Here is a 50762-nt window from a genome sequence, read left to right on the forward strand (position 1 = left end):
TGTTTCTGTAGAATACAAAAGTATTTTAGTTTTGAACAAGATCAAATTAACATTAACAAAATTGTTTCAGGTGTAATAGCAATATGGTCAGGAAAGGACTCAGTACCACTGCAGTGTTATATAGGTTATCACAATAGTTGAAAACATGGCACATTAGCAGCCAAAACCTTTATCAGGTTTATCAGATATTTTAGGCAGAATCAAATGGCCAATTTAAAATCCTTGACACAGTAATATCACAAATTGCTTATTGATTATTGTAAAGAACAGATAGTGTTAGATAAGCCACCTAAAATAGTCTGAAAGGTAAATGAGTAAACAGACTGGTGACACATTGGACCAAAATGTTGCTGTGAACAAGCAGGCACACCCATATCATAAAATTACCATAATTGTGCACAATACTTCCATCAAAACCAAAAAACTCCACAAAGGGGAAATAGAGGAAAAAGTGACGCTCATCACATAAAAAGACTGTAATTGCGATTTAGATCATAGTGCACTGACATTCCAAACTGGTTGCAATACAAATCCAGACATTAATAATGTAACATTATATCGCGTCTAAGATTCAAGCCATGGGGAACTTTGGTATTCAATTGAAAAATCCACCATGCCTCTCTGTTTCTTAGACCATCCAAGCTGAAACCGTGTCTGGGTTTTTTATGCAGTTTTTCAATCACATATGCAGAAAAAAATTCAATTGAACTGTTGTGTTCCTGAATAAAATGTTTAGAAGCCTGTGATGTATTTTTTTATTTGATTATATTTGGCAATATCATGAAGATGTTCCTTTATTCTGGTGCAAACCATTCGCTTTGTGCTGCCAACATATTTTAGATTGCATTTATTGCACTCTATAATGTAAGTGACCCATCTCGTATTGCAGTTTAAAAAATAATTAATTTGATACTTATTATTGTTGGATGTGTCAGTGAAAAATTTACATTTTTTTGCAACTGTACACATCTTACAATTGTGCAAACCGCACTTATAAAAACCCTTTAATGATAACCAATTGTCTTTAGTTTTTGGAAATCTGACAGCACTAGGTGAGAGAATATTGGCCAATGTGGTTGCTTTTTTATAAACTACTCTATAGTTGTTGTGTAAAATATGGTTCAAGGTGTCATCTTCTCTCAAAATAGAAATATTCTTATGAAACATACGTTTAATGAGGTCAAATTGGTTACTGTATTTCAGAACGAGTGAGTTGTTTTGTGATGTATAATTTTTTTTGGTCCCTTTTCTTGAATTATTTAGTTTTTTTGAGTTGTCATTAGGTTTTAATTCTGATGAGTAAGATTCATTATCAATAATAATTTTTTTGGCCCTAGTGATCATCCAATTTTTATAATTTATGATGACTAGTGGCATGTAAAATTGTATTCCCTGCTATTTGTTTTCTATATGTTTTGGTGGAAATTTTGGAGAACATTTTCCCCTCTAGGGTTAAATCCAAAAACTGAGTAATATTACGACTATGTTGGACTTTAAATTCAAGATTAAAGACGTTATTATTTAGGTAAAAAATGAAATCTTGTACGGCAGATTCATAGCCAGTCCATATGATTAACCTATCGTCTATGAATCTGCCGTACCATATTATGTCCTTTAGAAAGGGGTTCTGTGAATCGTAAATATATATTCCTTCCCACCAACTCATAGTCAAATTAGCCACAGAGGGTGAATATTTAGCTCCCATTGAGACTCCAGCACTCTGAACAAAAAACTTGCCATTAAAATAAAAATAATTGTTTAACATGAGAAATTGAACCACATTCATGATGTAATCAATAATATCCATAGTCATATCAGAATATGTGGTCAAATGATGTTTAAGTGCCGATAAAGCCACTGCCACAGGAATGGATTGGTACAAAGACACTACATCTATAGTTAGCCAAGTGTATTGTGGAGACCAACAAATATTTTTCATGCTTTGTAAAACAGAAGAAGTATCTTTGAGATAACCAGGGACTCTACGTACCAGGGGTTGCAATATTCTATCCAACCATTCCCCCAATTGTTCACTGATAGAACCGATTCCAGATATGATCGGTCGCATGGGGGGGGGTGAAATCCCTTTATGAGTTTTGGGCAGTGCATGCATAATTGGTGTTGTGGCTTCTGTTTCTTTAAGAAATTTCACCTCTCTGATATTAAAACAACCTAAGTGAAAACCCTCGTCTATGAGCCTGTCAAAATGGATTTTCAATCTATTTGTGGGGTCCGATGGTAGTGGCGAGTACGTGGAGGTGTCACTTAACATTTTCATTATCCACTCAATGTAATCCACAGTATTCCTCACCACCACCGAACCCCCTTTATCTGAACATTTGATGGTAATATCCAGATTATCTTTTGTTTCAATGCAAGTCTTGCTTCAATAGATAAGTTGTTATTAAATGCAATTTTTTGACATTTATCATTCTGAAGTGATAGATTATGAAGATCTCGTTCCATAGTAACTTGGAATTTATCCATGGCAGGGCAACGGTCCTGTGCTGGATAAAATCTCTTGTTTTTGACTTTGGGATGGTTTTTCTCAATGATATTACAAATCTCTGCATTTGAGTCTCTGGCTAGATCGTTTAGACAAGAGAGAGTAACTTGATCCTCAAAGTTAAAAAATTCAAATGAGTTATTCTGATCCAAACTAGCAACATCACCATCATTAATATTTGAATTATTTTCATTATAAAAATGTTTTCTCAAAACCAAATCTCTCACAAACTTATTGATGTCACAAATTGTTGTAAATAAATCAAAATTACAAGTAGGGGAAAAATTTAACCCCAAAGAAAGAACTTTTTTTTGCTCATCATTAAGAGGAAAATTAGACAGATTAATAATGTCATACTTCCCTGTCTTTCGACGTCGTGAATTGTGCTTGTGGAATACCCAGGGATCGATGTTTTCTCCCTCCTCTTCTCCTAGTTTTCTTTTTGAGAAAGTTCTGTTCCTGAGATAGTAGTTTTTTGACCTAGGGGTTTGGACTTGCTGACGGTTTCCTTGATCCAATTCTGAATTTTCAGTCTGGCTTGCTGACGTATCCGGCTCAGTCAAGCTAAATGAAACCCTGATGGGTTGCAATTTATTCCAATTTTTATTAATGCGAGGAGTCCTCAAGATAGATCTTTGTGGATTTTCCCAACGGCCCCATTCATAAACTTGATTATTTGTATAATCGTATAGATCTCTATTGAATTTCCTTTTTTTAATGTCCATAATTTTATTTTCAGCTTTATCAACAGATTTTTTCATGTTGGTTTCCAGTTCATCAATTTGTGCTTGTGTTGCATCCCTTAAATAATCCTGTTTCAATGTGTCCAGATCTTTTTGGACCTTTGTGAGTTCTTCCTCTTCATATTTTATTATAAGATTAATTAATTTAAGGGAGCAATCTGACAGTATTGTATTCCACTGTGTCACAAAGTCCTCTGAATAAACATAATTAGGGACTTTTTTTTCAATCTTAGACCTCTTGGAATGATTGTTCTGTCAGAATAATTTTTTAATGATGTTAAATTCCACCATAAGCGGTTTTCTTTTTCTGCTGACTTGATAATCTTGGCTACAGCACTTTCATTATCAGGATTTTTAGGGTTGTCATTCAACTTTGTAAATAATTCCCTGGCCCGCTCACTCCTTTGTTGGCGGTAATCCATAATAAAGTTAAAAGTTTCTTTACCTTATAGAAGCGCTGATTGTATTAAAACCAAGAGGAGATTTTCTACACAGCGTTGTCTGGATGCATCAGAGATTTGCTGGTCGATAGGGGAGCACGGAAGGCAATGTAGAAACTTGTAATGGAATCCAGCTCACCCATGCCTGACCTCACCACACCTCAGACACGGATCCGGCCCTGCCCCGGCCGCAGCAATGAGAAATGAAGGAAAGCGATCCAGCTGAGCAGCTGGATCGCTTTCCTTCATTTCTCATTGCTGCGGCCGGGGCAGGGCCAGATCCATGTCTGAGGTGCGGTGAGGTCAGGCGTGGGTGAGCTGGATTCCATTATTAGTATTCATGCCTGATTAGGATATCAGTGAGCGCTTTGTAAGTACGGGCTTTCAGCCCCTTTTTAGGAGAATTTAGCAAGACACCATAGCTGCCACTAAGTCCTAGTTTAGTGATGGCAGGTATCTATGAGACACCCCTTCATCACTAAACTATAAGTGAAAGTAAATAAACACAAACACCCCAAAAATCCGTTATTTGAAATAAAAGACAAAAAAGCCCCCTCTTTCACCACTTTATTAACCCCACCAATAACAGCCCTCCAGGTCCGACGTAATCCAAACGAGGTCCCACGACGCTTCCAGCTCTGCTACACCTGACACTCACATTGAGCGCCATAGACCATGACCGCTCACTGTGAGGGTCAGGCCACAAGTGAAGTGAGCCACGCGGGATCATCGGTGACTTCACTCATGTGCTTTGCGGTGACAGGTGGAGGACTCAGCTGTCACTGCACATCAGCTGACTGAAATCACTGCTGATCTTATACTCACCTTCTCCAGCGAGGCTGCCTCCGGACGCTGGTCTCCTGCATCCAGGCCGGCTCATGCATATGCAGTTCTGCACTCCACAGCCGACCCGGAAGTAGCAGAGCGCCGGAGACAGCCACACGGGACAGAGCATCGCGGGACACTTCAGCACCACGGACAGAAGGAGCGGGGACAGGTGAGTATCTCCCTGTGCTATTAAAATAACGCAGGGACATACCACAGCAAAACCACAGAAAATCCGCAGCAAACCGTGGTAAAACTGCATGCGGATTTCAGGTGCTGTTTGCTGCGTTTTTTTGCCGCAGGTGCGGTAATCTTTTGGAGGGTGCGGATTTTTCTTAAGAGAAATCCTTTTTCTAGTGAGCACATAGCCTAATAGATTAAGAGGAACAAAGCTACCTGTAACATGTGTCCAGTTGACCTGTATAAGCAAAGACCCTAATTCCAGTGAACTGTCACTTACTTGGCTGCTTGCTTAAGTTTTGACAAAAATCAGTTTTATCTGCTTAAGGTCTACTAGTTCTCGAAATGCTGTTGTGTATAACCTCACCCATATCACTGCTTGGCTGCTGTGTACAATGAGCGTACACAAAAGCTGCCAATCAGGTTAGGTTCGGGGTTATACAGAGCTATTGGAGATGGGGGATATATGGAAGCAAGTTTACTAGTTCTTTAGTGATAATCCCCTAGTGATAATACTGTGATTTTATCAAAACTACAGCAAGCAACCCAGTAAATGACACATCATTGTAATCAGAGTCCCTGTCTGTCACGGATAACAGACAGTTCTGTGGTTATCGGCGTTAGAATGTCACAGCATTTGGCTGCGCAAAATAGCCCTGACTTTCTATTGTTCCTGCTGTCAGTATTCAGTGCACTCGTATCTCCTCTGCTGGGTTTTCATCCTTTTTTTAGGAACTAGTTGAGCTCCTCTTCCCTTCAGTTGCTAATAATATGTATTTTCTCTTGGGTTTAAATACTTTCATTTTCCCTGGACTTGTGGTGGTGATATTGTTACTTCACAAGCTCTGGAGGCAAGCAGGTGGCTTGCACACACCAGTAGGATTGTTGTTGCTTTTTACTGAACTTCTTACGGAGTCATCTAGAGATAAGTTGTTTGTTGTTTCCCATTGTTTGTTATCCCTGTGTGTCCTTTAGGGCTGGTTCACACTAAGCGACAGTGACAACGAGGTCGCTGTTACGTCACCATTTTCTGTGACGTAACAGCGACCTTGTAAGTCGCTGTTATGATCGCTGCTTAGCTGTCAAACACAGCAGCGATCATAACCGCGAGAGCAGGGAGCCGCGCACACTGCTTAGCGCTGGCTCCTTGCTCTCCTAGCTACAGTACACATCGGGTTAATTAACCCGATGTGTACTGCAGCTACATGTGCAGAGAACAGGGAGCCGCGCACACTGCTTAGCGCTGGCTCCTTGCTCTCCTAGCTACAGTACACATCGGGTTAATTAACCCGATGTGTACTGCAGCTACATGTGCAGAGAGCAGGGAGCCGCGCACACTGCTTAGCGCTGGCTCTTTGCTCTCCTAGCTACAGTACACATCGGGTTAATTAACCCGATGTGTACTGCAGCTACATGTGCAGAGAGCCGGAGCCGGCAGCACAGGCAGCGTGAGAGCTGCGGAGGCTGGTAACTAAGGTAAATATTGGGTAACCACCTTGGTTACCCGATGTTTACCCTGGTTACAGCTTACCGCAGCTGCCAGATGCCGGCTCCTGCTCGCTTCATTTCGTCGCTCTCTCGCTGTCACACACAGCGATCTGTGTGTCACAGCGGGAGAGCGCCTTTGAAGAAAACGAACCAGGGCTGTGTGTAACGAGCAGCGATCTCGCAGCAGGGGCTAGATCGCTGCTCAGTGTCACACACAGCGAGATCGCTAATGAGGTCACTGTTGCGTCACCAAAACCGTGCCGTAGCAGCGATCTCAGCAGCGATCTCGCTATGTGTGAAGCACCCCTTAGTGCTTAGTGGGGTTGATGAAGAGCTCATCCCATCCGTTCCTTATTTAGACTATGTTCACACACTGTGCGTTATTTACCGCGTTTTTGGTGCATTTTTGTTGCAGAAAGTTCTTGAGAAATTCTTGTAACCTTTCTGCATACATTCCCCAGCAAAACCTATGGCAAAAAAAAATTAGCTGTGTGCACACTGTGTTTTTTTCTTAAGCAAATTCAGTAGATTTTCTTAAGAAAAAGAATGAGCATGTCACTTCTTTTCTGCAGCTAACTGCGTTATTTCACTCCATTGACTAATGTAATGCAGAGTAAACACACACATGACACTCACACAGACACACACATATGACACTCACAGACAGACACAGACATATAGAATACACATAGAAATCAAACGTACATATTAAAAATAAAAAAACAAAAAAAATGCGTGTGCTCCGGCGTATTTTTACCGTCCAGCCAGGAAAGCACACAGCGGCGGCCTGGTATTCTCAGGCTGGGGAGGGCGAGGGCCATGGTTAATGACTCACCCCTCCCGCAACCAAGAATATCAGCCCGCAGCTGCCCCGGGACTGTCGCATCCATTATGCGACAGTCCCGGAGTGTCCCCGACACTTCCTGTTGCCAGGATGCGGTGGCAATCAGGGTAATAACGAGTTAACAGCAACCAATAGCTGCTGCTAAGTCCAAGAATAGTAATGGCAGTGTCTATGACACGCCATTACTAATCTGTAAGTGACATTAAAAACACACACACACCCCGAAAAATTCCTTTATTTGGATTAAAAGACAAAAAGCCCCCTTTCTCCACTTTATTAAACCCCCGAACACAGCTCCGACGTAATCCACAGCGATGTCCCGTGGCGCTTCCAGCCCTGCTCCAGCCATGACTGACAGTTCTCCACGCAGCCTCATTCAGTGAGCGAGTGCTGAATGCGGCTCCCTGAGCGAGGCTGTGGGTAACTCCAGGACATTTTTCACGGCTGGTGATGTGAACACACTACCGGCCGCGAGAAGTGCAGTATGTCCACAAACATCATAAAAAAAAGCTGGAATATCTAGCCCTCTATTATGTATCTATCTATGTATCTATCTATCCCTCTATCTATCTATGTATCTATCTATGTATGTATCTATATCTATTATCTATGTATCTCTCGCTCTATTATCTATCTATTATCTCTAATTATCTCTATTATCTGTTAAAGTAGCTGTTAAAAGCATTAAAAAACGCAGGGACCAACCTGCAAAAAAACGCACCAAAACGCACCTGTTACTGGTGCGTTATTTTAACGCAGGTGCACTAATCCTTCACTCTCAAGAAATTTCTTAAGAAAAATCATTTTTCTAGTGTGAACATAGCCTATGGTTCCAGATCAGGGTCAGCATAGGGTGAGGTATCCGGCTCAGCGTGGTGAGGGAACTCAGGGCACAGCGGTAGGCTTAGTCAGAGGTTATGTATAACCAAAAAATGATGATAATAGGAGAATATTTAAAGAAAAACCAAAAGAGAAAAACTCCTAAAATGTATACCTTTATTAATTAATTATTAAAATTTATCAATATAAAACAAAATTGCTTTTACGTAGTTTTTATATAAAAACACAAAGATTAAGTGCGTGTAGAGAGGTGATAGATCCGATTCGTGGGAGCAGTGTTTATTATTTTCTATTCTCAAGGTAGGGACAACTTAAATAGTTGCACTTCTTACTCCAAATAGTTCTTATGGGGAGATGGGGGATACACTATCTATCCCTCCCTGTCCCCTACCTACCAGCGGAGGTGCACCATACGTTATTGGGTACCCCCGCTCCACGTCGTCTCTCCCTATTTTCTCCCTGCAGCTTATCAGTTGCAACCGGGAGACCCGCCACCAAGAAAATAGTGCAAATAGTTACAAAGCTGTTCAGCTGTACATAAAATATGTGCCAGCCATATTATAAATATTACAGAAATTCATGCAAATAGTCACAAAGCTATCCAGCCGTACAACAATGTGTGCCAGCCGTATTATAAATATTACATATATCTCAGACCAATGAAAAATTGTAATCTTTATGTAAATCCGAATTCCCAGCAGGGATAACTTATCTGCCAGGATCATCCGATAATCTATCCCGTAATCCCGACGCGTTTCCCCCCTATATATTTTTTCTTAGGGGTTCATCAGGGGAATAACTGATCCGAGGTTTCTTTCTATAAAAGATATAAATATATCTCTGACACAATGCATTTCTAAATTCTTATAGTCACAGTAGGTTCTCAAAAAAGTGCCATTTGGAATTATTATATATTGGGGGAACATACCTGGAGGACCAAATAGATGTCCGTAATCACAGCATGGCAAAAAGGCCCATAATAGGGTCCAAAAACCGATGTGTAGTCACTGGCTGCATTCAGAATCTGCAGGTCCCAAAGTGTCGGCTGCCATGTGGTGCCCCCTCCCTTATCCATCCCAGTCCTTTATATGGATGAACTTCTAAAAGTTCCCGGTTCCCAGATATCACCCCGGAAATGATCAGCTATGTCATTTCCGTTTCCGTTCCATGGAGTCGCATTGCTGCGCACCATGGAAACCGGCCGGAAGTTATCTTAAGGTCATTTCCGCATCTGTGCAGTGTCGTGCGTTCCACAAATGCAGAACCGGAAGTCACTAAGCACGCCGCTTCCGTATATGCGCAGTGCAATGTGGTTCACAGTGCCGGACCGGAAGTGACTGTACAAGTATTGATATTTTCTCAACATTAGTTACAAATGAGATACGAAAGATAAAACCTGGGTTGATGAGTAATAATACTAACCTCACACAGAGAGAAAGAGATGCTTTATTATCCCTTGACCAAAACAAGTCCATAACAATAAAACCCTCCGATAAGGGGGGCAACACTGTAATCATGGACACTGATCAATATCGCTCTATGTGCCTCCAATTATTATCTGACAAAACCACGTATGCTGTTCTACCTGCAGACCCGACTCTTAAATTTAAAGCAACTCTTAATGAAATTGTACAGGAGGGTTTTGGTTCAACACTCATCTCGAAAGATGAGATGGATTTTCTAGCCCCTAAGGATGTGACAATTGCGACGTTCTACTCTATACCGAAAATCCACAAGGGCATGTGCCCATTGAAGGGACGACCCATAGTGTCAGGCATTGACGCTATGGGACAAAACCCTAGTATTTATTTGGATAAAGTTCTGAGAACCTTTGTCAGTACACAACCATCCTTTATTAGGGACACATCAGATCTATTGAGTAAATTGGATGGCATACAGGTTGATAGTGATACTATACTTACATCGATTGATGTTGAACAACTGTATAGTTGTATACCGCATGACAACGGCATCCGAGCAGTAAAATACTATTTGGAGACAAGAGGGGTACAATATAGAGAACACAATCTCTTTATAATTAAGCTTCTTACCTTTGTACTTACTCACAACTACTTTACCTTCCACAACAAGTTCTACCACCAGCTCAGGGGAACTGCAATGGGGAGCCCTTGTGCTCCCACTTTTGCAAACATGTACCTGGGCTGGTGGGAGGATGTGGTGGTCTTTGGGGACGAGGATGTCACGTGGAACCCCCAGATCATCTTCTGGGGTCGTTACATAGATGACATCCTCGTCCTCTGGAAGGGGGGAGCGGCCTCCTTTTTGGACTTTGTGGCTCATCTGAATCAGAACGATTTCGGATTGAAATTCACCTGTGAAGTAGGTGGTGATAGGTTGCCATTCCTAGATATTCTTCTAATCAAACATACTAATGGCACTCTGGGAACTACAGTCTATCGCAAGCCAACGGCAACTAATAGCTTGCTCAGATGGGAGAGCCATCATCCCGAGACCCTACGGAGGGGGATCCCTAAGGGGCAGTTTCTCCGGTTTAGGAGGAACTGCTCCTCTTTACATGATTTTCAACAGAAATCAAGGGATCTGAGAGATAACTTTAGGGAAAGCGGGTACCCTGAACAAGTACTAAAAACAGCTTTTGAGTCTGCTTGGGGGAAAAAGAGGGCGACATTACTAACTACTAACCCCAAACATGAACAACAGCAGATTACCAGACTGATTGGCTCCTATGATGATGAGAACATTAAAATCATGCACATTCTGAGACGGCATTGGGGGATACTAAGATCAGACCCCGACATTAGTGACTGTATTACACCCTACCCGAGTATTACGTATAGAAAAGGGAAGACCATTAAAGACCATGTAGTACATAGCCACTACGTGGCAGAAAAATCATCAGGCACATGGTTGGAAAGGAAGCCCCACGGGACTTTTAGGTGTGGGTCTTGTAAATTTTGCCCTTTCATTGATCAAAACAAAACCTTTATGAATCACCAATCAGGAAGAGTTTTTCACATTAGGGATTTTGTCAATTGCCGGACTGAGGGTGTAGTGTATAGGTGCACGTGTACATGTCCGCTCAGTTATATTGGAAAGACAAGACGCCAATTACGTGTCCGCATAGGGGAACATCTGGGGGATATCTCGCATAAACGAGATATACCCATAGCGAGACACGTCAATACATGTCACCAAGGAGACCCAAAAAGTATACGATTTCAGGGAATTGAAGTGGTCCCCATGCCAATCAGGAAGGGCAACTGGGATATCAAAATACTACAAAGAGAGGCACGGTGGACTTTTCTACTTGATACAGTCAGTCCAAAGGGACTTAATGAGGTTCTCAGTTTTATTAGTTTCATTTAGAGGCGTTTAGGTGGGCCACCCCCTTCTTCTTATTAGGGTATGCTGGGCCTGAGAGGTATTACATAAATAATTTAGCCAAGTTCCTTTTCCCTGACGGGATATATTCCCGATCAGGGTTATATCTATCTAATTATCTTGTGTGCATTTAGATCAAAGGTTCTCTTTAAGGGGTGCTTCACACACAGCGAGCTCGCTGCCGAGATCGCTGCTGAGTCACGCTTTTTGTGACGCAGCAGTGACATCATTAGCGATCTCGCTGTGTGTGACACTGAGCAGCGATCTGGCCCCTGCTGCGAGATCGCTGCTCGTTACACACAGCCCTGGTTCGTTTTCTTCAAAGCCGCTCTCCTGCTGTGACACACAGATCGCTGTGTGTGACAGCAAGAGAGCGACAAATGAAGCGAGCAGGGAGCAGGAGCCGGCGTCTGACAGCTGAGGTAAGCTGTATCCAAGATAAACATCGGGTAACCAAGGTGGTTACTCGATATTTACCTTAGTTACCAGCCTCTGCAGCTCTCACGCTGCCTGTGCTGCCGGCTCCGGCTCTCTGCACATGTAGCTGCTGTACACATCGGGTTAATTAACCCGATGTGTACAGCAGCTAGGAGAGCAAGGAGCCAGCGCTCAGTGTGCGCGGCTCCCTGCTCTCTGCACATGTAGCTGCATTACACATCGGGTTAATTAACCCGATGTGTACTGTAGCTAGGAGAGCAAGGAGCCAGCGCTCAGTGTGCGCGGCTCCCTGCTCCCTGCTCACACTGGTAACTAATGTAAACATCGGGTAACCATACCCGATGTTTACCTTAGTTACCAGTCTCCGCAGCTTCCAGACGGCGGCTCCGTGCAAGCGCAGCGTCGCTTGCACGTCGCTGCTGGCTGGGGGCTGTTCACTGGTCGCTGGTGAGATCTGCCTGTTTGACAGCTCACCAGCGACCATGTAGCGATGCAGCAGCGATCCTGACCAGGTCAGATCGCTGGTCGGATCGCTGCTGCATCGCTAAGTGTGAAGGTACCCTAAGAGTAGCCTCCATCCCTTAGAAAACCTTGTATGGACCTGTGGTCAATTAGACCAGGATTAAGATATGGTTTCTGGCTGGGTAACATTAACCTATTAAATTGCCACTGGTAGAAACTTATATGGCCTTGTATAATCACAGGGTGCAATACCTAAAAGTGCTGACAGAAGGAGGTCCACAGATTTTGGGGTACTCCATCCTCCACAGTATAGGGAGTTTTCCTTTAAATAAGACGCCTCCCTATATACATATATGTTTTTTGCCCTGTTTTTTAAACCACAGCGAGCTATAGTCCTAATTCTGGGAGCTATATGTGGAAAGACTGTCCTGCTGTAACATATACGGAATGGTATGAGTATACACGGGATAGATATCATCCACAAAGCTCCGTGATGTGTTCATTGCGCATGCCTGTGGATGACGATATCATATGCAGAATGGGCAGACTGGGAAGGTTTGGAGGATTTCGTTTGCCGGAAGTGATGTAAACAGTCACTTCCGGTCCGGCACTGTGAACCACATTGCACTGCGCATATACGGAAGCGGCGTGCTTAGTGACTTCCGGTTCTGCATTTGTGGAACGCACGACACTGCACAGATGCGGAAATGACCTTAAGATAACTTCCGGCCGGTTTCCATGGTGCGCAGCAATGCGACTCCATGGAACGGAAACGGAAATGACATAGCTGATCATTTCCGGGGTGATATCTGGGAGCCGGGAACTTTTAGAAGTTCATCCATATAAAGGACTGGGATGGATAGGGGAGGGGGCACCACATGGCAGCCGACACTTTGGGACCTGCAGATTCTGAATGCAGCCAGTGACTACACATCGGTTTTTGGACCCTATTATGGGCCTTTTTGCCATGCTGTGATTACGGACATCTATTTGGTCCTCCAGGTATGTTCCCCCAATATATAATAATTCCAAATGGCACTTTTTTGAGAACCTACTGTGACTACAAGAATTTAGAAATGCATTGTGTCAGAGATATATTTATATCTTTTATAGAAAGAAACCTCGGATCAGTTATTCCCCTGATGAACCCCTAAGAAAAAATATATAGGGGGGAAACGCGTCGGGATTACGGGATAGATTATCGGATGATCCTGGCAGATAAGTTATCCCTGCTGGGAATTTGGATTTACATAAAGATTACAATTTTTCATTGGTCTGAGATATATGTAATATTTATAATACGGCTGGCACACATTGTTGTACGGCTGGATAGCTTTGTGACTATTTGCATGAATTTCTGTAATATTTATAATATGGCTGGCACATATTTTATGTACAGCTGAACAGCTTTGTAACTATTTGCACTATTTTCTTGGTGGCGGGTCTCCCGGTTGCAACTGATAAGCTGCAGGGAGAAAATAGGGAGTGACGACGTGGAGCGGGGGGTACCCAATAACGTATGGTGCACCTCCGCTGGTAGGTAGGGGACAGGGAGGGATAGATAGTGTATCCCCCATCTCCCCATAAGAACTATTTGGAGTAAGAAGTGCAACTATTTAAGTTGTTCCTACCTTGAGAATAGAAAATAATAAACACTGCTCCCACGAATCGGATCTATCACCTCTCTACACGCACTTAATATTTGTGTTTTTATATAAAAACTACGTAAAAGCAATTTTGTTTTATATTGATAAATTTTAATAATTAATTAATAAAGGTATACATTTTAGGAGTTTTTCTCTTTTGGTTTTTCTTAGTCAGAGGTTACCATCTCCCCGTTCCCTAGGCACATGGTTTCTTTCCCTTTCGCCGTTCGCTTGCTACTTCACCGTTCATAGCGTAACACTGTCTTTACATTATTCTGATTTTTAATTAAGTAGTAAACACTTAGTGACCGAATCCAATTAAATTCACAAAACTCCAGCATAGGTATGATAAATGTTACTTGCTCTCCACCAAGAGATAGACCCCTTTCAGTTCTGGTCTCTTCTAAACCCATAATCTGAACTGTAATAAAGGTTTGTGGACAGAGGCAAATGAACCTAAATAGTAAAGTTCGGGGATTGTACCAAATACAGACTTTATACAAAAAATCAGTGTTAGAGTTCGGAGTTCGGGTGCTTTATGTATCATAACCACTTCATCTAGCATCGCTGTGCTCGGGTACACGCGGTGCTCAGCATAGTGCTAGCTGCTTGCAGTGTTTGAATCGATTTCATGGGGGATAAAACCATCATTATAGGATGTATTGTGTAAAGGAAAAAAAAATTGGAAATGCTCTCTTTATGGTCGGTTGCATGTGGGCGGAGACCCAAACTGCCCAATCAGTGACTTCCAATAGGGTTCTGGTCAAGTCCGGTTCCCGAACAGAACTTTATCTAAAGTCCGGCTGAAAAAGCCGAACCCGAACTTCAACAGGTGCACTTATCTCTATTTGTGAGTAGCCGCATTAAAAAATAACCACTTGGATATCAGACATGTAAAATCCTTCCTTTGTTTATTACAACAATTATCCTTTATAAAGGGATCATTTTTTAAAATAAAGGGCCAAATTTATGAGTGGGCCACTTCTGATTCATTAAGTGGTCCATGCCTCTTCATGAATCTGGAGCGTTTGATGAGTGGCATGTGCCTCCTTGTGCCATGCTAGAAATATTACTCTCTTCAGGGACTGAAGTGAGATTTCTGGCATAGGGAATGCCACAGCTCGTCATAAATCAAAGAAGTTGTGGTGTCACATCTCCGTCCCACCCAAACTCTGCCAATTTTGGAGTGAAAATGCCAAGAGCCGCAAATTGCTGGCACAACTTTCCAAATTTTTGGAATTTTTCAGAACTTAGTGACAATTTTTTTTGCCACAAAAGTTTTGAAGAATTGGGACCAGAGCGTCTTTACAACGTCCACATATCTAGGATGCAGTGCAATTCAATTCTCCCCTTACTATTTTTGTGAGCAATACCTACAGCTCTGCCTCAACTACAGAGGTCCGGAGGCAAAATCATCACATCTAAACAATAGAGAAAGCTAAGCATGAAGAATATATATATTACAAGTATTTATTAACAAAACAACAAGTTTTGAAATGCAATTATATACAATGTGATAAACTTCAGAGTTCCTATCTCCAATCTGGGGCTGCGCTTTTTAGTAAATAAAGCAGTGGACAACCTAAGATTAGTGAATTATCTAAATATAATCCAGTATCAAAACATTTCATGAATGTTCCTAAAGGCTCTCAAAAAGGCTAACAGTGTGCCAGCTAAAAAAAGAAAATGAATATTCACTGCTCCCCACGCCATAATCCCGCCCACCTCTAGGCAATGAAGCCAGCGCCAACCAAAAGGTGGGCGGTATTGTTAGCGTGGGGAGCAGTGAATATTCCGGTAGCTGACGTCCGCATGTAACTAGGGGCACATGGCAGTAATGTCATGCGCTGCGCCGTTTACATGCTGAAATCACTTGCCGCATCACAAGAGAACAACGTGCACATGAAGACCGTAGGGATGTTGAGTATATTCATTTATTTTCTTATGTGTGCAGCGTGATGGGGAAATATATACCAGAATGGGCCCAAGTTGAGGGCCATATATACAAGGATGAGGACATATATACTAGGACAAGGGACATATATACCAGGATGGGGATCATATATACCAGGATGGGATAAAGATTGGCAACATATATACGAGGATGAAGGACATATACACAAGGATGGGAGACACATATACCTGGAAGGGGACCAGGATGGGGGATATTAGTACAGAATTGGGTCATTTTATCCCCGTAACAGTGTCAGCAGCAGATCACCCTCCTTAACAGTGCTTCATGACTACATTTTTTGCGTCAATCTTTTTCCCTATATTCTGCCTTCAAAATCTAGGTGTGTCTTATGGGCCCAAAAATACGATGTTTAAAAAGAGAGAAAATGGTTCTTTCCCTCATCAATTCTTACTTGAGCAATCGTAACCAATTTTTTTTATAAAACCCTTTGAATTATGGTACATCATGATGGCTTCTCCTGTGTGACTCATCTGACAACAGGACCTGATTAGTCTTAAAAACATTTGGCAAATTCTGAAAGCAAAAATGGCTGCTCCGCTCTGTTGGTTTTCTGATGTCCGCAAGAGTTGATTTACCAGTTAAACATTTCAATTATTCACAACATGAAAAAGGTTCCTTCCCTATGTGGCTTCTTCACATGTTTAACAAGATCTGATTTATGAGAATAACATTTTCCATATTCAGAACATAAAAATGGTTTAATTTGTGTGATATTTTTGATGGTGAACAAGACTTAATTTCATATAAAGCATTTACCGCATTCTGGGCATGAAAATGGCTTCTCTCCTGTGTGAGATTTTGATGCACAACAAGTTCTGATTTCCAATTAAAACATTTCCCACACTCTGAGCATGAATATGGCTTCTCCCCTGTGTGATTTTTCTGATATATAACAAGATGTGATCTCTGAATAATACATTTCCCACATTCTGAACATGAAAATGTCTTCTCCCCTGTGTGAGATCTTTCATGCCTAACAAGATCTTATTTCTGAATAAAACATTTCCCATGTTCTGAATATGAAAATGGCTTCTCCCTTGTGTGACATCTTTGATGCCCAACAAGATCTGATTTCCGAATAAAACATTTTCCACACTCTGAACATGAAAATGGCTTCTCCCCTGTGTGATTTTTCTGATGTGTGACAAGATGTGATCTCTGAATAAAACATTTACCACATTCTGAACATGAAAATGGCTTCTCCCCTGTGTGAATTCTTTGATGCTCAACAAGATCTGATTTCTGAATAAAACATTTCCCACAATCTGAACATGAAAAGGGCTTCTCCCCTGTGTGAGTTTTCTGATGTGTAACAAGATGTGATCTCTGAATAAAACATTTCCCACATTCTAAACATGAAAAGGGCTTCTCCCCTGTGTGAATTCTTTGATGGTCAACAAGATCCGATTTCCAAATAAAACATTTCCCACATTCTGAACATGAAAATGGCTTCTCCCCTGTGTGAATTCTTTGATGCGTAACAAAATTCGATTTCCAATTAAAACATTTCCCACATTCTGAACATGTAAATGGCTTCTCCCCTGTGTGAATTGTCTGATGTGTAACAAGATGTGATTTCTGACTAAAACATTTACCACATTCTGAACATGAAAATGGTTTCTCCCCTGTGTGAATTTTCTGATGTCTCGTAAGGTTTGATTTCTGAATAAAACATTTCCTACACTTTGAACATGAAAATGGTTTCTCCCTTGTAGGAGCTGTTTCATGTTCCAAATCCCTTCTGTAACTTTTATTTTCACAATTCTGTGATAAATCTGAATTTTGGTCTTGTTTGAAAAGGTCAGATGATAGAGATTTCCGAAGAAGGACTGGAGGTATATCTGGGACAGCAGCATGCTCTTCATATGTAGCATGTGTGATACTTTCATCATCTGTTTTAAATTCTGAAGATATTAGATTTCCATCTGAACTCCCGATACAGTCATCTGCTAAAAAATAAACAAAATGTTATTATTTAATGATATTATTTTGAAAGTACCAGAAATTAAATTAGGAAACACATTATTCTGAATTTGTTGTCCAGTTTCGACATCTAAGAGTTACATCTTCGGTAATTGAGATCTCCCATTCCTAGCACCAGTTCTCTGGAATGTGCTATAGTAAATAATCTGATTGATTGTCAACAAGTGACTCCAGGATAATGAGGAACAGGGGGCTCCTATACTGTCCCTCATTATAGGGAACCCTAAGCTATTCTTAACCTATGGATTACCCCTGAAGATGGAGCTGCTGGAGTCCCATGCCTTACTAGTCTCCTGACTAAGGGGAAGGAGTATGATGGAAATATAGAGTAAGACAGATGGGACACATTGCAAACTCACAGAAATAAACAGTGAGAGACTAAGGAGAAAAGCAAGAGCAGAAAGGCAGCAACAAAAAGACAACAAGGGTTAACACCACAACAGCTCACTGTAATAATGCACAACAACCACCGGTAAGTCAGGATTACAACCAGGGCCGGCTCCAGGTTTTTGTGGGCCCTGGGTGGAAGAGTCCCAGTGGGCCCCATAACAACGCAGACACACACATACGTACACGTACATATACATATTTAAAGACAAACTCACAAAAATACATATAAAACAGACAAATCTATACATTCATATACACTGACATACATAGATACATATCATACATGCATACAGACACACGCACAGCTCTGCTGCATACATACAGAGACACACACTGCTCTGCTGCATACATACACACACTGCTCTGCTGCATACAGACATACAGACAGACACACACTTTTCTGCTGCATACATACATACGGACAGACATACAAACACTGCAGCTACATACAGACACACACATACTGCTCTGCTGCATACATACATACGGACAGACACACACTGCTGCTGCATACATACAGACACACACATACTGCTCTGCTGCATACATACGGACAGACACACACACACTGCTGCTGCATACATGCATACATACAGACACACACATACTGCTCTGCTGCATAAATACATACGGACAGACACACACACATACTGCTTTGCTGCATACATATACACAGAAAGACACACATACTGCTCTGCATCATACATACAGTCATATGAAAAAGTTTGGGCACCCCTATTAATGTTAACCTTTTTTCTTTATAACAATTTTGGTTTTTGCAACAGTTATTTCAGTTTCATATATCTAATAACTGATGTAATATTTCTGGATTGAAATGAGGTTTATTGTACTAACAGAAAATGTGCAATCCGTATTTAAACAAAATTTGACCGGCGCAAAAGTATGGGCACCTTAACATAAAAGTGACATTAATATTTTGTAGATCCTCCTTTTGCAAAAATAACAGCCTCTAATCGCTTCCTGTAGTTTTTAACACTAGAACTACTGGACTCGTAGTCACAGAGGAGAAATACATAGTGCAAAGTAGTCAAAATGACTACCTCAGTAGTTCTAGTGTTAATGAGTTCCTGGATCCTGGATGAAGGTATATTTGACCATTTCTATTTACAAAAGAATTCTAGTTTAGTTAAGTTTGATGGTTACCGAGCATGGACAGCACGCTTCAAATCATCCCACAGATTTTCAATGATATTCAGGTCTGGGGACTGGGATGGCCATTCCAGAACATTGCAATTGTTCCTCTGCATGAATGCCTGAGTAGATTTGGAGCAGTGTTTTGAATCATTGTCTTGCTGAAATATCCATCCCCTGCGTAACTTCAACTTCGTCACTGATTCTTGCACGATTGTCAAGAATCTGCTGATACTGAGTTGAATCCATGTGACCCTCAACTTTAACAAGATGCCCATTGCGGGCATTGGCCACACAGCCCCAAAGCATGATGGAACCTCCACCAAATTTTACTGTGGGTAGCAAGTGCTTTTCTTGGAATGCCGTGGTTTTTTGCCTCCATAACGCCTTTTTGTATGACCAAACAACTCAATCTTTGTTTCATCAGTCCACAGGACCTTCTTCCAAGATGTAACTGGCTTGTCCAGATGTGTTTTTGCATACCTCAGGCGACTTTGTTTGTGGCGTGCTTGCATAAACGGCTTCTTTCACATCACTCTCCCATACAGCTTCTCCTTGTGCAAAGTGCGCTGTATTGTTGACCGATGCACATTGACACCATCTGCAGCAAGATGATGCTGCAGGTCTTTGGAGGTGGTCTGTGGATTGTCCTTGACTGTTCTCACCATTCTTCTTCTCTGCCTGATATTTTTCTTGGCCTGCCACTTCTGGGCTTAACAAGAACTGTACCTGTGTTCTTCCATTTACTTACTATGTTCCTCACAGTGGAAAATAACAGTTTAAATCTCTGAGACAACTTTTTGTATCCTTCCCTTGAACAACTATGTGGAATAATCTTTGTTTTCAGATCATTTGAGAGTTGTTTTGAGGAGCCCATGATGCCACTCTTCATAGGAGATTCAAATAGGAGAACAACTTGCAAGTGGCCACCTTAAATACCTTTTCTCATGATTGGATACACCTGTCTATGAAGTTCAAAGCTCAATGAGGTTACAAAACCAATTCAGTGCTTTAGTAAGTCAGTAAAAAGTAGTTAGGAGTGTTCAAATCAAGAAATTGATAAGGGTCCCCATACTTTTGCACCGTTCAAATTTTGTTTAAATGCGGATTGCACATTTTCTGTTAGTACAATAAACCTCATTTCAATCCAGAAATATTACGCAGTCCATCAGTTATTAGATATATGAAACTGAAATAGCTGTTGCAAAAACCCAAATTGTTATAAAGAAAAAAGGTTAACATTAATAGGGGTGCCCAAACTTTTTCATATGACTGTACATACATACAGACAGACAGACAGACACACACATACTGCTCTGCTGCATATATACATACATACATACATACATACATACATACATACAGACATACACCTTGCTCTGCAGGGCCCACACACGCGGCTCCGGGGGCCAGCACATACGGCTTCGGGGAGGGTAAGGGGGGCAGGGCATAGATCGGGTGGGGCAGAAGCCCATACAGTTCACCGGGGCCCATAAATCGGGTAGCGGGTAGGGCACATACAGATCGAGTGGGGGGGGGAGGGTGTCCCACATACCGCTCAGGTCACGGTGGAGAGGCCCACAAAGTGCCGGAGAGAAGCGCTGTTCTGGGGGTCGCTGGCTGGCACTGCGCCTCCTTCATCTGTGGGACCGAGCAGGACGCCGTGCGGTAGCTCCGCCCACAGATGAAGGAGGACGCAGCGAACGCTGTGGTCTGCGCGCCTTAAAGGGACGGCAGCCACAGTTTCCTGCCGAGGACTGCGGTCCCCGGAATTCGGCCCGGGGGCAGCAGAACTGAAGAGGCCAAGTGGACCCCCCCAGCTCTCAAGGGCCCCGGCATTTGCCCGGGTATGCTGGATGCTGACGCCGGCCCTGATTACATCACCTCACGAGACCAGTATAGGTAAACTATAGCTGGCAATAATGAAATAGTCCAGCCATCATATACAGAACGGGAGCAAACAATAATTTCTCCTCTACAGCATGTGATCACAGACATTAACAAGCAGCCCAGCAGAGAATAACTCTTGCTAGCCTGCCCAAGCCTGTGATTCGACGCCTGCGTCTCCCTGCACTGCTCACAGACATCAGAGAAGTTAACATGCAGAGTACCAGAATCTATAATTTCCACAGATCCTGACGCCGCCATGACAGTTGGCAAAACCTGAAAACCTCTCCTTGAAACATTGATCCACAACAGACAAATTCAAAGAGGGGTTTTTTGAAGACGAAAATAAAGACAGATGCTGGAAATTTAACTGGGTTGTCTGGGACTATAACGCTGATGACCCATCCTTAGGCTTTGTAACCAAAGCAGGTAGCAGGGTCTTGCTGTCTGTGCAGATAAACATTAGGGCTCCAATTCATCAAGACCGGCGATGTACACTGAAAAATGACGTCAGGGACTGGAGTTAGATTTCTGGCATAGGGAACGTCGCAGTTTGTTATAAATAAGAGAAACGGCATCACACCCTTCTTCTGCCAAGCTCTGCCCATTTTTGCAAAGCTAGTTAAAATTGGCGTGAACACACACAGACACACCAGCCTGTCTCCTCTTCAGCTTTAGACTCCTGCAATTGAGACCTTTGATTATATGCCGTAATGTCAAAAAGGTCCTTAAGCAGTCCTATAATTGGCAAATAAACACTGGGGCCCCTAGGAGAAAGGGGGCCCTGAGCAATTGCCCAGTTTGCTCTTAAGAGACCTTTGGTTACATCATGTCACATGACTTTGAAGTCAAAGGTCCTTAAACAATGAACCTCAGAATACAACTGATGTGGTCCCTAAGAAAGTGTGGTCTTGAGAATTTGTGCAGTTTGACTCCTAACGCTGGCCCTGACTGTAACTAGAGCTTACTTTTGGAGTAGGGCTTATATTTCAAGCATTCTTCAAAAATCCCATAAAATCGTGCTAGATCTTATTTTTGGACTAGGTTTCATTTTCAGGGAAACAGGGTATTCATGAACCCTCTGCAGGTCTTTTAGTTGCCTTCATAATGACAGAGAGAAGGCACTAGAAACAAACAGAAGGAAAGACCGTACAGTTGAAAAAACAAAACAAAAACAGAGCAGAAAGCCTAAAGATGTAAACACAAAATTAGTGCAGAAAGTACATGAGTAGATATCTCTTACTGGATAGAACTAGAGTTAACACATCCTCAGGAACATCGGGGTCTTCTTGTTTACAGTCCTGTGGGAGAAGAGGACGGGGACATCTCTCTGGTGTTGTCCTCTTACTGGATAGACCTGGAGGAGACACATACAGGGACTGAATTCATTCCTTACATACAGATAATTATAGGCCGTGTGTATTTAGTCCTGTCTATTACCTGGTGATGTGAGGGTCCGGGGAACCTCCATCATGACGTCCTTGTACAGATCTTTGTGTCCTTCTAAATACTCCCACTCCTCCATGGACAAATAGACGGAGACGTCCTGACACCTTATAGGAACCTGACACATACAATGATACCGTCACCCCCGATCCCTTCATAGCGTTACTGTATAATGTCCCAGCATTCCCAGCAGTGTCACCTCTCCAGTCAGCAGCTCAATCATCTTGTAGGTGAGTTCTAGGATCTTCTGGTCATTGATGTCCTCATGTATCGGGGGGTGAGGTGGAGGCCCCGTGATTGGGCTCAGGGGTCTTCCCCATCCCTCAGACACAGGGGCCTGACAGCGCTCACTAGAGGTCTTCTTCACTACTGTGTAATCCTGGTTATGGAGAGACACAGTAATAAATCTCACTCCAGACATTTCCAGAGTCCTCACCTCTCCAGTTCTGTCCATCTGTTATTCCCATAGATAAGAATGATGTAATGTGACGTCATCAGAATCTCTCACCTGTCCAGTAAGCCGGAAGAGGATCTCTAGGGTGAGGTGTAATATCCTCTCCACCATCTTGACCCTGTCCATATCCATCCTTCACGGGGCAATCAGGAGAATTCTCTTATATAGATCTCCACTGAGAGGATCCGATATTGTAGGGACCTGAATGGGAAGGATATTGGCCGATATATAAAATACTGCAGATAATAAGTGAGATAAAATATCTCTTGGGTAGGAAAAAAATATTCAACATGAAACATGCTATGCAAGTAGTAAAACCGACCGATAAAAGTAGCACATTATTTTTATAGCAATATAAATACAATGAAAAGTGATCAATTATCCATATTGCACCTAGAATGGTGTCAATGAAAATGTCGGCTCATCAAGCAAAAAACAAGTCCTCACTGAACTCCATCGACGCAAAAAGAATTATGTTACCGGTGTCGGAAAATGGCGATACAAACTGATTTGTTTTACAAACGTGATTTTTATTCACCACTAGAGATGAGTGAACCTGAAGTTGAGTGTTCGATATGAACTCAGACTTTTCCAAGAAGGTGCGGAGATCAGATGCTTTACGTATGCAAACTACTCTCGAGAGCATCGCTGTGCTCGGGTGCGCTCGGTGCTCAGCCCGGTGTGAGCCACTTGCAGTGTTTGATCGGCTCACACTGGGGGTAACAACAGTGTGATCGGATGTAGTGTGCACCATTTTTTTCACCGTACTCTGAATTTTTACTTAATTTCCAGCACATTTTATTTTTTTTAAATCAGATCTTTTTTATTAAACAATTAAGAATCAATACAGAGAAAATATATTGCATCATATATAACTAGTAAAAGCGTACATTGAAAAAACATATGTTGTCTATAAATCAGGTTCTTCCTCTGTATATAAAAAAAAACAAGGAAAAAGGATTCTTAGATCAGTTATATAAATTGAGCCTACATATAACATGGCTCCACAGATAAACAAAAGTTTAAATTATGCAACAATGCCTCAGTCTAATAGAAAAGTCTCCTCCATTAGCCGTGTCGCTCCACATCATATTTACATACCCGCTTGCCTCTCTCTCCCCGTTTAGTCATCAATCGCACCCTTCCGGCCCCTCCCACAGCGCCGCTCAAAGTCCAGTTGTCGCGGGCGGAGGAGGGGACGCCGCGCTCTCCCACTGCTCGGGTCCGGCTGCCGCTGCGGCTGCTGCGGCCTCTGCTGCTGCTCGGTGGCTCGAGCGATGGGCCGGATCCCAGGGACTCGAGCGGCGCTCCTCGCCCGTGAGTGAAAAGGGGATTGGTTTTTGGGATTGTTTATTGTCCGTGACGCCACCCACGGTTGTGGTGATTGTGTGGACACCACCGCTGCTCTGTATAGGGATCCCGGGAGCGGTGACAGGGAGCAGCAAAGTTGTTAGTTCTCCCCTCCGTGGGTAGGGGGGTAGTTGTCCCGGGGCCCAGTGATGAAGTGGGTGATGCAGGGCTTGGAGGGGTGCAGGGACGCGGGGGCAGCGCTGTGCCTCACGGCACTGTGGTACTCACTCAGCCTGAGATGATGACACAGTTCTCGGTAAAACACACGGCTGGAAAGACGGTTCCCACGGACGGCTGCAGTTGCTATTCCCCAGTAGTTGACGGTGACGGTCCCTTTTCCTGCACCTAAGTTGATGTTGGTAGCGATGGGTTTCCACCGGTAACCCGCTCCCCGGCTTGGATATGGGCCGGAGGAGCCCTACTTTGCCCGCAGGCGCTGGCCCTGAGAAACTGGTGCCCTGGCGGTGGCGGTGTCTCTCTCCAACGGTTGGACTGTTGCCTTCAATCGGGACTTGGTTGTTGGGAGACCCAGAGGTCCCCTTCACTGACGGATTTGGCAAATTCACGGCGACTCCTAGCCTTGCCGGGATCCGAAAGGACCCTGCCAATGGTGCTGGCTTCTCTTCGTATACCGCTCCGGTACCGCCGGGCCACCACCCGTCCGCGGTCCTTTCGGCAACCTCCAAGCAGCCTCCGCCGTCTGCTGACCTTGCTGTCTCTCAGTCCGGGGCACACACCCGGACCAACTTCAGGCTGTCTTAACTGTCACTTTCTCTTTTTCTGTCACTACCCTCACGGTCCTCCTTCTACCTCCTCCTCCTAAACTCATCTCTCTGGTTTTCCCGCCTCCAGGGCTGTGAACTCCTCGGTGGGCGGAGCCAACTGCCTGGCCCACCCCCTGATGTGGACATCAGCCCCTGGAGGAAGGCAACAAGGATTTTAAGTTAGCTTTGGTGTACCTAACTGGGATGTAGGGTGTGGTGGTGTTATGACCTGCGACCCCTGGCTTGCCCAGGGCGTCACACACTCCGCCACGTAAAACACTAGTTTTAACTTGTACTCCCCAAACGTTCCATTCACTGCAAGCACAACAGTAACTGGTCCAGCATTGCATCCTGCACCAGAGCGGAGGCCCGGCGACTCCATCCATGGCTGCCAAATTTTGTAAAACTTTCTCAGTGTTTTTCTTTTTAAATAAACTCCCCTTTCCAATCTAATGACGTTATTTAATTTATTTTTAAGTTTGGTGGTAGAGGATCTAACCAATGGTATGCCAGTATCTTCCTTGCTTGATACAGGATACGGGCTATTCCCAGGGCTGTTGGAGAGTCCGGGTCTACTCCTCCCTCCCACAAACTCAACAAACATAAACGAGGGGACGGCTGTATTGTGATATGATATATTTGGTCTATGAATCCCAGGGTTTGTTTCCAGAAATCACCAATGTGTCCACACTCCCACATAACATGCATCAAATGGGCATCATCCTGTCCACATCTAACACATTGTGCATTTGGTCTAAGTCCCATCCGGAATAATAGGCTGGGAGTTTTATATACCCTGTGGATGAGATATATTTGAGAAAGCCTTTGGCACTCAGAGACCGCCAGTTTAGGGACCTGTTCTAGAATGTCAGACCACTAGTCTTCCGTCAGGGGACCAACGTCCCGTTCCTATTTACTTTTAACAGTCAGTGGGTTCCAGCACATTTTATGGTAAAATGAAAACTATGAGTCATCTTCAAAAAAACAATCCTTCATACGACAATGTGGGTGGAAAAATAAAAGTGCAGCACAGCAACAAACAAACGTAGCAACGGAGAGGATGGCACAGATGGTTACTGCCTCTGCCTTCTCTATCACTGTATATACAGCTCTGTGGTGAAATGCAGCTGGAACAGCAAAGGGCCTGACACCAATACAGATCTCTGTGTGAGAGCCCATCCACCATTGCTACTTGCTAACTGTAATTGTTTGGGGTCTGTTTTTTGGGGGCGTGGAGGAGGTGTCAGATTTCTTTTGGGAGTGCCTGCTTTCTTTAATAAAAGTCGTAGTGTACTTTTTTAGTTGCTTGTACATTTCCTTATGGAGCCACAAGTAGGGTTTAGTTTTGGAGTAGGGCTGTTCTGACTTTTGCATTTAATAATCATTCTTTATTATTTGTTTTGCTGTACATTTTTTTTTTACTAGGTTGTACTTTAGCTCCCTCTAGTGACCAAACTTTATCAGCACCAGACTTGTGTTTCATGCCTCTTTTCTCCTCCCCTTTGCGGTGCATTCTGGGTAGGAAGTCTCCATTTTCTAATTACTCACATACTGAGGACAGTCTCCATTTTATCCCCCTTGTGATAGCATTGCTGGTAAGGAAATCTATATTTGTTGCCATCTGCAGCTCTGGATTCTCTCTGCATTTACTAAGTTAGATTCAAGCTGCTTGTATATTTGTATGTATATTGTCAGGCTACTGTATGTACGTTTCCTGTTGTATTATACATGTGCTGATTGTACATATCTCACTGTTCATAGATTCACCAACTACATTTAGCAACATTTAATAAAAACAAGCAGAAGTCTCCTTATTAGGCTATGGTGGAAAAAGGTTTAGCTGCCTGTCAAGCTTCAGAGGCCTCAGGGCCCGTGTAGGACAGAACAAGGGTTCATATTTTATGTATACTCAAAAAAGCCCCAAAAATCCTACTAGGGCTTATTTTCTGAGTTGGTCTTATTTTCTAGGAAACAGGGTGGAAAGAGCTGACGGTGCTTCCTCCCCCATATACAGAGGATATGGTCACCGCTGAGTCATTATATGAGCCCCAGTTACAAGGGAAGGAAGATGAAAATAAAAATAATGAAATACAGAACTAACCCCCCCAGAATGTGTGAAATATAGGAAGATACCACTGTCAATCCAAATCTTATTAGCTCCAATCAGGTAAAAAACAGCCATATATACAAGATATTAAGTGTTACAAAATAGCTAAGAAATATTTACATGTGATCATAAACATAATATGACAGTGTCCGGCTTTCAGTCATAGGGATGGCCCCGATGAAGTTTTAGCCATTGCTCAGTATACAGTGATCAGTGGTTGTATGCTCTCGGCACTGACTGAAAGCAGGTTCTAATGCTGAGCGGCTGTCAGTCACTGCGGGGGGCAGGGTATAAGCTGTATTTTTTGTTCTATAAGACGCACCGGATTATAAGACACACCCCAAATTTCGAGGTAAAAAACGAAAAAAAAAAACCATGGGGTCCGGTTTATAATACGGTGGTGTCTTACCTGAGGGGGGTGGCATCGGTGGTCACAGGAGGCAGGGGCAGTGCTGGAGTAGGCTATGCTGCGGGTGGTGCAGAGGGGGACCCAGATACTCACTGCGGGCTTCGGCGCTGCTCTGTCCTGGAACTCTGCGCTCTGCTCTTTCCTGGGACACCGGGCTCTGCTCTTCTCTGCGCTGTGGCTTCAAAGAAATGGCGGCTGGAGTTGGCGCCTGCGCTAATGAGAGCTTGAGCTGAGATCTCCATCTGTGCATGTACCGACTCTGGGCGCCATTAGTTGAAGTACTCACCGCCCTTGGCCGCCCAGATGCCCGCCATCGTCTGCTACACAGATGCCGGTCTCACAGATGCCTGCTGCCGACAATAGAGATGCCCACCGCCGGTCCCACAGATGCCGGACGGTGGCCTTACAGATGCCCGCTACCGCAGGCTGCACAGAGCCCCGCAACTGGCCGCACAGAGCACCGCAGCCCGCAGCACAGCGCACACCATTGCCTCTACCTCCCCCCGGTAAGCTATATTTGGATTTTAAGAAACACCCCTAATTTTCCTCCCAAAGTTTTGGGAGGAAAAGTGTGTCTTATAATCCAAAAAATTCGGTATGTGGTAATAACAGACATTTCCCTTATTTTCCCACCAGTATCGCTCGACATCAGCAATAAAAACTCGATGCTGAAGTTGGTTTCTTATTTGGATTTTTTTTTTACAGGTTTAACAACAAACGTAAAACAATTACAATAGTAAAGTAAAATACAGCGAGGAGTTATTTAACCCTTTCTATAACACCCTTCGGTGCCCACTCTGACGCCGATTTTTGTGCCAGTTTTATAATTTTTGTTGCTGCTTTTCAGTGTATTCACATCTGGGCTCCGAACTGCAGTGGATTATATTGTTTTTATTTTTGTTGCTAAAAACCTGTAAACCCGCCCCCCTAAACAGAAAAAAATAATAAGATTCCAACTTCAGCGTCGTCATAAAAATAAACAAAAGAGGACGACAGAAACAGGAAAATGAAGCCGAGCAAAGCACGAAAAAAAGACGCAAAAATTACTTGACTGTTCGAACAAGAAAAAAAAAAAAGAAATCTCAGCTCCTTAACCCCTTAAGGATGAAGCCAGTTTTGGACTTAATGACTCGGCCATTGTTTGTAATTCTGACCAGTGTCACTTTATGAGGTGATAACTCTGGAGCTTCCTCGGATTTCGCTGATTCTGACATTGTTTTTTCCTCCCATATTGTAGTTCAGGACAGTTATAAATTTAGGACAATAATTTTTGCTTTTATTTTTGAAGAAATCGGAAAATTTCGCAAATTTCAGACCTTTAATTTTTCTGCCCTTAAACTAAAATAGTTAATAAATCCCATTCCCCACATGTCACTTTACATCAGCACAAGTTTTGATACAAAATCATTTTTTGGGGTTAGGAAGTTAGAAGGGGTCAAAGTTCATCAGAAATGTCCCATTTTTTTCAACAAAATGTACAAAACCAGTGTTTTAGGGACCACATCACATTTGCATTTGATGCAGTGATTTTGAGAGGCCAAGGTAACAGAAAATACCCAAAAGTGACCCCATTCTAAAAACTGCACCCCCCAAAGTGTTTAAAACCACATCCAAGATGTTTATTAACCCTTGAGGTTCTTCACAGGAGCTAAAGCGATGTGTAATGAAAAAAAAATGATAATTTTACCTAAAAATGTTGCTTTAGCTCCAATTTCATTCACGTTTAGAAATAACACAACAAATTGGACCTCAAAACGTATTCCCCAGGTTCTTCTGAGCGCGGTGATATCCACATATGGTCAGAAACCTCTTTTTGGACAAATGGGAGGAGCCGGAACAGAAGGAGCAATATTTGAATTTTGGTATAGAAATTTGGTTGAAATAGATTGCGGGCCCCATGTAGCATTTGTAGGGCCCCTAAGTTACCTAAATAGCAGAAACCTCCCACAAGTGACCCCCATTCTAGAAACTAGACCCCTCAAGTATTTTATCCAGGGGTATATTGAGCATTTTGACCCCATAGGTAGTTCAGAGAATTTGATAATATTAGGCCGTCATATTGAAAATGGCATTGTTTTTTTTACAAAAATGTTGCTTTAGCACCAAATTTCTCACTTTTTCAAGTGGTAACACCAAAAAGTGCACACCACGGTTTGTTATTTAATTTCTTATGAGCACAGGGATACCCCACATGTAGTCAGAACTTCTGTTTGGAAAATGGAAATAGCAATATTTGAATTTTGGAAAAGTTTAAATAGATTGCGGGCACCATGTCGCATTTGTAGGGCCCATAAGGTACCTAAACAGCAGAAACCCCCAATAAGTAACCTCATTTTGGAAACTAGACCCCTCAAGGATTTTAGTCAGGGGTATAGTAAGTGTTTTGAATCCACAGGTAGTTCACAGAAATGTTGCTGAAGTAGCAAATTTCTCACTTTCAGACTATGTGTCCACGATCCGACGACACTGTGTCTAGGATGCAGTGCCAGCTCTCCTGCAGAGATCTGAGTGTTGTCCATGGGAGAATGCAGATGCCCGTGCAGCCAAAACACTCTGAGTCCAAAACGCTGTAAACACTGATTGTGGACACATAGGCTAAAAAGCAAGTATGGGTGGATGGGTGGATGGATAAATAAACAGAGGTAACACACATATAATGTACCACCCCCCTGCATATTCTAAGCTGGCACCGTTTAGTGACTTTCATGTGGCACTAAAGGGTGTTTAGCCTTATATTTAGCCAAAAAATAAGTAATTTAAAAAAAATAACGTAGGGGTTTCCCCCATTTTTGATAGCCAGCTAGGGTGAAGCAGACAGCTGCAGCCTGTAGACCCCACCTATCAGCTCCACTTTGTGGGGTGACCTCCAAATTGGATCACCAGCCACTGTTTTTTTAAATTATTTATAAATAAATAATTAGCAAAAAATGTGGGGTCCCCCCCAAATTGGATTACCAGCCAAGGTAAAGCAAACAGCTGGGGTCTGGTATTCTCAGGGTGGGATGGTTCATAGTTATTTGGCCTTTTCCAGTCAAAAATTAGCAGGCCGCAGCCGCCCTTGAAGTGGCGCATCCATTAGATGTTCCAATCCTGATGCTTCGCCCCAGCTTATTCCTTGGTCTGCTGCAGTGGAAAACGTAATATATGGGGTAGATACCAGCTGTGTAATGTCACCTGGCATCAAGCCCTGGGGTTAGTAATGTCGCGGCGTCTATCAGATACCTGACATCACTAACTTAGTCAGTAATAAAAAAAAAATGAAGATGACAAAAAAATATTTGAAAAAGCACTTCCCAATACATTCTCTCTTTCACCAATTTACAGAAAAGAAAAAAAATTCGGTCCACTGCAATCTATTTTGGGGGTCCCACGATGATTCTGTACCTTCCAGAATATGGGGGCACACTCAGTAAACGTATCCTCCATTTTCTGGAAGAACAGCCGCAATCCATGTGAGTAGTGTGGCTGCAGTGACCTGAGAATACTGCACTCACACTACCCCAAGCCAACAGAGTGACCTGCAGTATCCTCATTCCAAAATATGGGGGGCACACTCAGTGAATGTATCCTCCATTTTCTGGGGGTGCAGGAACTCCATGTGAGCAGTGTGGCTGCAGTGACCTGAGAATACTGCACTCACACTCCCACGGTCCACAGCACGGCAGTGTGAGCTGCAGTAAACTCAGTGTCACTGTGTGCAGAGCTGGCTGAGAGCTGCTCTGCGCATGCGGCTGACATTTCTTCTGATGACAAGGAGAAGGAGAAGTGGCGGGGGATCAACGTTGCAAGAGAGGTATTGTTGGGACCGGGGATGACTTTACTGCCTCATCTGATATGTCAGGTGTCCGGGGACATGACAGTTGAGGCAGAAATCAGTGGAGGATGCGTGCAGCCGGCGCGCAACACATGTGATGGCCATGTTAGGTGATCATGAGAGGGAGGTGGACTGAGGGTGGGGGCACGTTGCCACACTGGGGCAGCGAGGGAGGACATTTATCTCTCATGTGACATGTGATCAGGGGGAGATAAATCATTATTTACCGACCCTTCCTTGTCCTGCAATGTGATCACGATTCTCCTGTGTATACCGGTGACCACGTGACCGGGGAGCGGAAAAACAGCCCGAATCGTGATCTCCAGGGTCTTTGCTACCCCTGCTAGCTGACACCCCGAAGATTATCCGACGCTGGGGGGCGGTATACACTGTTACCTTACCGCCATTATAATACGGCGATATATAAAAACTGCCCTTCACTACTGACGTTTTACTCCGTACAGCGGTCGTAAAGGGGTTAAACTGCATGTACAAAACAATATGAAAATGATCCCACAATAATAGACGCTGCACCTACCTCCACCTGCAGAGCCGCACACTAGATATATAATACCCTGCACCTACCTCCACCTGCAGAGCCGCACACTAGATATATAATACCCTGCACCTACCTCCTCCTGCAGAGCCGCACACTAGATATATAATACCCTGCACCTACCTCCACCTGCAGAGCCGCACACTAGATATATAATACCCTGCACCTACCTCCACCTGCAGAGCCGCACACTAGATATATAATACCCTGCACCTACCTCCACCTGCAGAGCCGCACACTAGATATATAATACCCTGCACCTACCTCCACCTGCAGAGCCGCACACTAGATATATAATACCCTGCACCTACCTCCTCCTGCAGAGCCGCACACTAGATATATAATACCCTGCACCTACCTCCACCTGCAGAGCCGCACACTAGATATATAATAACCTGCACCTACCTCCACCTGCAGAGCCGCACACTAGATATATAATACCCTGCACCTACCTCCTCCTGCAGAGCCGCACACTAGATATATAATACCCTGCACCTACCTCCACCTGCAGAGCCGCACACTAGATATATAATAACCTGCACCTACCTCCACCTGCAGAGCCGCACACTAGATATATAATACCCTGCACCTACCTCCACCTGCAGAGCCGCACACTAGATATATAATACCCTGCACCTACCTCCACCTGCAGAGCCGCACACTAGATATATAATACCCTGCACCTACCTCCTCCTGCAGAGCCGCACACTAGATATATAATACCCTGCACCTACCTCCACCTGCAGAGCCGCACACTAGATATATAATACCCTGCACCTACCTCCACCTGCAGAGCCGCACACTAGATATATAATACCCTGCACCTACCTCCTCCTGCAGAGCCGCACACTAGATATATAATACCCTGCACCTACCTCCACCTGCAGAGCCGCACACTAGATATAGAATACCCTGCACCTACCTCCACCTGCAGAGCCGCACACTAGATATATAATACCCTGCACCTACCTCCACCTGCAGAGCCGCACACTAGATATAGAATACCCTGCACCTACCTCCACCTGCAGAGCCGCACACTAGATATATAATACCCTGCACCTACCTCCACCTGCAGAGCCGCACACTAGATATATAATAACCTGCACCTACCTCCACCTGCAGAGCCGCACACTAGATATATAATACCCTGCACCTACCTCCTCCTGCAGAGCCGCACACTAGATATATAATACCCTGCACCTACCTCCACCTGCAGAGCCGCACACTAGATATATAATACCCTGCACCTACCTCCACCTGCAGAGCCGCACACTAGATATATAATACCCTGCACCTACCTCCTCCTGCAGAGCCGCACACTAGATATATAATACCCTGCACCTACCTCCACCTGCAGAGCCGCACACTAGATATATAATACCCTGCACCTACCTCCACCTGCAGAGCCGCACACTAGATATATAATACCCTGCACCTACCTCCACCTGCAGAGCCGCACACTAGATATATAATACCCTGCACCTACCTCCACCTGCAGAGCCGCACACTAGATATAGAATACCCTGCACCTACCTCCACCTGCAGAGCCGCACACTAGATATATAATACCCTGCACCTACCTCCACCTGCAGAGCCGCACACTAGATATATAATACCCTGCACCTACCTCCACCTGCAGAGCCGCACACTAGATATATAATACCCTGCACCTACCTCCACCTGCAGAGCCGCACACTAGATATATAATACCCTGCACCTACCTCCACCTGCAGAGCCGCACACTAGATATATAATACCCTGCACCTACCTCCACCTGCAGAGCCGCACACTAGATATATAATACCCTGCACCTACCTCCACCTGCAGAGCCGCACACTAGATATATAATACCCTGCACCTACCTCCACCTGCAGAGCCGCACACTAGATATATAATACCCTGCACCTACCTCCACCTGCAGAGCCGCACACTAGATATATAATACCCTGCACCTACCTCCACCTGCAGAGCCGCACACTAGATATATAATACCCTGCACCTACCTCCACCTGCAGAGCCGCACACTAGATATATAATACCCTGCACCTACCTCCACCTGCAGAGCCGCACACTAGATATATAATACCCTGCACCTACCTCCTCCTGCAGAGCCGCACACTAGATATATAATACCCTGCACCTACCTCCACCTGCAGAGCCGCACACTAGATATATAATACCCTGCACCTACCTCCTCCTGCAGAGCCGCACACTAGATATATAATACCCTGCACCTACCTCCACCTGCAGAGCCGCACACTAGATATATAATACCCTGCACCTACCTCCACCTGCAGAGCCGCACACTAGATATATAATACCCTGCACCTACCTCCACCTGCAGAGCCGCACACTAGATATATTATACCCTGCACCTACCTCCACCTGCAGAGCCGCACACTAGATATAGAATACCCTGCACCTACCTCCACCTGCAGAGCCGCACACTAGATATATAATACCCTGCACCTACCTCCACCTGCAGAGCCGCACACTAGATATATAATACCCTGCACCTACCTCCACCTGCAGAGCCGCACACAGATATATAATACCCTGCACCTACCTCCACCTGCAGAGCCGCACACTAGATATATAATACCCTGCACCTACCTCCACCTGCAGAGCCGCACACTAGATATACAATACCCTGCACCTACCTCCACCTGCAGAGCCGCACACAAGATATACAATACCCTGCACCTACCTCCACCTGCAGAGCCGCACACTAGATATATAATACCCTGCACCTACCTCCACCTGCAGAGCCGCACACAAGATATACAATACCCTGCACCTACCTCCACCTGCAGAGCCGCACACTAGATATACAATACCCTGCACCCACCTCCACCTGCAGAGCCGCACACTAGATATAGAATACCCTGCACCTACCTCCACCTGCAGAGCCGCACACTAGATATATAATACCCTGCACCTACCTCCACCTGCAGAGCCGCACACTAGATATATAATACCCTGCACCTACCTCCACCTGCAGAGCCGCACACAGATATATAATACCCTGCACCTACCTCCACCTGCAGAGCCGCACACAGATATATAATACCCTGCACCTACCTCCACCTGCAGAGCCGCACACTAGATATATAATACCCTGCACCTACCTCCACCTGCAGAGCCGCACACTAGATATATAATACCCTGCACCTACCTCCACCTGCAGAGCCGCACACTAGATATATAATACCCTGCACCTACCTCCACCTGCAGAGCCGCACACAGATATATAATACCCTGCACCTACCTCCACCTGCAGAGCCGCACATTAGATATATAATACCCTGCACCTACCTCCACCTGCAGAGCCGCACACTAGATATATAATACCCTGCACCTACCTCCACCTGCAGAGCCGCACACTAGATATATAATACCCTGCACCTACCTCCACCTGCAGAGCCGCACACTACATATATAATACCCTGCACCTACCTCCACCTGCAGAGCCGCACACTAGATATATAATACCCTGCACCTACCTCCACCTGCAGAGCCGCACACTAGATATATAATACCCTGCACCTACCTCCACCTGCAGAGCCGCACACAGATATATAATACCCTGCACCTACCTCCACCTGCAGAGCCGCACACTAGATATATAATACCCTGCACCTACCTCCACCTGCAGAGCCGCACACAGATATATAATACCCTGCACCTACCTCCACCTGCAGAGCCGCACACAGATATATAATACCCTGCACCTACCTCCACCTGCAGAGCCGCACATTAGATATATAATACCCTGCACCTACCTCCACCTGCAGAGCCGCACACTAGATATATAATACCCTGCACCTACCTCCACCTGCAGAGCCGCACACTAGATATATAATACCCTGCACCTACCTCCACCTGCAGAGCCGCACACTAGATATATAATACCCTGCACCTACCTCCACCTGCAGAGCCGGACACTAGATATATAATACCCTGCACCTACCTCCACCTGCAGAGCCGCACACTAGATATATAATACCCTGCACCTACCTCCACCTGCAGAGCCGCACACTAGATATATAATACCCTGCACCTACCTCCACCTGCAGAGCCGCACACAGATATATAATACCCTGCACCTACCTCCACCTGCAGAGCCGCACACAGATATATAATACCCTGCACCTACCTCCACCTGCAGAGCCGCACACTAGATATATAAAACCCTGCACCTACCTCCACCTGCAGAGCCGCACACTAGATATATAATACCCTGCACCTACCTCCACCTGCAGAGCCGCACACTAGATATATAATACCCTGCACCTACCTCCACCTGCAGAGCCGCACACTAGATATATAATACCCTGCACCTACCTCCACCTGCAGAGCCGCACATTAGATATATAATACCCTGCACCTACCTCCACCTGCAGAGCCGCACATTAGATATATAATACCCTGCACCTACCTCCACCTGCAGAGCCGCACACTAGATATATAATACCCTGCACCTACCTCCACCTGCAGAGCCGCACACTAGATATATAATACCCTGCACCTACCTCCACCTGCAGAGCCGGACACTAGATATATAATACCCTGCACCTACCTCCACCTGCAGAGCCGCACACTAGATATATAATACCCTGCACCTACCTCCACCTGCAGAGCCGCACACAGATATATAATACCCTGCACCTACCTCCACCTGCAGAGCCGCACATTAGATATATAATACCCTGCACCTACCTCCACCTGCAGAGCCGCACACTAGATATATAATACCCTGCACCTACCTCCACCTGCAGAGCCGCACACTAGATATATAATACCCTGCACCTACCTCCACCTGCAGAGCCGCGCACTAGATATATAATACCCTGCACCTACCTCCACCTGCAGAGCCGCACACTAGATATATAATACCCTGCACCTACCTCCACCTGCAGAGCCGCACACTAGATATATAATACCCTGCACCTACCTCCACCTGCAGAGCCGCACACTAGATATATAATACCCTGCACCTACCTCCACCTGCAGAGCCGCACACTAGATATATAATACCCTGCACCTACCTCCTCCTGCAGAGCCGCACACTAGATATATAATACCCTGCACCTACCTCCACCTGCAGAGCCGCACACTAGATATATAATACCCTGCACCTACCTCCACCTGCAGAGCCGCACACTAGATATATAATGCCCTGCACCTACCTCCACCTGCAGAGCCGCACACTAGATATATAATACCCTGCACCTACCTCCACCTGCAGAGCCGCACACTAGATATATAATACCCTGCACCTACCTCCACCTGCAGAGCCGCACACTAGATATATAATACCCTGCACCTACCTCCACCTGCAGAGCCGCACACTAGATATATAATACCCTGCACCTACCTCCACCTGCAGAGCCGCACACTAGATATATAATACCCTGCACCTACCTCCACCTGCAGAGCCGCACACTAGATATATGGTAGAGGCTAGATCGGAGTTGATTTTTTGAGGGGGAGGAGTGATTTCATGAAATCATGATGTCACCGGAAGGGGCGGGGCTTTCTCAGTGCCGTGCAGATCTGTGGGCGGGAAGCGGCAGTGCTCGTGCTCCTCTGTGCAGAGCGGAGGATCCTGACCCTGAGGTGGAGAATATTCAGCGTTTCCTCATTAGTTATAGCTCTGGGGTCTCAGCCTGGATGTTGGGGGCACAGAGCAGTGTCTCCTGTCTGTGTTGGGGGCTGCAGCTCGTGTATGTCTCAGGCTTCAATAAGGTAAGTGTCTTATGGGGGGTTACACGGAGCAGGGGATGATACTGTACGTTTGGGGGGGCTTGCACTGGCCGGGGTGCGACGCTGCACGTTTGGGGGGGGATGGCACTGGCCGGGGGGCGACGCTGCACGTTTGGGGTGGCTCGCACTGGCCGGGGGGCGACGCTGCACGTTTGGGGGGATGGCACTGGCCGGGTTGGTGACGCTGCACGTTTGGGGGGGCTCGCACTGGCCGGGGGGCGATGCTGCACGTTTGGGGGGGCTCGCACTGGCCGGGGGGCGATGCTGCACGTTTGGGGGGGCTCGCACTGGCCGGGGGGCGATGCTGCACGTTTGGGGGGGCTCGCACTGGCCGGGGGGCGACGCTGCACGTTTGGGGGGATGGCACTGGCCGGGTTGGTGACGCTGCACGTTTGGGGGGGCTCGCACTGGCCGGGGGCGATGCTGCACGTTTGGGGGGGGCACGCACTGGCCGGGGGCGATGCTGCACGTTTGGGGGGGGGCACGCACTGGCCGGGGGGCGACGCTGCATGTTTGGGGGGGCACGCACTGGCCGGGGGGCGACGCTGCACGTTTGGGGGGGCTCGCACTGGCCGCGGTGCGACGCTGCACGTTTGGGGGGGCTCGCAGTGGCCAGGGGGTGACGCTGCATGTTTGGGGGGCTTGCAGTGGCCAGGGGGCGACGCTTCACGTTTGGGGGGCTCGCAGTGGCCAGGGGGGTGACGCTGCATGTTTGGGGGGCTTGCAGTGGCCGCGGTGCGACGCTGCACGTTTGGGGGGGGGCTCACACTGGCCGGGGGGATGATGCTGCACGTTTGGGGGGGCTCACACTGGCCGGGTGGATGACGCTGTACGTTTGGAGGGGTTCGCACTAGCCGGGGGGCGACGCTGCACGTTTGGGGGGGGCTCACACTGGCCGGGGGATGATGCTGCACGTTTGGGGGGGGCTCGCACTGGCCGGGTGGATGACGCTGTACGTTTGGAGGGGTTCGCACTAGCCGGGGGGCGACGCTGCATGTTTGGGGGGGCTCGCACTGGCCGGGGGGCGACGCTGCACGTTTGGGGGGGCTCGCACTGGCCGGGGGGGCAACGCTGCACGTTTGGGGGGACGACACTGGCCGGGTTGGTGACGCTGCACGTTTGGTGGGGCTCGCACTGGCCGGGGGGTGACGCTGCACGTTTGGGGAGACTTGCACTGGCCGCGGTGCGACGCTGCACGTTTGGGGAGCTCGCACTGGCCGGGGGGGATGATGCTGTACGTTTGGGGGGGCTCGCACTGGCCGGGGGGGCAACGCTGCACGTTTGGGGGGGCTCACACTGGCCGGGGGGATGATGCTGTACGTTTGGGGGGGCTCGCACTGGCCGGGTGGATGACGCTGTACGTTTGGAGGGGTTCGCACTAGCCGGGGGGCGACGCTGCACGTTTGGGGGGGATGGCACTGGCCGGGGGGCGACGCTGCACGTTTGGGGTGGCTCGCACTGGCCGGGGGGCGACGCTGCACGTTTGGGGGGGCTCGCACTGGCCGGGGGGATGACGCTGTACGTTTGGGGGGGCTCGCACTAGCCGGGGGGAAGACACTGTACATTTGGGGAGGCTCGCACTGGCCGGGGGGATGATGCTGCACGTTTGGGGGGGGCTCGCACTGGCCGGGGGGTGAGGCTGCATGTTTGGGGGGCTCGCACTGGCCAGGGGGGGAGGCTGCATGTTTGGGGGGCTCGCACTGGCCAGGGGGTGAGGCTGCATGTTTGGGGGGGCTCGCACTGGCCGGGGGGATACGCTGCAAGTTTGGGGTGGCTCGCATTGCCCGGGGGGATGACGCTGTACGTTTGGGGGTGCTCGCACTAGCCGGGGGGGCGACGCTGCACGTTTGGGGTGGCTCGCACTGGCCGGGGGGCGACGCTGCACGTTTGGGGGGGCTCGCACTGGCCGGGGGGATGATGCTGTACGTTTGGGGGGGCTCGCACTGGCCGGGGGGATGACGCTGTACATTTGGGGAGGCTCGCACTGGCCGGGGGGATGATGCTGCACGTTTGGGGGGGCTCGCACTGGCCGGGGGGCGACGCTGCATGTTTGGGGGGGGCTCGCACTGGCCGGGGGGCGATGCTGCACGTTTGGGGGGATGGCACTGGCCGGGTTGGTGATGCTGCACGTTTGGGGGGGCTCGCACTGGCCGGGGGGCGACGCTGCACGTTTGGGGGGGGCTCGCACTGGCCGCGGTGCGACGCTGCACGTTTGGGGGGGCTCGCACTGGCCGGGGGGCGACGCTGCACGTTTGGGGGGATGGCACTGGCCGGTTTGGTGACGCTGCACGTTTGGGGGGGCTCGCACTGGCCGGGGGCGATGCTGCACGTTTGGGGGGGGGAATCGCAGGGGACGAAGCTGCAGGTTTTGGGGGGGTTCGCACTGAGCACGGGACGACGCTGAATGTTTGGGGGCTCGCACTGGGCAGGTGGTGACGCTGCACGTTTGGGGGCTCGTACTGGGCAGGGGGCGACGCTGCACGTTTGGGGGGGATCGCACTGGGCAGGGGGCGACGCTGCACGTTTTGGGGGGGATCGCACTGGGCCGGGGGGTGACGCTGCATGTTTGTGGGGGCTCGCACTGGCCGGGGGGCGACGCTGCACGTTTGGGGGGGCTCGCACTGGCCGGGGGGCGACGCTGCACGTTTGGGGGGACGGCACTGGCCGGGTTGGTGACGCTGCACGTTTGGTGGGGCTCGCACTGGCCGGGGGGTGACGCTGCACGTTTGGGGAGACTCGCACTGGCCGCGGTGCGACGCTGCACGTTTGGGGAGCTCGCACTGGCCGGGGGGGATGATGCTGTACGTTTGGGGGGGCTCGCACTGGCCGGGGGGCGACGCTGCACGTTTGGGGGGGCTCACACTGGCCGGGGGGATGATGCTGTACGTTTGGGGGGGCTCGCACTGGCCGGGTGGATGACGCTGTACGTTTGGAGGGGCTCGCACTGGCCGGGGGGCGACGCTGCACGTTTGGGGGGGCACGCACTGGCCGGGGGGCGACGCTGCACGTTTGGGGGGGCTCGCACTGGCCGCGGTGCGACGCTGCACGTTTGGGGGGGGCTCGCAGTGGCCAGGGGGTGACGCTGCATGTTTGGGGGGCTTGCAGTGGCCAGGGGGCGACGCTTCACGTTTGGGGGGGGGGGGGGGGGGGCTGGCACTGGGCAGGGGGCGACGCTTCACGTTTGGGGGGGGCTGGCACTGGGCAGGGTGCGACGCTGCACGTTTGGGGGGGCTGGCACTGGGCAGGGGGCGACGCTGCACGCTTGGGGGGCTCGCAGTGGCCAGGGGGTGACGCTGCATGTTTGGGGGTCTCGCAGTGGCCAGGGGGTGACGCTGCATGTTTGGGGGCTCGCAGTGGACAGGGGGTGACGCTGCACGTTTGGGGGGCTCGCAGTGGCCAGGGGGTGACGCTGCGTGTTTGGGGGGCTCGCAGTGGCTAGGGGGTGACGCTGCATGTTTGGGGGAATCGCAGTGGCCAGGGGGTGACGCTGCATGTTTAAGGGGGGGGGGGCTCGCGGAGGGCGACGCTGCACGTTTGGGGGGTTCTCGCGGGGCAGTGGTGCTTGTTGTTGTGGGCTCTCGCGGGGCAGTGGTGCTTGTTGTTGTGCGCTCTCGCGGGGCATTGGTGTGTGTTGTTGTGCGCTCTCGCGGGGCAGTGGTGCGTGTTGTGGGGGCTCTCGCGGGGCAGTGGTGCGTGTTGTGGGGGATCTCGCGGGGCAGTGGTGCGTGTTGTGGGGGCTCTCGCGGGGCAGTGGTGCGTGTTGTGGGGGCTCTCGCGGGGCAGTGGTGCGTGTTGTGGGGGCTCTCGCGGGGCAGTGGTGCGTGTTGTGGGGGCTCTCGCGGGGCAGTGGTGCGTGTTGTGGGGGCTCTCGCGGGGCCTCTCTCCCTGCGAGCCCCCCCCCGACGTGCAGCCTCTCTCTCCCTGCGAGCCACCCCCCCCGACGTGCAGCCTCTCTCTCCCTGCGAGCCACCCCCCCGACGTGCAGCCTCTCTCTCCCTGCGAGCCACCCCCCCGACGTGCAGCCTCTCTCTCCCTGCGAGCCACCCCCCCGACGTGCAGCCTCTCTCTCCCTGCGAGCCACCCCCCCGACGTGCAGCCTCTCTCTCCCTGCGAGCCACCCCCCCCGACGTGCAGCCTCTCTCTCCCTGCGAGCCACCCCCCCGACGTGCAGCCTCTCTCTCCCTGCGAGCCACCCCCCGACGTGCAGCCTCTCTCCCTGCGAGCCACCCCCCCGACGTGCAGCCTCTCTCTCCCTGCGAGCCCCCCCCCCGACGTGCAGCCTCTCTCTCCCTGCGAGCCCCCCCGACGTGCAGCCTCTCTCTCCCTGCGAGCCCCCCCCCCCCGACGTGCAGCCTCTCTCTTCCTGCGAGCCCCCCCCCCCGACGTGCAGCCTCTCTCTCCCTGCGAGCCCCCCCCCCCGACGTGCAGCCTCTCTCTCCCTGCGAGCCGAGCCCCCCCCCCGACGTGCAGCCTCTCTCTCCCTGCGAGCCCCCCCCCCCGACGTGCAGCCTCTCTCTCCCTGCGAGCCCCCCCCCCCGACGTGCAGTCTCTCTCTTGGGGGCGCACTGGGCAGGGGGTGACGCTGCACGTTTGGTGGGGGCAAAGGGGGGCCCTGTGTGTGTGTGTGTGTGTGGGGCCGTGTGTGTGTGTGGGGCCGTGTGTGTGTGTGGGGCCGTGTGTGTGTGGGGCCGTGTGTGTGTGTGTGTGTGTGTGGGGCCGTGTGTGTGTGTGTGTGTGTGTGTGTGTGTGGGGCCGTGTGTGTGTGTGTGTGTGTGTGTGTGTGTGTGTGGGGCCGTGTGTGTGTGGGCCGTGTGTGTGTGTGTGTGGGGCCGTGTGTGTGTGTGTGGGGCCGTGTGTGTGTGTGTGGGGCCGTGTGTGTGTGTGTGGGGCCGTGTGTGTGTGTGTGGGGCCGTGTGTGTGTGTGTGGGGCCGTGTGTGTGTGTGTGGGGCCGTGTGTGTGTGTGTGGGGCCGTGTGTGTGTGTGTGGGGCCGTGTGTGTGGGGCCGTGTGTGTGGGGCCGTGTGTGTGGGGCCGTGTGTGTGGGGCCGTGTGTGTGGGGCCGTGTGTGTGGGGCCGTGTGTGTGGGGCCGTGTGTGTGGGGCCGTGTGTGTGTGTGTGTGTGGGGCCGTGTGTGTGTGTGTGGGCCGTGTGTGTGTGTGTGGGGCCGTGTGTGTGTGTGTGGGGCCGTGTGTGTGTGTGTGGGGCCGTGTGTGTGTGTGTGGGGCCGTGTGTGTGTGGGGGCCGTGTGTGTGTGGGGCCGTGTGTGTGTGGGGCCGTGTGTGTGTGTGGGGCCGTGTGTGTGTGTGGGGCCGTGTGTGTGTGTGGGGCCGTGTGTGTGTGTGGGGCCGTGTGTGTGTGTGGGGCCGTGTGTGTGTGTGTGTGGGGCCGTGTGTGTGTGTGTGTGGGGCCGTGTGTGTGTGTGTGTGGGGCCGTGTGTGTGTGTGTGTGGGGCCGTGTGTGTGTGTGTGTGTGGGGCCGTGTGTGTGTGTGTGTGGGGCCGTGTGTGTGTGTGTGTGGGGCCGTGTGTGTGTGTGTGTGTGGGGCCGTGTGTGTGTGTGTGTGTGGGGCCGTGTGTGTGTGTGTGTGTGGGGCCGTGTGTGTGTGTGTGGGGCCGTGTGTGTGTGTGTGTGGGGCCGTGTGTGTGTGTGTGTGTGGGGCCGTGTGTGTGTGTGTGTGTGGGGCCGTGTGTGTGTGTGGGGCCGTGTGTGTGTGTGTGTGTGTGTGGCCGTGTGTGTGTGTGTGTGTGGGGCCGTGTGTGTGTGTGTGTGTGGGGCCGTGTGTGTGTGTGTGTGTGTGTGTGTGTGGGGCCGTGTGTGTGTGTGTGTGTGTGTGTGTGGGGCCGTGTGTGTGTGTGGGGCCGTGTGTGTGTGTGTGTGTGTGTGTGTGTGGGGCCGTGTGTGTGTGTGTGTGTGTGTGTGTGTGTGTGTGTGTGTGTGGGGCCGTGTGTGTGTGTGTGTGTGTGTGTGGGGCCGTGTGTGTGTGTGGGGCCGTGTGTGTGTGTGTGTGTGTGTGGGGCCGTGTGTGTGTGGGGCCGTGTGTGTGTGGGGCCGTGTGTGTGTGGGGCCGTGTGTGTGTGGGGCCGTGTGTGTGTGGGGCCGTGTGTGTGTGGGGCCGTGTGTGTGTGTGTGGGGCCGTGTGTGTGTGTGTGGGGCCGTGTGTGTGTGTGTGTGGGGCCGTGTGTGTGTGTGTGGGGCCGTGTGTGTGTGTGTGTGGGGCCGTGTGTGTGTGTGTGTGGGGCCGTGTGTGTGTGTGTGTGGGGCCGTGTGTGTGTGTGTGTGTGGGGCCGTGTGTGTGTGTGTGTGTGGGGCCGTGTGTGTGTGTGTGTGTGGGGCCGTGTGTGTGTGTGGGGCCGTGTGTGTGTGTGGGCCGTGTGTGTGTGTGGGGCCGTGTGTGTGTGTGTGTGTGGGGCCGTGTGTGTGTGTGTGTGTGTGGGGCCGTGTGTGTGTGTGTGGGGCCGTGTGTGTGTGTGTGTGTGTGTGGGGCCGTGTGTGTGTGTGTGGGGCCGTGTGTGTGTGTGGGGCCGTGTGTGTGTGTGGGGCCGTGTGTGTGTGTGTGTGTGGGGCCGTGTGTGTGTGTGGGGCCGTGTGTGTGTGTGTGTGGGGCCGTGTGTGTGTGTGGGGCCGTGTGTGTGTGTGTGTGGGGCCGTGTGTGTGTGTGGGGCCGTGTGTGTGTGGGTGTGTGTGTGTGTGTGTGGGGCCGTGTGGGGGTGTGTGTGTGTGTGTGTGTGTGTGTGTGTGGGGCCGTGTGTGTGTGTGTGTGTGTGTGTGTGTGTGTGGGGCCGTGTGTGTGTGTGTGGGGCCGTGTGTGTGTGTGTGTGTGTGGGGCCGTGTGTGTGTGTGTGTGGGGCCGTGTGTGTGTGTGTGTGTGTGGGGCCGTGTGTGTGTGTGTGTGGGGCCGTGTGTGTGTGTGTGTGGGGCCGTGTGTGTGTGTGTGTGTGTGTGTGGGGCCGTGTGTGTGTGTGTGTGGGGCCGTGTGTGTGTGTGTGTGTGGGGCCGTGTGTGTGGGGGCCGTGTGTGTGGGGCGTGTGTGTGGGGCCGTGTGTGTGTGTGTGTGTGTGTGTGGGGCCGTGTGTGTGTGTGTGGGGCCGTGTGTGTGTGTGTGTGGGGCCGTGTGTGTGTGTGTGGGGCCGTGTGTGTGTGGGGCCGTGTGTGTGTGGGGCCGTGTGTGTGTGTGTGGGGCCGTGTGTGTGTGTGTGTGGGGCCGTGTGTGTGTGTGTGGGGCCGTGTGTGTGTGTGTGTGGGGCCGTGTGTGTGTGTGTGTGGGGCCGTGTGTGTGTGTGTGTGGGGCCGTGTGTGTGTGTGTGTGGGGCCGTGTGTGTGTGTGTGTGGGGCCGTGTGTGTGTGTGTGTGGGGCCGTGTGTGTGTGTGTGTGGGGCCGTGTGTGTGTGTGTGTGTGGGCCGTGTGTGTGTGTGTGGGGCCGTGTGTGTGTGTGTGGGGCCGTGTGTGTGTGTGTGGGGCCGTGTGTGTGTGTGTGGGGCCGTGTGTGTGTGGGGCCGTGTGTGTGTGTGTGTGTGTGGGGCCGTGTGTGTGTGTGGGGCCGTGTGTGTGTGTGTGGGGCCGTGTGTGTGTGTGTGGGGCCGTGTGTGTGTGTGTGGGGCCGTGTGTGTGTGTGTGGGGCCGTGTGTGTGTGTGTGGGGCCGTGTGTGTGTGTGTGGGGCCGTGTGTGTGTGTGTGGGCCGTGTGTGTGTGTGTGGGGCCGTGTGTGTGTGTGTGGGGCCGTGTGTGTGTGTGTGGGGCCGTGTGTGTGTGTGTGGGGCCGTGTGTGTGTGTGTGGGGCCGTGTGTGTGTGGGGCCGTGTGTGTGTGGGGCCGTGTGTGTGTGGGGCCGTGTGTGTGTGTGTGTGGGGCCGTGTGTGTGTGTGTGTGGGGCCGTGTGTGTGTGTGTGTGGGGCCGTGTGTGTGTGTGTGTGTGGGGCCGTGTGTGTGTGTGTGTGTGGGGCCGTGTGTGTGTGTGTGTGGGGCCGTGTGTGTGTGTGTGTGGGCCGTGTGTGTGTGTGTGTGTGGGGCCGTGTGTGTGTGTGTGTGGCCGTGTGTGTGTGTGTGTGTGGGGCCGTGTGTGTGTGTGTGTGTGTGGGGCCGTGTGTGTGTGTGTGTGTGGGGCCGTGTGTGTGTGTGTGTGTGGGGCCGTGTGTGTGTGTGTGTGGGGCCGTGTGTGTGTGTGTGTGGGGCCGTGTGTGTGTGTGTGTGGGGCCGTGTGTGTGTGTGTGGGGCCGTGTGTGTGTGTGTGGGGCCGTGTGTGTGTGTGTGTGTGTGGGGCCGTGTGTGTGTGTGTGTGTGGGGGCCGTGTGTGTGTGTGTGTGTGGGGCCGTGTGTGTGTGTGTGTGTGGGGCCGTGTGTGTGTGGGGCCGTGTGTGTGTGTGTGTGGGGCCGTGTGTGTGTGTGTGTGGGGCCGTGTGTGTGTGTGTGTGGGGCCGTGTGTGTGTGTGTGTGGGGCCGTGTGTGTGTGTGTGGGGCCGTGTGTGTGTGTGTGTGTGGGGCCGTGTGTGTGTGTGTGTGTGTGTGTGTGTGTGGGGCCGTGTGTGTGTGTGTGTGGGGCCGTGTGTGTGTGTGTGTGGGGCCGTGTGTGTGTGTGTGTGGGGCCGTGTGTGTGTGTGTGTGGGGCCGTGTGTGTGTGTGTGGGGCCGTGTGTGTGTGTGTGTGTGGGGCCGTGTGTGTGTGTGGGGCCGTGTGTGTGTGTGTGTGTGGGGCCGTGTGTGTGTGTGTGTGTGGGGCCGTGTGTGTGTGTGTGTGTGGGGCCGTGTGTGTGTGTGGGGCCGTGTGTGTGTGTGTGTGTGTGTGTGTGGGGCCGTGTGTGTGTGGGGCCGTGTGTGTGTGGGGCCGTGTGTGTGTGGGCCGTGTGTGTGTGTGTGTGGCCGTGTGTGTGTGTGTGTGTGTGGGGCCGTGTGTGTGTGTGTGTGTGTGTGGGGCCGTGTGTGTGTGTGTGTGTGTGTGTGTGTGTGTGTGGGGCCGTGTGTGTGTGTGTGTGTGTGTGTGTGTGTGGCCGTGTGTGTGTGTGTGTGTGTGTGGGCCGTGTGTGTGTGTGTGGGGCCGTGTGTGTGTGTGTGTGTGTGTGGGCCGTGTGTGTGTGTGTGTGTGGGGCCGTGTGTGTGTGTGTGTGTGTGTGGGGCCGTGTGTGTGTGTGTGTGTGGGGCCGGTGTGTGTGTGTGTGGGGCCGTGTGTGTGTGTGTGTGTGGGGCCGTGTGTGTGTGTGTGGGGCCGTGTGTGTGTGTGTGGGGCCGTGTGTGTGTGTGTGGGCCGTGTGTGTGTGTGTGGGGCCGTGTGGGTGTGTGGGGGCCGTGTGTGTGTGGGGCCGTGTGTGTGTGGGGCCGTGTGTGTGTGTGTGTGGGGGCCGTGTGTGTGTGGGGGGCCGTGTGTGTGTGTGTGTGGGGCCGTGTGTGTGTGTGTGGGGCCGTGTGTGTGTGTGTGTGTGTGTGTGTGTGTGGGGCCGTGTGTGTGTGTGTGTGTGTGTGTGTGTGGGCCGTGTGTGTGGGGCCGTGTGTGTGTGTGGGGCCGTGTGTGTGTGTGGGGCCGTGTGTGTGTGTGGGGCCGTGTGTGTGTGTGGGCCGTGTGTGTGTGGGCCGTGTGTGTGTGTGGGGCCGTGTGTGTGTGTGGGGCCGTGTGTGTGTGTGGGGCCGTGTGTGTGTGTGGGGCCGTGTGTGTGGTGTGTGTGGTGTGTGTGGGGCCGTGTGTGTGTGTGTGGGGCCGTGTGTGGGGCCGTGTGTGTGTGTGTGTGTGTGTGTGTGTGTGTGTGTGTGTGGGCCGTGTGTGTGTGTGTGGGGCCGTGTGTGTGTGGGGCCGTGTGTGTGTGGGGCCGTGTGTGTGTGGGGCCGTGTGTGTGTGGGGCCGTGTGTGTGTGGGGCCGTGTGTGTGTGTGTGTGGCCGTGTGTGTGTGTGTGGGGCCGTGTGTGTGTGTGTGTGTGTGTGTGTGTGGGGCCGTGTGTGTGTGTGTGGGGCCGTGTGTGGGGCCGTGTGTGGGGCCGTGTGTGTGTGTGGGGCCGTGTGTGTGTGTGTGTGTGTGTGTGTGTGTGTGTGTGTGTGTGTGTGGGGTGTGTGTGTGTGTGTGTGTGTGTGTGTGTGTGTGTGTGTGTGTGTGGGGCCGTGTGTGTGTGTGTGTGGGGCCGTGTGTGTGTGTGTGTGGGGCCGTGTGTGTGTGTGTGTGGGGCCGTGTGTGTGTGTGTGTGGGGCCGTGTGTGTGTGTGTGTGGCCGTGTGGGGCCGTGTGTGTGTGTGTGTGTGTGGGGCCGTGTGTGTGTGTGTGTGTGTGGGGCCGTGTGTGTGTGTGTGGGGCCGTGTGTGGGGGCCGTGTGTGGTGTGTGTGTGTGTGGGGCCGTGTGTGTGTGTGGGGCCGTGTGTGTGTGTGTGTGTGTGTGTGTGTGTGTGTGTGGGGCCGTGTGTGTGTGTGTGTGTGTGTGTGTGGGGCCGTGTGTGTGTGTGGGGCCGTGTGTGTGTGTGGGGCCGTGTGTGTGTGGGCCGCGTGTGTGTGTGGGGCCGTGTGTGTGTGTGGGCCGTGTGTGTGTGGCGTGTGTGTGTGTGGGGCCGTGTGTGTGTGTGGGGCCGTGTGTGTGTGTGGGGCCGTGTGTGTGTGTGTGTGGGGCCGTGTGTGTGTGTGGGGCCGTGTGTGTGTGTGGGGCCGTGTGTGTGTGTGGGGCCGTGTGTGTGTGGGGCCGTGTGTGTGTGTGGGGCCGTGTGTGTGTGGGGCCGTGTGTGTGTGTGGGGCCGTGTGTGTGTGTGGGGCCGTGTGTGTGTGTGTGGGGCCGTGTGTGTGTGTGTGGGGCCGTGTGTGTGTGTGGGGCCGTGTGTGTGTGTGGGGCCGTGTGTGTGTGGGGCCGTGTGTGTGTGTGGGGCCGTGTGTGTGTGTGGGGCCGTGTGTGTGTGTGGGGCCGTGTGTGTGTGTGTGTGGGGCCGTGTGTGTGTGTGGGGCCGTGTGGTGTGTGTGGGGCCGTGTGTGTGTGTGGGGCCGTGTGTGTGTGTGGGGCCGTGTGTGTGTGTGTGGGCCGTGTGTGTGTGTGTGGGGCCGTGTGTGTGTGTGTGGGGCCGTGTGTGTGTGTGTGGGCCGTGTGTGTGTGTGTGTGGGGCCGTGTGTGTGTGTGTGTGTGTGTGTGGGGCCGTGTGTGTGTGTGGGGCCGTGTGTGTGTGTGTGTGGGGCCGTGTGTGGTGTGTGTGTGTGGGGCCGTGTGTGTGTGTGTGTGTGTGTGTGTGGGGCCGTGTGTGTGTGTGGGGCCGTGTGTGTGTGTGGGGCCGTGTGTGTGTGTGGGGCCGTGTGTGTGTGTGTGGGGCCGTGTGTGTGTGTGTGGGGCCGTGTGTGTGTGTGTGGGGCCGTGTGTGTGTGTGTGGGGCCGTGTGTGTGTGTGTGGGGCCGTGTGTGTGTGTGTGGGGCCGTGTGTGTGTGTGTGTGTGGGGCCGTGTGTGTGTGTGTGGGGCCGTGTGTGTGTGGGGGCCGTGTGTGTGTGTGTGGGGCCGTGTGTGTGTGTGTGGGGCCGTGTGTGTGTGTGTGTGTGTGTGTGGGGCCGTGTGTGTGTGTGGGGCCGTGTGTGTGTGTGTGGGGCCGTGTGTGTGTGTGTGTGTGGGGCCGTGTGTGTGTGTGTGTGTGTGTGTGGGGCCGTGTGTGTGTGTGTGTGTGTGTGTGTGTGTGTGTGTGTGTGTGTGGCCGTGTGTGTGTGTGTGTGTGTGTGTGTGGGGCCGTGTGTGTGTGGGGGCCGTGTGTGTGTGTGTGTGTGTGGGGCCGTGTGTGTGTGTGTGTGTGTGTGTGTGTGTGGGGCCGTGTGTGTGTGTGTGTGTGTGTGTGTGGGGCCGTGTGTGTGTGTGTGTGGGCCGTGTGTGTGTGTGTGTGTGTGGGGCCGTGTGTGTGTGTGTGTGTGTGGGGCCGTGTGTGTGTGTGTGTGGGCCGTGTGTGTGTGTGTGTGGGGCCGTGTGTGTGTGTGGGGCCGTGTGTGTGTGTGTGTGGGGCCGTGTGTGTGTGTGTGTGTGTGTGGGGCCGTGTGTGTGTGTGTGTGTGTGTGTGTGTGGGGCCGTGTGTGTGTGTGTGGGGCCGTGTGTGTGTGTGTGGGGCCGTGTGTGTGTGTGTGTGTGTGTGTGTGTGGGGCCGTGTGTGTGTGTGTGTGTGTGTGGGGCCGTGTGTGTGTGTGTGGGGCCGTGTGTGTGGGGCCGTGTGTGTGTGTGTGTGTGTGGGGCCGTGTGTGTGTGTGTGGGGCCGTGTGTGTGTGTGTGTGTGGGGCCGTGTGTGTGTGTGTGTGTGGGGCCGTGTGTGTGTGTGTGTGGGGCCGTGTGTGTGTGTGTGGGGCCGTGTGTGTGTGTGTGTGGGGCCGTGTGTGTGTGTGTGGGGCCGTGTGTGTGTGGGGCCGTGTGTGTGTGTGTGTGTGGGGCCGTGTGTGTGTGGGGCCGTGTGTGTGTGTGTGTGTGGGGCCGTGTGTGTGTGTGTGTGTGGGGCCGTGTGTGTGTGTGGGGCCGTGTGTGTGTGTGGGGCCGTGTGTGTGTGTGGGGCCGTGTGTGTGTGGGGCCGTGTGTGTGTGTGTGTGGGGCCGTGTGTGTGTGTGTGTGTGGGGCCGTGTGTGTGTGTGTGTGTGTGTGGGGCCGTGTGTGTGGGGCCGTGTGTGTGTGGGGGCCGTGTGTGTGTGTGTGTGGGGCCGTGTGTGTGTGTGTGTGGGGGCCGTGTGTGTGTGTGTGTGGGGCCGTGTGTGTGTGTGTGTGTGTGGCCGTGTGTGTGTGTGGGGCCGTGTGTGTGTGTGGCTGTGTGTGTGTGTGTGTGGGGCCGTGTGTGTGTGTGTGTGTGGGGCCGTGTGTGTGTGTGTGTGTGGGGCCGTGTGTGTGTGTGGGGCCGTGTGTGTGTGGGGCCGTGTGTGTGTGTGTGGGGCCGTGTGTGTGTGTGTGTGTGTGGGGCCGTGTGTGTGTGTGTGTGTGGCCGTGTGTGTGTGTGGGGCCGTGTGTGTGTGGGGCCGTGTGTGTGTGTGTGTGTGTGGG

At 50.0% G+C, this 50762-nt stretch overlaps 1 protein-coding gene across 2 annotated transcripts; it reads right to left on the bottom strand.

The window, feature by feature from the left end:
- Positions 1 to 13986: 13986 nt before the first annotated feature.
- On the bottom strand, positions 13987 to 37546 carry LOC142258906 (oocyte zinc finger protein XlCOF7.1-like). 2 transcript variants are annotated; one of them, XM_075331466.1, is made up of 6 exons: positions 37487 to 37546; positions 23117 to 23263; positions 22808 to 22987; positions 22603 to 22726; positions 22406 to 22519; positions 13987 to 17696 (listed from the first exon to the last, which is right to left on the bottom strand). In XM_075331466.1, exons 2-6 carry the CDS (start codon positions 23192 to 23194, stop codon positions 16735 to 16737), a joined length of 1458 nt encoding a protein of 485 aa, XP_075187581.1. In that variant the 5' UTR covers positions 23195 to 23263; positions 37487 to 37546; the 3' UTR covers positions 13987 to 16734. The 2 variants fall into 2 exon arrangements, with proteins under 2 accessions (XP_075187581.1, XP_075187580.1); XM_075331465.1 differs by having other exon boundaries at positions 13987 to 17699.
- Positions 37547 to 50762: the final 13216 nt, after the last annotated feature.

The sequence above is a fragment of the Anomaloglossus baeobatrachus genome (assembly GCF_048569485.1).
Source record: "Anomaloglossus baeobatrachus isolate aAnoBae1 chromosome 5 unlocalized genomic scaffold, aAnoBae1.hap1 SUPER_5_unloc_17, whole genome shotgun sequence".
Classification (NCBI taxonomy): Eukaryota; Metazoa; Chordata; class Amphibia; order Anura; family Aromobatidae; genus Anomaloglossus; species Anomaloglossus baeobatrachus.

Bases quoted from the DNA above. Each gene is read 5' to 3' on its own strand.
- LOC142258906 (XM_075331465.1), bottom strand. From the start codon at position 23,194: ATGGATATGGACAGGGTCAAGATGGTGGAGAGGATATTACACCTCACC. The intron at 22,727-22,807 runs GTGACACTGCTG...TGTATGTGTCAG, and splicing joins TTGAGCTGCTGACTGGAGAG to GTTCCTATAAGGTGTCAGGA. The intron at 17,700-22,405 runs GTAAGAGATATC...TTTATTTTTTAG, and splicing joins GTTAACTCTAGTTCTATCCA to CAGATGACTGTATCGGGAGT.